Source organism: Apium graveolens, chromosome 9 (genome assembly GCF_009905375.1).
Source record: "Apium graveolens cultivar Ventura chromosome 9, ASM990537v1, whole genome shotgun sequence".
Taxonomy (NCBI): Eukaryota; Viridiplantae; Streptophyta; class Magnoliopsida; order Apiales; family Apiaceae; genus Apium; species Apium graveolens.
The window spans coordinates 88,457,639-88,529,727 of NC_133655.1; the positions used below are offsets into that span (position 1 = coordinate 88,457,639).

At 35.8% G+C, this 72,089-nt stretch overlaps 2 protein-coding genes across 2 annotated transcripts; both read left to right on the forward strand.

The window, feature by feature from the left end:
* The first annotated feature begins 26,503 nt into the window (after positions 1–26,503).
* Positions 26,504–40,084, forward strand: LOC141685388 (kinesin-like protein KIN-7F). The gene is made up of 15 exons (XM_074490491.1): positions 26,504–26,897; positions 27,068–27,200; positions 27,285–27,698; positions 28,366–28,455; positions 28,553–28,653; positions 28,761–28,874; positions 28,949–29,030; positions 29,101–29,168; positions 29,246–29,311; positions 29,400–29,524; positions 30,357–30,693; positions 31,312–31,416; positions 31,498–32,331; positions 33,005–33,288; positions 39,581–40,084. The coding sequence occupies exons 3-15, from the start codon at positions 27,461–27,463 to the stop codon at positions 39,906–39,908; spliced, it is 2,772 nt and encodes a 923-aa protein (XP_074346592.1). The 5' UTR covers positions 26,504–26,897; positions 27,068–27,200; positions 27,285–27,460; the 3' UTR covers positions 39,909–40,084.
* A 2,196-nt stretch (positions 40,085–42,280) lies between these two features.
* On the forward strand, positions 42,281–45,830 carry LOC141682906 (uncharacterized). Its single transcript, XM_074487591.1, has one exon. The coding sequence runs from the start codon at positions 42,350–42,352 to the stop codon at positions 45,734–45,736; it is 3,387 nt and encodes a 1,128-aa protein (XP_074343692.1). The 5' UTR covers positions 42,281–42,349; the 3' UTR covers positions 45,737–45,830.
* Positions 45,831–72,089: the final 26,259 nt, after the last annotated feature.

The following is a 72,089-nucleotide window of genomic DNA, read 5'->3' on the forward strand; positions in this document are numbered from 1 at the left end:
CTAGTTCATTTACATTGTCTTGCCGAAAGTTCTATCAGCTCAATGGATAGTCCTACCGAAAGTCCTACCAGTTAAAAGGATTGTCATGCTAAGCTAAAAGGATTGTCTTGCCAGTTAAATCAAGGATTGATTTAATATAAAAGAACTGAAGCTGATTTTCAACAGAAGCAGTGCATTGAATATCAAATACAGAAGAACACATAACAGAGAAAAATAGCAGAGAACTTATTGCAAATTCACAGATCATTTATTTCTAGTATTTATTGTTAAATCTAATCCACTAGAAATCCTTTTCTTGTTCTTGTGTAACTATCTAGCGGATCAAAATCCCTAGAACTTAATCTCAAATTGCATTTAGCATTTGATCCTTTTTATTACAAAAATAGAAAAAGTTCATGTCGAATTTATTCTAGATTTGGAATAATTTATTTGAGATTAATCCCTTGTAAACGATACCGTTGTTGTAACACCTTTCAAGTTTAATAATAGTTTTATTTAACTTGAATTTTGTTTCACCTTTTTTATTCCGCATTTTATTTGATTAAACGGTATTGTTTGTATTCAACCCCCCTTCTACAAACATATTGAGACCTAACAATTGGTATCAGAGCCTTCTGATTAACGAACAAATCAAGATCCTCGACTTTTGTGATTCTTTCACTCCTTGAATTTTTATTTACTCAAAAAAAAATTCATCATGTCTACACAAAAAGTTGGAACCGTTAAAATTCCACTATTCGATAAAGAAAATTATGTTATGTGGAAGAAGAAGATGCTATTATTTTTACAAGTTGCAAATCCCAAATTTTTGGAAGTGTTAAAGAAGGGTCCAAAAATTCCGATGGTTATTGAACCAGAGGTAATAGAAGATGATGTGGTGATTACCAAAGCTAGAACCTATGTAAAAGATCCTTAGGATTTTTCTCCTGCTGAAAAAGAAGAAGCCTCCCTGGATGCTATCCTTCAATTAATTTTAGTAGATTCCCTTGATCCCTTGATGAATAGACATGTGATGAACTGTAAAGATTCCAAACACATCTGGGAAACTATTGAGGTGATTAATGAAGGCACAGAGGAAGTTAGGGAGAACAAGTTAGAAATCCTAACCTCTAAGTATGAATACTTTAAATCCAATCCAGGAGAAGGAATCACTGAAGTGTTTAAGAGGTACAATATATTGATCAACAACCTGAACATTAATGGTAAATACTATTCAATCAGAGAGGTCAACAAAAAGTTCCTTTTAACACTGCCAACTCATCTCGAACATAGAATCACTGCCATAAGAGAAGCAAGAGATCTGAGTGAGATTTCTTTGGAAATGCTCTATGGTGCGTTAAAGACCTATGAGTTAGAGCAGATTCAGCAGAAGGAAGTCTACGGGAAAGGAAGAGTGGTCAGCACGTCTACTGCTCTAGAAGCTGAAGAACAACAACAACAACCACAACAACAACAATAACAATCTCAACAGTCAGAAAGAATGGTACAGTCTTCCAAGGCTGAAGAAAATGTGATAGTAGCAGAATTTGATCCTCCTACTACAAATTAATCAGGAAATGATTTTTATTCCTTGGAAGAACTGGAGCAATTGGAAGATGAGTCAATGGCCCTGATTGTCAAGAGATTCTCTGAAAGGAATATGTCCTAAGTCCAATCATGTATGAGGATTTAGGAATAACTTTTATGTAATCTGTTTTGATTTCATTGATATTAATAAAAGACTTGTTTTGTTTTTATTACGGGCTCTATCTATTTAAATGTTTAAATAAGATATACCATAGTTTAGAGTAAAGCTTTTTATGGATTATGATGAGATCATAATAGTGAGACCTAAAAGATGATAACTCTAAACTTAAATAGTTCCTGGTCGTAGGATTACTAACTGGTAATTAATAATCCGCAGAGATCAGTACATACTATGCTTGCTTCATTATGAAGGATGTCTGTTCTCATAGACATTTGTGTGGTGACACTATAGCTAGTATGTAGGTGCTTATTATGGAATAAGTTCACTGAACATGACTCGCACAGCTGAACAACTGATGGAGTTCACTCACGTGTCAGCAGTTGTTCACATAGTGATAGTTGTACAAGTATCCTTAGACTTGAGGTCATCATAGTCATCTTGTGTACACTGAACTATGCTTTGGTTTAGTTCTTAGTCTCCAGGGACAATTATTAGGGCTCCACTGGGTATAGGAATTTGTACACGAAGATAGTGTATGGTCAATAAAGGATCTACCCCTTCCAGTGAAGGAAGCGAATGTTCAAGGCTGATCCACTTATGCTAGTTCAGGAATCTCTGGCCAGAGTAAATGAAATTAGAAAGGAGTTTCTAATTTGCATAGAACTACGCATAGTAAATGGTAAGAAAGTGATTGAATTAGATAGGCTTGACACGAGATCCATGCCTTGTATTTAATCGGGACATTGTAGGGTAGAAGGAGTTTATTGTACGGTAACTATTCACTGAATAGGTTCTTGGTATTCTAAGCAGTGAATTCATATTATCCGGATAGTCGCGATATGCTGAGAAGTATCCCTCACGATGTATAATAAATGTGATTAATTAATTAATCATATTTAATAAATTAGAGAATTTATATAAATAATGATAAAATAGTTTTATTATTATTTATTTCTACTACCGGCTTAATATTGAACCTACAGGGTCACACCATAAAAAGAGAATGATTTTATGGTGGAGGAATTAATTAATAATGGCTAATAATTATTTATTTGTGAAATAAATAATTAATTGGCAAATTTAATAATTGATTAAATGAGATTTAATTGATTATAAATTAATTAAGAAAAGTTCTTAATATTATTAATTAAGGATTTAATTTTTGGAAATTAAATCAAGAGAGAGAATTATTTCTAAAGTGTTTAGAAAAAAGATTAATAATTAAAAGGTATTTTAATTATTAATGAGAATAATAAATGGGATAATAATAATAATATTAATGGGAAAATTTCAGCTGAAAATTTTGCCTATAAATATACTATTATAGACCCTAATTTTATTGGAACCCCAAAACCCAAAAGTTTTAGAAAACCAAATTCTCTCCACCTCCTCCTCCTCCTTAACATCGTTTTCTTGGTGGATACCGGTGGAGTGCTTCACACTTGAGGAGCAACTGCTAAGGATCTCTGATCGTTGTCTCCGAATTATTTTAAAGGTTAGATTCGATCCCCTCGAATTTTTATTCATGATCTGTATGCTTTTATTTGGATTTTATATGTGTAAAAGTATTTTTCCATGCCCCGCTGTGATTAAAAATCCAACAATGGTATCAGAGCTTAGGTTGTATGCATATAGATCTGTGGTAAAAATTTCAGAATTTTATGTGCTTGTATGAATTAGTTATGATCTTTACAAGTTATATCATGGATTAATTTTGTCTGATGAGAAATCGTTTCTCAGAATAATTTTGAATGTTGATCTGGGTTCTACAAGTGTTTTAGTTCGTCTAGATATTTTTTTCATAATTTTATGATGTATAGATTTTTTATTATGAATTTTTGAAGTTCTTATAATTAAATTCGTAATTAAATAAATCAAATATATATATATATATGAATTGTAAGTATGTTTATATATTTGTCTGTATACTGCTGTTGTCTGTGTTGTTCTGCACGGAGAAAAGAAAAGGAGACAAGGTACAGAGGTCTGACAGGTACGGCGACACGCTAATCGAGAAACGGCGGCTGCTGCAGAAAAAAAAAGGGTGTCGCGCATTCCGGGAATGCGTTACACACCTGTGACGCATTCACGGAATGTGTTACACCTTTTAATTTGTTAAAAGGGTTGTAACGCATCACCGGAATGCGTTACAGGGCTTGTAACGCGTTCCTGTAATGCGTTACAGCCCGTCTGTTACATTAAAATTGATTTTCTGGGAGTATCGTAACTCCGTTTTAGGCGTGCAATATACCGTTGGATTCGTTTTTCCGAGACGGATCTAATGGAGTGATCAATTTTAGTTTATATAAAAGTTTTGAACTGTTTATATTTCCGGAAGTGTTTTAAAGCTGTTTTTAACTGTTTTAACTGCTTTTAAATGCTTCATGTGATACATAGAGATGTATAATGCTTAGACTAATGTGCTAGATGATATAACATGCCTACCTTGATGTTTATTCATGTTTATATATGTGATATATGCTTATTTTATCATGCGATGATAGAATTAGGTGAACTTAAATGAACATAAAGCGTTTGTTAGACAACCTAGTATAGTGAAATTGTTTCATAACCTTAAGAACAATATTATGAATACAATCATGAGATTCTTGTGTTTGTGAAACACATAATTGAATATGAATTTTCGATATGAGAGAAAGGATGATTCTGTCAATAACAGATTTCTATCTGTAAGAAAGGGTTATTAAGTGTCGCCTCTTGACAATGCTCCACCCGATCTGGGAATCATCTGATTATTGATTATTGATTTGAAATATTTAATTTAAAAGGAAGAATCTCTTTGTAATATGATTATGATTGTAACATAATATAATCCCTCTAAAATTAAATAATATCAAGTAGTAATTGGCCAATGACACAACGGGCTTGTGTCGGTCATAGCCTTCCAACATGATAGAAAAGTAGTTCTTATTTTTGAATCATTGTCGTTTCGTGCCACAGCCGAGGGCTTTGATTTCGAAATAAAAATACTTGTCTATTACATAGAGATGTGTACATTGAATAAGAATCTAAAGGTCGTTACGTGCCACAGCCGTGGGCCTTTGGGGAATGATTCAATTGTACGGAATGTTGGGTTAGACTTGACTTAGAATATTGAGTTTGTCGTGCCACAGCCGTGACTCAATTATTCAAGAGGCTAAAGTTTGATTAGGGAATAACATTAGATGTAATTGACAAGAGTTGTCTGCCTATTGAACATTACATGGCGTTTCATGCCAAAGCCGGGGTTGTGTAATGGAATGTAGGATCCCTATTCCCACTAGCATTATGAATGCTTAATTTTTCACGTAGGGGGTTGAATAAATTAGATAAACTAGTGGGAGCCACTTATGAATAAAGACCCGATTCATATATTGTTTTGAAATGAAATCGAATATTTGCTAAGTATTGTTATGTGTTTATCATTTACAGATTTATAATATACATTATGTCTTCTGCACTATCACTCAGGAGCATACTGGATGCTCACAAATTGACTGGTCCTAATTATGCTGACTGGCTTCAAAACTTGAGAATTGTTCTCAGGATTGAGAAGCTGGAATACGTGATTGACTCACCTAAGCCTACTGAACCTGCTAGTGATGCACATAATGATGAACATGTTGTGTATCGTAAGTGGATAGATGATGCAAATGTTGCTGAATGCATCATGCTAGCTTCCATGAACATTGAGCTACAGAAGCAACATGAGCATATGGATGCTCACACTATCCTCATGCATCTACAAGAGTTGTATGATGAGGCAGGGAGGACAGCTCGATATGAGATATCGAAGGAGTTGTTCGGTTGTAGGGTGTCTGAGGGATCATCTGTGAATGACCATGTACTTAAGATGATCAATTTGATTGAACGTCTTGGACAACTTAGTTTTGCCATGGATGGGGAGCTGAGCCAAGACCTGGTCTTGCAATCGCTTCCGAGTTTGTTCTCGCAGTTTGTTGTGAACTTTCACATGAATAAGTTGGATGTCAGCCTGCCTGAACTCCATAACATGTTGAAGACTGCGGAATCGAATTTTCCCCCTAAGAAGAGTTCTGTTCTTCTAATTGATGAAAGTTCCAATCCTAAGAAAAGGAAGAGGAACCCTTCCAAGAAGAAGAAAGTAGGTGAGAAAACGCCGGTTCCACCAAAAGTTGAAGACCCCAAGAGCAAAGTTGTTTGCTTTCACTGTAACAAGGTGGGGCACTGGAAGAGGAACTGCAAGGTTTACCTTGCAGAATTGAAGAAGAAGAAGGGTAGTGAGACTACCGCTTCTGATTCAGGTATGTTCATGATAGAAGTGAATATGTCATTAAATCAAATTTCTACTTGGGTATTAGATACCGCCTGTGGTTCTCATATCTGCAATTTGTTGCAGGGACCAAGGAGAAGTAGGACTCTTGAGGAAGAGGAGGTGATTCTACTGATGGGAAATGGAGCAAGAGTTGCTGCTGAAGATGTAGAATCATTTCATTTACATATGCCTACGGGCAAGACTATTGTTTTAAATAATTGTTATTTTGTTCCCTCGATTGTGAGGAATATTATTCCCATGTTAGACTTGGCTGGATTTTCATTTATTATTGAGAATAATGAATGTTCTATTCTTAAAGATAATATTCTTTATGGACGTGGTGCTTTAAATAATGGTCTGTATATATGTAACATAATTTACTTCAGATTGAACAAACTAATAAAAGAAAAGGGATGATGAAAATCTCACTTTATAGTGGCACTGCAGTCTCCATTTAGTAGACATGGAGAGAGGGCTGCAAATTTGCTAGGAATGGTACACACAGATGTATGTGGACCAATGTCTACGCAAGCCATGGGTGGATTTTCATACTTCATTACTTTCATAGATGATAGATCTGGATTTGGATATGTGTTTGATGAAACACAAGTCTGAGGCCTTTGAAAAGTTCAAAGAATATAAGTATGAAGTGGAGAAACAACCAAACATAGTATTATAACTCTTCGATCAGATCCAGGTGGTGAATACTTTAATGGAGTGTTTCTAGATTATCTCAAAGTAAATGGTATAGTCTCTCAGTGGACTCCTCCAGATTGGTATCTGAAAGGAGAAATCGAACTTTGTTAGACATAGTTCGGTCCATGATGAGCTATGCAAATCTTCCAGTATTCCTATGGGGTTATGCATTGGAAACCTCAGCATATTTACTGAATAAGGTGTCTTCCAAATCTATTCCTCAAACTCCGTATGAGATATGGAAAGAAAGGAAACCGAGTCTTAAACACGTTAAGATTTGGGGATGTCCAGCTTATGTCAAGTAAGTTGACCCAGATAAGCTGGAATCTCGATCCGTAAATTGTAGTTTTGTGGGATATCCTAAAGAGACTTTAGGGTATTACTTTTACACCGATCATCGGGTGTTTGTATCCAGACATGCTACCTTCTTGGAAAAGGATTTTATCCTTGAAGGAAACAGTGGGAGCAAAATTGAACTTGATGAAGTTCAAGAAGCATAAACTACTACGGATCAAGTGGAAACACCTGTTCTGACTGAACAACCTTTTGTGGAACAGCCCATTCATAGATCAGGGAGAGTGTCTCGCCAACCTGAGAGGTAATATGGCCTTGTCATTGAGAATGACAATGAGTTGTCGATCATTGATGATGACGACCCTGTGACCTATAATGAGGCTATGAGTAGTGTTGACTCAGAGAAATGGCATAATGCCATGAAATCCAGAATGGAATCTATGTATACGGTATACAAAAGATAGATTATAGCAGATGGCCAGGTGGAGACCTATAAGGCCAGGCTTGTGGCAAAAGGATTCAAACAAAGGCAATGGATTGACTTTGATGAAACCTTTTACCTGTAGCCCTGTTAAAATCAGTTCGAATTTTGCTTGCGATTGCGGCTTACTACGACTATGAGATCTGGAAAATAGCCAGATGGTTTTCTTTCCAAGAGAAAAGAAAACCTAGTGTGTAAGCTGCTGCGAACCATATGTGGTTTAAAGCAAGCTTCTCGAAAGATGGAACATTTGTTTTGATGAGACAATCAAAGAGTTTGATTTTATCAAAAAAAAACGTAGATGAACCATGCATTTACAAAAGGGTTAATGGGAGTGCGATAACATTTCTTGTATTGTATTGAATTAGAGTTGACACACATAACAACATAGCAGACCCACTCACAAAGCTACTTTATGAAAGTCACTTTGATCGTCATAAAGACAAGATGGGTATTAGATACCAGAGTGATTGGCTTTAGTACAAGTGGGAGATTGAAAGGAATATGTCCTAAGTCCAATCATGTATGAGGATTTAGGAATAAATTTTATGTAATCTGTTTTGATTTCATTAATATTAATAAAAGACTTGTTTTGTTTATATTACGGGCTCTATCTATTTAAGTGTTTAAATAAGATATACCATAGTTTAGAGTAAAGCTTTTTATGGATTATGATGAGATCATAATAGTGAGACCTAAAAGAAGATAACTCTAAACTTAAATAGTTCCTGGTCGTAGGATTACTAACTGGTAATTAATAATCCGCAGAGATCAGTACATACTATGCTTGCTTCATTATGAAGGATGTCTGTTCTCATAGACATTTGTGTGGTGACACTATAGCTAGTATGTAGGTGCTTATTATGGAATAAGTTCACTGAACATGACTCGCACAGCTGAACAACTGATGGAGTTCACTCACGTGTCAGCAGTTGTTCACATAGTGATAGTTGTACAAGTATCCTTAGACTTGAGGTCATCATAGTCATCTTGTGTACACTGAACTATGCTTTGGTTTAGTTCTTAGTCTCCAGGGACAATTATTAGGGCTCTACTGGGTATAGGAATTTGTACACGAAGATAGTGTATGATCAATAAAGGATCCACCCCTTCCAGTGAAGGAAGTGAATGTTCAAGGCTGATCCACTTATGCTAGTTCAGGAATCTCTGGCCAGAGTAAATGAAATTAGAAAGGAGTTTCTAATTTGCATAGAACTACGCATAGTAAATGGTAAGCAAGTGATTGAATTAGATAGGCTTGACACGAGATCCATGCCTTGTATTTAATCAGGACATTGTAGGGTAGAAGGAGTTTATTGTACGGTAACTATTCACTGAATATGTTCTTGGTATTCTAAGCAGTGAATTCATATTATCCGGATAGTCGCGATATGCTGAGAAGTATCCCTCACGATGTAGAATAAATGTGATTAATTAATTAATCATATTTAATAAATTAGAGAATTTATATAAATAATGATAAAATAGTTTTATTATTATTTATTTCTACTACCGGCTTAATATTGAACCTACAGGGTCACACCATAAAAAGAGAATGATTTTATGGTGGAGGAATTAATTAATAATGGCTAATAATTATTTATTTGTGAAATAAATAATTAATTGGCAAATTTAATAATTGATTAAATGAGATTTAATTGATTATAAATTAATTAAGAAAAGTTCTTAATACTATTAATTAAGGATTTAATTTTTGGAAATTAAATCAAGAGAGAGAATTATTTCTAAAGTGTTTAGAAAAAGGATTAATAATTAAAAGGTGTTTTAATTATTAATGAGAATAATAAATGGGATAATAATAATAATATTTATGGGAAAATTTCAGCTGAAAATTTTGCCTATAAATATACTATTATAGACCCTAATTTTATTGGAACCCCAAAACCCAAAAGTTTTAGAAAACCAAATTCTCTCCACCTCCTCCTCCTCCTTAACATCGTTTTCTTGGTGGATACGGGTGGAGTGCTTCACACTTAAGGAGCAACTGCTAAGGATCTCTGATCGTTGTCTCCGAATTATTTTAAAGGTTAGATTCGATCCCCTCGAATTTTTATTCATGATCTGTATGCTTTTATTTGGATTTTATATGTGTAAAAGTGTTTTGCCATGCCCCGCTGTGATTAAAAATCCAACATTCTCCAATGTCAGATTCAAGAGGAATCCCAAGTTCAAGTACAAGTCCAACTACAACAGATTCCAGAAAGGTGGATCTTCATCCTCTAACACCAGCAGTGGTGGGTACAAAACAGGGATGGTTGATCGAAGCACCATTCGATGCTTCAACTGCAATGAGTTGGGACACTTTGCCACAGAATGCAGGAAGCCAAAAGAATTTAGGAAGAACTCTTATGATTCTAATCAGAAGAGTAAATCTGAAAGGGCTTACCTGGCAAAGGGAAGAAGCTGGGATGATACTGACAGTGAAGATGAAGAAGTTAGGAATCTTGCTCTCATGGCTAGTGATGCAAACACCTCATCGTCAAGAAAAGAGGTAAAATTTACTGATGCTGAATTAGTTTATCATCTATGAGGTTCCTTAGATTGTGCTCGTCGTGATAATGAAATGTTAAATCAACAAATCAAAGACCTTGAGAAAGAGGTCAATGAATTAAGACTTGTGCACATTAATCAAGATAAATTAAAAGAACAAGTATCTTTTCTAGAGAATAGAGTTGACTGTTATAGACAACTCAAAACTATTCTCAAAGACAAGATCACTGGTCTTGAGACTAAGGTCAAAGCTTACTTTAATTCTTGCTCTAAGGCTAAAGAGTTCTACAATAAGCAAGCTATTAATCAAACATCTGGAGTAGGTTATGATTATAATGTTGCTATTGGAGAATTAGGCATAAACTCCCCTCCTCATGTCTGTGCTAAAGGTAGGGAAGTACCACATGTGCTTAAGGGTGTTGATGAACCCCTCTATAAAAAATCAATTGTTGAACCATTTGATGAGATCTCATTTATTATTCAAGAAGAAATCCGTGCTGAAGATCTTGCTAATGAGAAAGTTGTTTCCAAGTCAAGTGTGTCAAAGGGTCCAGTCAAAGTTGTGAAAGCAAATGAGACTAACTCAGACACACATGAGTTGGATAACAAAAATGCCATGTTTACCATGCATAAGTTGCATGTTGTTAATCCATCTCATAAAGCATGTGGTGTTCCTGATTGTATGTCTTGTGCTTTTAATTTGATGTATTCTTATTTTAATGGTAAGCATGTTTCTAATGATAAGACTACTCCTCGTCAGCATGTGAATAATAGGAAGCATGATAGGTCTAAGACTGCTAGTCCTCCTAAAGCTAGAAAGGAGATATTTGTGCCTAAGCCTAAACAGAAAGTTTTTAAGGCTGTTTACAAGGTCAAATGTCCAGTCATTGAGAAAGTTGAGAACATTAAAGTTAAGAATGTTGTTTTGCCTGATAAAGGCCAATTTTACAAGTATGTCGGACCCAACCAAGCTTGGGTTCCGAAGAAGGTCTAATCCATTTGTATTGCAGGGCATTAAACAGGTACAACCGGTAGTGTGGATTCTTGACAGCGGATCGTCAAGACATATGACCGGAGATAGAGCCCTGCTATCAAATGTGGTTGAGAAAGCTGGCCCAGTGGTTACCTTTGGAGATAACAGCAAAGGTTTAACTGAGGGATATGGCTGTTTGCTAGCTGGAAATGTTATCATTGAAAATGTGTATGTTGTGCAAGGACTTGAACACAATCTGCTTAGCATTAGTCAGTTCTGTGACAACGGCTACAATGTTTTATTCGACAAGCTGAAGTGTCAGATTCTGCACAAGAAAAATGAAAAACCCTCCTTGATGGGAATCCGGAAAGAAAATCTATTCGTAGCTGACATGAACTCTGGATGCAATACTGAAGTCAATTGTTTCTATTCAAAGGCATCGTCAGATGAGAGTTGGCTATGGCACAAGAGACTTTCCCATCTCAATTTCAAAACAATGAATTCTCTTGTCAAAAGAGATTTGGTCAGAGGTCTGCCTCAGCTGGAATTCTCCCCAGAAGGACTCTGTGAGGCTTTCCAGAAAGGAAAGTCAAAGAAAGCAAGTCACAGAGGCACTGACACATCTTCCATAACTGGTGTTCTGTAATTATTGCACATGGATTTATTTGGACCAGTTAATGTTCTTTCGATGTCAAAGAAGTGTTACTGTCTTGTGATAGTTGATGACTATTCCAAGTATATGTGGGTTTTATTCCTTCACTCTAAGGATGAAACACCACAAGTTGTGATTGATCATATCAAGTTGATCGAGTTAGATTCTAATGTCCCTGTTAGAGCAATCAGGTCAGATAATGGAACAGAATTCAAGAATTCACTTCTCAATGGATTCTGTACAGACAAAGGGATTACCAGACAATTTTCAGCTCCTAGAACCCCTCAGCAAAATGGAGTGGTAGAAAGGAAGAATCGTACATTGATTGAAGCTGCAAGAACGATGTTAAGTGAATCAGGTCTTCCAATGTAGTTTTGGGCTGAAGCTGTCAATACTGCATGTTATACTCAGAATCGAACTCTAATCAACAAAGACTTCATGAAAACTCCTTATGAGATTATGAATGAACAGAAACCTTCTATCAAATACTTTCATGTATTTGGTGCCAGATGCTTCGTGCTCAAGGATGTAGATGATCGTCGTGGTAAATTCGAGGCAAAGGCATATGAGGGTATTTTTGTTGGATATGGAAGAAGATCATACAGGGTGTATATCATTGATCAACACAAAGTAACTGAAAGTGTAAATGTTACATTTGATGACACTAAACTCCCTAATATCCAAACTGAAGATCCTTCTGAGAAACTGAAGTTTGATGATATGTCAGATTCAGAATCAGAACATGGTCAAGAACCTGAGGTTGTTGCTGGTGAAGAACTTGTTAATCATGATGATACTCAAGGTAATGGTGATGGAACATTGGCAACAATGGAGATACCACTGCTACTGACGAAGAATCATCAAGTCAACCTGACAACAACTCAGGGGGAGATGCTGAAGGATCAACTAGTAGGACACAACATCCCAATGAGTTTCGAGGCGAATCATCAAGATCAAATCTTCCAAGACAGACTGTCTGGAATAAAGCTCATCCTTTTGAGTTGATTATTGGTGATCCAGATGTTGGAGTCAGAACTAGACGTGCTACTCAAAATGAATGTCTATTCTCAGGATTTCTTTCTGAGATGGAACCTAAGAAGATTGAAGAAGCAATGACTGATCCAGATTGGGTAATTTCTATGCAAGATGAACTCAATCAGTTTGAACATCAACAAGTCTGGAAACGGGTACCTAGACCTACACACAAGAAAGCTGTTGGTACTCGGTGGGTATTCAGAAATAAACTAGATGAAGATGATGTGGTTACAAGAAACAAAGCAAGACTGGTAGCTAAAGGGTACTCTCAAGCTGAAGGCATTGATTATGATGAAACCTATGCTCCAGTGGCTAGACTAGAGGCCATCAGGATATTTCTGGCATTTGCAGCATTCTCTAACTTTAAAGTTTATCAAATGGATGTCAAGAGTGCCTTTCTGAATGGAAAGTTGGATGAAGAGGTGTATGTAGAGCAACCTCCTGGTTTTGAAGATCCAGATCATTTGGACTTTGTCTACTTTCTTTTCAAGGCTATCTATGGTCTCAAACAGTCTCCGAGAAAATGGTATGACACTCTCTCTGAATTTCTTATTGAAAATAGCTTTATTAGAGGTGTCATAGACAAAACTCTCTTTTCTAAAAAGCATAAGAATGATACTATATTAGTCCAAGTCTATGTGGATGATATAATATTTGGGTCTACTAATGATAATCTCTGTAAGAGATTTGCTAAGTTAATGCACAACAAATTTGAAATAAGCATGATGGGAGAGCTGAAGTTCTTTCTTGGATTACAAGTAAATCAAAGGTTAGATGGAACTTTTATTTGTCAATCTAAGTATCTCAAGGAACTCCTCAAAAGTTACAATCTAGAGGATTCTGCATCAGCAAGGACTCCATCAACTACAGCTGTCAAGCTTGGACCATGTGAAAACTCCATTAAGGTAGATGTCACAAGCTACAGAGGTATGATTGGCCCGTTACTCTATCTTACTGCAAGTAGACCAGATATTATGTATGCTACATGCTTTTGTGCAAGGTTCCAAGCGGATCCTAGAGATATTCATCTCGTTGCTGTTAAACGAATCTTGAGATATCTTAAGGGAACACCAAATCTAGGTATTTGGTACCCTAAAGAATCTAGTTTTAACCCTGTTGGATATACAGATTCAGATTACGCAGGATGTGTTATTGATAGGAAAAGCACCTCGGGGAGTTGTCAATTCCTAGGTAGCAGACTAGTCTCATGGTACAGCAAGAAAGAGCAAACAATTTCCAATTCAACGGCTGAGGCTGAATATATTGCTGCTGGAAGCTGCTGTGCTCAGATCTTGTGGATTAGGAATCAACTACGGGACTATGGCTCTGTATTGAACAAAATACCTATTCTATATGAAAATATAAGTGCAATAGCCATCACCAACAACCCTGTGCAGCATACAAGGACCAAGCACATTGACATCGGGTATCATTTTATTAGAGAGCACGTCATGAATGGTACTGTTGAACTATTTTTTATTCCAACAGAAGAATAAATAGCAGATATTTTCACTAAACCTCTTGATGAATCCACATTTACCAGATTAGTTGGTAAATTGGGTATGTCGAATAGCTTTAGTGATTAAACTTGTTAATATCTAAAATCTATTCTTGAATGAATTTACAAATGAATTTTTTATAAATGAAAAATTCATTTACAAATTTATTTTATCATATTTTCCATAATTCTTGCTTATTTCTATGTAAGTTTTATTATCTTATCTTATTTATTTATTCTACTAGTTAATTTTAATATCTCAGAATATTTTATTTTCTCTACAAATATTTTTCTATGAATTTTATTTGCTAAAATTCAACAGAAATCTATTTTTTGAATAAAATATAATTATTTCTGAAATATTGCTATTGTTTTTGTAAATTTATTCTGTAAACTGTAAGTATTAATTCTATTTATAATTGTTTTATTCTGTAACTGTAAACCTTCTGCAATGACAATCGGCAAGACAATTGAAATTGTCTTGCTGAAAGTCAATTGTCTTGCTGAAAGTCATTTCAGTATATATATATATATATATATATATATATATATATATATATATATATATTTGTTTTATTTTATACTAGAATGACAATCGGTATGACTATCGATTGTCTTTCTAGTTTATTCTGATATATTTATGGCTTTTATACTGGTATGACAATCGGTATGACTATCAGATTGTCATACCAGTTTTATTTTTATTTGTTTTTGTTATTTCCTTTAGCCTGGTATGACAATCGGGAAGACAATCGGTATGACTTTCCTCGATTGTCATACCAGTTGTCTACTTAAGTTTTTTTTTGTTTGTTTCTTTTATTAGTAATCAGTTCAGTTTTTTTGTTTTTCCTTTCAAATTCCAACAGTCGATCTCTTGTTTTTTGTTTCTCTCTCTCAAATCGCCATTGTTGATCTTCTTGCTCGAGTTTTTACTCAGCAAACCAAACTTCACTTCTGATATATATACACACGTATATACATACAGGAGTGCTGCCATTTTTTTATTTTTATTTTTAAAAAAAACTATTTCACTTCGTTTTAGTTAATTTTGTTTTGTGTCTTGTGCGTTTTTCAGATCTATTATTGTGAGTTAAGAACATTGACGAGATACATTACTTTCTAAATTTTTCGGATATAATTGATTTAATTCAAATTATTAAATAATTTTTAATTCGAATTTTCTTAATTTAATTCTTAAAATTCTGACAGTGTGTGTATTGTTGTATTTGTTTTTTAAAATGGCTCTCAACTTCCAAATTGTCTCGCATAATCTTGTTGGTTATTTTAATCCAGAAAAATGTGATGTGGAAAAATTTAAGCCTTGGATTAGATTTTTAAATGACCATTCGATTGTTAGCTCTGCTATTAAATCAAATGTGCTTTTAAATGTCGATCTGCTCAGACTGATTTGCACAACCTCTACTGTGATCGATGATTTTAAATCTTTTTCATTCACCGTGGCAAACACATAATATGTAGTTGATGAAACAGTCGTCAATCGAGCGTTAAATTTTCCAATGGACAATTTCTGTAATTTGCCCTCTGAAAATGATATTTCAAACTTTTTCAATGCTATTCACTATCAGGGGGTGATTAATTTAACCAAGTTGTCTAAATCCAATTTGGTTTCTGAATGGGATATTTTCTTCGATACACTTTCCAAAGTCTTTGCCAACTGCACTAAATCCAACTTTCACAACATCACTTCCACTCTGCAGTATATTGGTCTTGCGGTTGTTTTCAATCAAAGGATCAATTTTGGCAAACTACTTTTACCCATTCTTCTGAGACGTCTCACTACTGCTTTACGTGATCATTCTACAAATCGTAGGGTTTCGTGCTACTATGCTCGTTTTCTCATGCTCATAGCAGAACATCTTCTCTCACCTGAGCATAAAGCTCTTTTTGTTAACTCTTCAATAACTGAACCCCCTCCAGTAAGCAAAAAGATTTACACACGCCAAGACACAACCTTCAAATTCATGCAATTTCCAGTACGTATATCTGCTTTCATGGCCACTTACATTCCTTTGCCTATCTTCAATCTTCCCGGTCATGAACAGCAAGCTCAACCTCCAGTGGTTCAAACCACCCAGGCTCAAACATCAGATGCTCTTCCTCTGCAGGTAATAATTCCTCAAACTCAAACTGTTCCTACTTCTGTTGAAAGACCCCCAGTGGTTGATAGGACTGACCATGAAGTTGTAGAACCACAGCTTCAATCCCAGGTCATAGAGCCAAACACAGAGTCACAACCTATCTCAACCTCTCCCCCACTGTCTAAAATGTTGCCTAAAAGGTTAGTAGGAAGTAGTTTGTTGGTGGATGTGAATGAACCCTCAGCTCTGCCTCCTCCCAAGAAAAGAAGAACATTTACTGAGGCATCTGAAAGCCCATCCTTGTCCTCCCAACAGGACATGGACTTTGATATGGCCAGTGAACAATTACTAGAGACATTCTATCAACAGGATGAATCTATTGAAATTCGCCATAGGGCCATGGCATCCTGTACTGAGTCAAGCACACTTCCATTACTCACAATGGAAGTATACAGACCAATAGATGATACTCAGGATACGGAGCGAGGAGTGCACATTGAGTCGGTTACAGTGCCTGCCATAGTTACGGCAGAAGAGCAGTCACATGCTTCTGAGGGAAAATCTGACTCTCAGCCACCTTTAATAGAGTCATTTTCTCCCCTCCCAGATCCAACATCTCTGGCTCCCTCACGGGATTCTCCACTCGCAGATTTATCTGGAGAAAGTGGAGGGCAACTTGGTCAATCTATCCCTGAAGCAATTCAGACATCTATTTCACATGAAAAGATAGGTTTGACTAAGGATCGGGACTTGCGAATTCCCATTGCACCACCACTGACCTCTCTTGAAGAGGCTAGGGTGATTTCAATTACAGGTACAGACGATCAGCATCAGGAAGACTCCTCACGAGCAATAATATTGAGAGATACACAAGCACGTGAGTTGAGTGAATCAAACAGGAGAGATATTCAGATGAGCGCACACACATACACAAACACTGAAAATCTGTTAGCTCAAATTGCTGAACTGAAAGAACAACTTGCAAAAAGTCAGTCTGAGGCTCAATCATTCAAAGCACAAGTGGTTGAACGATCTTCTTCTTCCACCTCTGTCAATAATCAGCTGGCTCTCATCAGGACTGAAATATCAGATTTGAAGACATCTGTTGTACCAAAGCTTAACTCAATCCAGGCATCTCCAACGTTATCAGCTGAAGATATTTCAAACTTCTGCTCTCTCCATAAAAGAATGACTTCTCTTGAAGACTTGGTTGAAATGAATCATTCACTGGATTCCTCCAGATTTCTGAAGATAGAGATGGGCATGGAACATCTCAATGAAGGGATGAAGCACTTGTACTTCATGATCAAAAATTCTCACTGCCCTAATGAAGAACAAAGAACTTTCTTTGAAGGGCCGTCTAGTGGAGGCTCAGGCTCTGGAGGTGATGGAGGTCATGGAGGGTCTAAGGGAAAGTCTGTAGAGGATTCCTCAACTAAGGGGGAAAAGAAAGGGAGAAGTGAAAAGGGAAAAGAAAAAGATTCATCTGCTGGAGGCACAGGGAAGGCTGATGATGTCTACTATAGTGGAGAACAGGATGACTTTGATGTTTTTGACGTTCCCACTGAACCAGTCTTGGAAGATAAAGATGGTTTCTTTGAAGCTGGGGAGGAAAGTGATTTTGGAGAATGGGAAGAGGAAGCTCCAGTGGATCCTGTTTTTGAGAAAGAATTTCAGCAGCAGCAGTCAGAGTTGAAAAGAAAAGAAGCTGAACTCAAAAAGGTATCCCAGATCATTGATATGAGGAAAAACATTGAATGAACAGAAACTCTTGAAAATCAACATCTTCATGACATTAAAGCTAAAGAAAGGAGAAGAGATGTCAGACTGAAGATTGGTGAAAAATGGGATGAAGCTAGGAGAGTACTTGATATGCCTCAGCTGAGCACAAACAATGATAGGCAGTTTCTACATCTTCTGGACAAGCTGGAGATCTCTAATCCAAACAATGACGTGTACATGAATGCTATAAAGACTGAAGTCTCAAGGATCACAGCTGCCTTTGACAGATCTCTAAATGAAATGAGCATATTTGTATATTGTCAGAGCGAAGGATCTTTCAAGGTATCACTTCATCTGTTTGAGAATCGTTCTTTATCAGAGATTTGGGTTCTTCTCAACAAAGTCAAAAGAAGCTCATAATTGAATGAAGTTCTTCGAGAAAGGTTCAAAGAGTTTGCCAGCAGGGCTAGTCCTCAAGTGGTCAACAATCCTCATCAGGTAAGATTCTTTAAGTCTGACTGTCTTCAAATCTGCCAGCTCGATTCACAATCTCTTAAAGACTACTCAGCTAAGCATCTTGTCTGGATGGAACATCACTTAAGAACTGCTGGATATTCATCCATGTTGAAAACTCAAGCAGCTAATCTGATTCAAGCTTATTGTGAAAAGAATATTAAAAGGTACACTCAGTTCAAGAATAAGCTAAAGTCAGTTGGATTTCAACCAGTCAGACCAGCCAGCTTCACTTCTGAAAAGGATCGTGTCTTTGACAAGGAGTTGCTTCAAGATTTGGAAGAAGGTGAATTCGGAAGGGAAGACAACTGAATTCAATTAGCTCAAAACTTAATGTAATATGATTAGAGCTTTATGAATCAAGATAGACTAATGTAGTTATATGTTCAGTCTAGAGGAACATCTATCTTGTATTCACTTGTAAATTTCTTTTGGAATCTGGAAAATGTTATATATAATCCAGAACTTTTCTGCTATTTACTTTGCATTACTGTTTATATCTTTTTCTTATTTGTTAGTTGAGTTATCCTCTAGGTATTTGTTGTTATTATCTAACAAACAAATAGGGGGAGATTGAAAGGCATATGTCATAGCCTATTTGTTTATTCGAGGATTTAACTCAACTCAAATAAGGATGTAACAAGTAAATAGTGGTTCTATCGTCAGAGAGATCTCTCATAGTAACATATGTCAAAGGATTAAGTAACATTGTTCGTCTACAGACTTGAGGACTTAATTCACTGGAAGAAGCTCAAGAAATTGATCAAGCCTCACTAATATAAATCAAGATTGTGGATTTAATCAAGTGACAGAGATCTCGTTAGGGTATCAATTAATTACAAGGATTTAGTCTGAAGAAAATCAAGAGTATCAAAGTCAAGGCATGAAGAAACGTCACGGAAGTTAGTCACTCATGAACCAGACAGTACATCGAGTGTCAACATTGAAGTGGTGGAATTGATTCATAATTGACAGTGATTTTCAGAAGATTTTCAGAAGAATGGTTGCTACTCAAGATTAGTATTAATTCTCTATTAATTAATTAAGTCATATAATTTAATTAAGAGAATAAATTAAATCTGCAAAGATTAATTTATTGATTAATTGAATTAATTGATTAATTAATTCAGAAATATTATTTGATTAAAATCTGTTTTAATCCAGCAAGACTATCTTTTGTATTAGTAAGACAACCGGTATGACAATCAATAATCATACCGAAAAACATGCTAGTTCATTTAGATTGTCTTGCCGAAAGTTCTATCAGCTCAATGGATAGTCCTACCGAAAGTCCTACCAGTTAAAAGGATTGTCATGCTAAGCTAAAAGAATTGTCTTGCCAGTTAAATCAAGGATTGATTTAATATAAAAGAACTGAAGCTGATTTTCAACAGAAGCAGTGCATTGAATATCAAATACAGAAGAACACAGAACAGAGAAAAACAGCAGAGAACTTATTGCAAATTCACAGATCATTTATTTCTAGTATTTATTGTTAAATCTAATCCACTAGAAATCCTTTGTTTGTTCTTGTGTAACTATCTAGCGGATCAAAATCCCTAGAACTTAATCTCAAATTGCATTTAGCATTTGATCCTTTTTATTACAACAATAGAAAAAGTTCATGTCAAATTTATTCTAGATTTGGAATAATTTATTTGAGATTAATCCCTTGTAAACGATACCGTTGTTGTAACACCTTTCAAGTTTAATAATAGTTTTATTTAACTTGAATTTTGTTTCACCTTTTTTATTCCGTATTTTATTCGATTAAACAGTATTGTTTGTATTCAACCCCCCTTCTACAAACATATTGAGACCTAAAAATCCTGATGTCCAACCTACCACCACCTCCCAAACACCACAGCAACCATCAGAACATACCACCCATCCATCTATACCTCAACCATCCCTCAGAACATATCTCAAATCATATCTCTCAACTTCACAGACAGTTCAACCTTCATCCTCAACATATATTGTGAAGCCTTCATCTTCCAAGCCAATGAGGACAAAGAATGTTCCTCAAACACCTCAGAAGAGAAGGAGGATTGTTTTGAGAGATGAGTCTGATAGTGAGGAACAGGTTTCTACATCAGAATCTGTTGTCAAAGAAGCTGAGAAAGGTCCTTCTCAGAAGGATTCTGAAATTGGGGGATCTAAGCTTCTCAAAAGGCTTAGAAGAATGACTTTTGCTGAAACTCCCAAGGAATCCCCACCTTCTAAGAGATACAAGAAATAGAGAGCTAAAAGGCCAGTTTCAGATGATGAGGAAGCAGCAGCTAAGGAAGGGGATCAGGAATCTCTGATCTCACAAGAACCAGAATCTGCTGAAGCCACTGCTTCTCCATTAACTCCACCTCAGGAAGCTGCTAATGAAATGGCAAATACACCATTTGTGTCTCCTGTTCAAAAGACTGTATCTCCTGTTGATCCAGGCACAAGTGCTGAAATTGATATTCAGAACCTGGTTGTGCCTGAGGTACTTTACTTAGAAGCTCCAACAACACTTCATCCATCAACAATACATGTCTCTAATGCTACTCAAACTCCAGAACTATCTATTACACCTTCTCTGCATCTAGATGTTGATGATCAGAATGTAGGTGAGCATCAGGATATGGCTGTTGATTAGAACTTGGAACCAGATCAGCACTTAGAGGATGATGCTGAAGCCTCAATTGCTTCTCATACTGTTGTTTTATCAGAAGATGCTGATTCTGTAAGTTCTGATGCTGCAAATGCTGATAATACTGGTGATGCTGCTCCAAATGCAGATGCTGATGAAGCAGGTCCTTCAGGACATGCACCTCAACAAACTGTTCCTAAATCTGAATTAGTTAAGAAGTTTGTTACAAGAGAAGCACCAGTGCCTTGGAGTGAAACTCCTGCAGGACAGGAGTGGAACTCAGTTACCTGTGTTCCATCTGCAAAGAATCTTGCTGAGCACTTGACAAAAGCTGATGGGATGTTAATTACTGATGATTTCAAAACACAGCTTCGAGTCACTGCATTGAGTACTAAACATCTGCAAGGTCTTCATTCCACTACTCATGCAGAAATACATAAAATTCAGGAAGAATTACTCAAGCAAGAACAAGTTCAGAAAATTGACAAGGAAAAATTCTTCCAACCTACCTTTGACAGAGTTGCTTATATTGAGAAGACTCAAGAGAAACAACAATCTCAGATTGATGATATTTTGAAACATCAAGCTTATCAGCAATCTCAACTTGATGAAATCCAAGACTCAGTGGAATTGCTTGTCTCTCTTATGTTACCTGCTGATGCCAAAAAGGGGGAAGAAAGTAATTAAGTCCAAATGCAAAACTGATAAGACACTGAAGGGGAAGGATGATGAAAAAGATGACCAAGGAACCTCTGGAATGGGTGGAGGTCATAGTAAAGATAGAGGTTTCTCATCAAGAAAAGCTGAAATCACAAGTCACAGAACAAGTTCTGATGCTGGAAAAAGAATTACTTCTGCTACTGGTAAAAGGATAAGTTCTGATGAACTTTTAGATCTTGATGAAGAAATGTCAAGACAATTATTTCTTCATGAAAATCCAGGAATGGACTTGGAGAGTCTAATGGAAGAAGAAGCCAGACTTAAATCAAAAAAAGTCAAATCTAAATCTGAAGCTTCTGGTAAAAAGAAACTTCTAACACTCAAAGGTATTGTGATAAAAGAAAAGAAAAATCCTGAAGCAATCATGGCTAAATCACAACTGCAGATAGATCCAAGGTCCAAAGGCAAAGAAAAAGTTGGTGAACCTATCAAGGTTTATGTGCCTCCTGTGAATGAAGAAATTACTGATGAAGATGCTGATCTTGCTCTGACTTTTAGAAAAGTTTCTAAGACAACCTCTGACATGGCTCAAGTTGTTCAGAGTCAAGAGATAGTTAGTTCTGATTAATCAAAGACACTCCTACCAGGATTCACTAAAGCCAAACAGACTCAGCCTTTGAAGACTGCTGCAAGTGGTTTTGAAGCAAGAGTGGTTACTGGAAAGGAAGCAAGAGATAAAACTGGATTGGAAAGTACTGATGAAAGAAGAATACAGAACACTACCAATGATCCAACTTCCTTAAGTGAACCAGGTATTGGAGCAACTCCTGAGAGATTGAATCAACTGGAATCTGTACAAATGGTTTACCATACCTACTTGAAAGAACACATTTTGTTGTACTTCATGACAGATGGTAGGGTTTATCATATAAGGGAAAATGCCATTCTACTGAAGTATTTTGAAGAACTGGAGCATGTATTATTCTTACTTCAAGTGAATGACAAAATAACAGAAAGTGCTGCAAACTATTTGAAGAATCAGATTCAGAGATAGAAAAGGCTTTATTCTGTTAAGTCTGACAGCACATATCTTCCAAAGTACAGAGATCACAAGGGTGATATAGTTGAGATGAAGCCCAACACTGCCAAGATTATAACTACCTTTCTGGGTTACAGGGCTGTGGAATTCAATCTTGAGTCTGATAAAGCATATTTGATCAGACTGGATCAGGACATAAGGAAAGTTAAAATTAATGATCTCAGGGCTGCAATCTTTCAAACTGGTGAAGATTCTGTAGAATTTAAAGATGCTAAAAGGAGGATGATTGATGAACTCAGATATGCTGAGAGATGTTTGTTGAAGAACTATCTCAGAACAACTCCTGACATCAAAGAGATCAGAAGATGAAGCCAAGTCAAGATGTACAACTGCTTAAATTCTGATATGAATACAGACTGAAGTTGTTATCAGAAGTTAAAGATTGGTAAAGCTTTAAGGACTGTAAGTTGTAGTTATCTAGTCAAGTTCTCATGCATTTGTACTTAATGTTTTTGACATCATCAAATATCTGTTAAACTTGTATATTATGCTAATTTACAAGTTCGGGGAGATTGTTAGATATATTTGATAATGTCATGGCTAATGTGATTTATGTTTAGTTTTCAGATCTTACTTAAACAGGATAAATCAGTACTTACTGGAAGTCAGGACTTAAGGATATCAGTACTTATATTATCAGGAGATAATCATCAGAAGATGGATATCAGAACTTAAGTACTGAAGGACGTTCAGATAAGGAAGTCAGCTGGTTAAAGGAAAGAAGATCGAGACAAACATAAGAAGAGATATGCATGAAGAAGGAATTCTATGAAGAATAGAATACTTGGAAGAAAAGATATCTGATTGATATATTTTAGGAAGCAGAATTATATTCCATATCAATTAGCGATTATCTTGTAACTGTGTAGTATATAAACACAGACATAGGGTTTACACTAAAAGTGTTATCACAATCGAGAAGATTATTTATTGTAACCCTAACAGCTCTCGTGATATTTGTTCATCACTGAGAGAGAACAGTTCCATACTGTAACAGAGTTTATTGTTTCAATAAAGTTTGTTTTCTGTTACTTGAGTTATTAAAGTTCGATTTGATTGTACTATACACTGTATTCACCCCGTCTACAGTGTGTGTGTGACCTAACATATATATATATAATTTTAATGAATTGGGGATATTCATGGAACATACTTCACAAAATAATATATTTTATAGTGTTTTGATTGTAGAACATAGGTGGTCTCCGAGGTCTCCGATTAAATAGTGGTCTCCATAGACTTTCTTATATATATACATAAGGAAAAAAACAACTTATTTTGTTTATATATAACTTCAATATATTATTTCAACAATACTTAAAAAAGTTTATTTGACATAGTACGAGATTATATTTCTTAGGCATTAAATTACGGAATTTCTTATTTATTAGATGTACATATAGATGTACCATAATATTATTATCATCTTAATAAGGATCGAGAATAGTGATGAATCGTGTAACATATAAGCATTCAATTTCCATCTACACACAACAACAAAAAGAAGGCTTTAGTACTATAAGGAAGTTTGGGACATATGGTGTTACATTAGTATCTCATATGTAAAATATGTCGTTTACATCTTCATCTTTCCCATTTTCTGTTTTGCTCTTCTCCAAATTCTCCGCTACAAGATCATAAAAATGTTGTCAGATCGTACCCGGTTGTTACAGTTTAATTGGTAAACACTTTGCATGTAAATTAACAAAACAACAAATATGTGTACCTCCATGAGATGTAACCCTTAAATTTTTTCTTCCATACTGTATTTATCAAATACCTATGTCACAATACAGACATTATATGCGTATTATAAGTACAAGTTGGATTGCAACATGTTTGTTCCGCGTTTAACTATTCTATGGATTGCTCAAATGCATGATTGTAATATTTGACACAAAATATTCTTTTAACTCAGACTCAATCCCCAAGTTTTAAATATACTTCATTTTCATCTATAAATGTTAAATCATTATATGTTTACTTAGTAGCTATTTGATTTTATGATATAAAGAACAGGGTCGTCTCAACCAAGTCTGAGGCCCTAAGCGAATCTTAGAAATGAGGCCCTTATTTTTTAATATATATCAAATTAATTAATAAAAACATCCTTACATAATAAAGAAAACTTTTCAAAAAAAATAGTATTTTAACAAAAGATCTATGTTCTATTTACATATTTTTATTTTTGAATCCATAATACATGGTACATATCATAGTAAACTCTCTTAATATATATTTTTATTACAATTATGATCATAATGTATATTTTTAGAATTTTGAACACATATTATACAAATATGATATATAATATTTATGATAACATAATAACGATAATTTATATTTCATAAATCTTTCAATAAAATGATAAATTACTTGGCTATTCTTATTATTTAAAAATAAAATGATAACTCAATTTTCTTTACACTAATTAATTGTTTTGAAAAAGTAAATACATTCCAAAAAGAATTAAAATTTATGTAGGTTTAAACTATTTATCCTTAGATTTCTTGAAAAACAACACGTTTGTTATTGGTATTAAAGAGCACATTTTTTGATAAACCAATAAGCCCCAGCAAATGTAACAACAGTTAAGTAATAGTTTTGAAAAACTAAATTGCACACGTATCACAAGAGTATTAATGTCATTTATTTTTTCAATTTGGTAAAAGTAAATCTAGGTTATATTTTCTAATACCAAATTGATATTATTTTTTGTGGAGAATCTTTCTATTTTACATTTTTTACCTAAAATATTTTTCTTATAAAAATAATTAATATTTATGTATATATATATAAAGGACAAAAAATATTGGAGGCCCTTGTATATGTGGGGGCTCTAAGTGACCGCTTAGTTAGCTTTATTGTTGAGCCGACCCTGATAAAGAATATGCATGGATGAATAAAATCAGATTCGAGCAATTACTTAATCACCCATTACCAACAAATCTAAAGATATACACAAAAGTATCATATGCAATACCATATGTGAAAAAAATCAATGATGTACGGGTGCATATAGAGGAACAAGTCAACAAAATGGACCCGGTGAATAACAATAATACCTCATTTTATATTCAAGTGATGGTTACTCTGTAGTTGTACTAAAAATAATAACTGAAACTTTTTGGTACCTGATAAAAGAATAGGAGATGTATCAATTGTATTTCAATTTGGTCTCAATTTGGTATCTATACCGTTTTTTCATAAAATTAAACTAGGTTAATTAATTTATGATATTGTCTAATTTGAAATTTTTGTTTTTCTCTTATATATTAGCAATAAAACAAACATCATATTGCAACTATCCGTGATAATATTATTTGAGATATTTTTACCTAAACTCAACACCATGATTTCCAGCGAAAAATAAAATATTCGAATTATAAAAAAATGTTAAAATAATTTATTTGGTACTAATCGTAAAAAATAATAAAATTAATATTTTTTTTGCTAGAACGCATAGCACGCGGGCAAAGGTCGTCAGCAGGAAATAGAGAATGAAAAGCAGAGGCACCGAAAATCCCTCCGTATTCACAGTTTTTTGCTAAGAATGGCCTTCTCTTTCCGTGGTTCCAGTTCACCTTCCCATAATTGCTTCATTCCTCCTGCTGCATCTTCACATTTCTCAGGTTTGCGTTCCTCAAGAGAAAAGACTCTGCCCTGAGACGTATTTAATAATCACAAGTATCCATATGTTCGTATAGTTGTACATGCTAGTTTGAGCTCCCTCACAACTATTTTAACTTAATATTTTTGTCAAATCATATGTTGCTTATTTTTTAGCATGCTGATTGATTCTTTTGTTTGTGTGAGATAAGCTTGTTAGATTGGGATGGATTGGCATCTCTACATTGTATCACTGCATTGATAAAAATCATGATTTGATAAGTAATTATACGCTTAGTTGCGCGTTGGATTTACTCTTATTTGCCGAGACGATTTTCAGAACATGCAACCATTAGATTCCAAGTACTATCGATATTCAAATTGGAGATAACTGGGAGTTATTATATGAAGAACAATCTCTATTTCTGAGTGCATGTCAATTCATGTATGTGTGTCTATGAATTTATAACCTAATTTGAGTATCTTACTTAATTTATTTCTTATTGAGTATTATGTGATTAAGTGTGAATTCTCAAAATTTTATTTAATATTATTTGTAATTTCTGAATCCATTTGTTTATATCATGTGATGATCGGAAGTGCTTAATCTTTCAGAACAGGATTTTGTTTCGCTACTGGAACTCAATATAGGTACCGAAACATATCCTCAAGCGTGAAGCAAAAGACAACATCCTTATAGATAGCTCGGCAGCAACACAATGACAACAATAATTGACAAGGGCTAAAGGTTTAGATGCTAAAACTTTCTATTTTCTAGATGACTCAAACAAGAATTAAATATTAGGGGGTAATAGCTGCCATGATTGCGCAGTGGTGGATTCTAGAATTGCAAGAGATTCCAATAGATTATTGGCATACTGCTTTCTTTTGAAGTTGGTTTCTCTTCCAATTGCGCAAGACAGAGACACCTAGCAGTTTCCAGTTTCCGTTTTTCTGGTTCATTAGATTTTCAGTTTCTTCCAAGTGCATTGATCCCAGACAAAAGTGATGGGATCATATAGGGATGACGAGTCAATATACTCGATGCAATCATTACAATCGGATTCGACAGCACTGTCAAGTGCACCTGGAGAGAAGATATTTGTAGCAGTAAGGTTGAGGCCTTTGAATGACAAAGAGACAGCAAGGAATGAAGCATCGGAATGGGAATGCATCAATAACAGTACAATTATGCATAATCATGGGTTGCCTGAAAAATCGATGTTACCAACTACCTACACTTTTGGTAAGAAGATAGCATAGCTCTATATTTAGCAAATTCTTGCACTTCAATTGTGCTTCATAGGTGAATTACACACCTCTGAAACACTGATGCCTGATGGGGACTATAAAACTAAAGAACTGGTTATGCTTCACGCTCTTTTAAGTTGCTCATTCTAACTTGGTCTGACATTTTGGATAATCTATATCTTGGAATGGTTGATCTCTTCCCAAGTATGTTAATTTTTGTAAAAAGCTAAAAATTAAATAGATAAGAACTTTTTTGGTATGATCCGAAAAAAATACATGGCCGTACAATATAAGATAGAAGAGCTTCTGTTGCTATTTGATTCATCCATCATAATGTACCAATGTATTAGTATTCTAGATTGTTTGCTGTTATGGTCAAGTACTGATATTTAATTAATCATGCAAACATGCCTGCACTGTGGCTTAAACCCTCAACCTCATATTACAAAGAGAACAGGGATATCCACTGGGCTAGGCCTGCTAGGCTAAGCCTTCCAGAAGTAGCATGATTCCTAAAAATATTGAAACCTTTTTTCTTGTTGTACTCATCCTCAACTTAATGTTTTGATTAGAAAAGCGGATGTTTGCTTTATAGTATTAAGTTTTTTTTATTCCTTTTTAATTACGTTGTTCTTTGCATTGATTAACATTTTGGTGAATAGACAAAGTATTTGCATCTGAGTGCTCCACGAAGCAGGTATATGAGGAGGGACTCAAAAATGTTGCTCTTTCAGTTGTCACTGGCATAAATAGTGAGAACTGTTCTTGTCTAGTTATTATTTTTTTATTTTTTTATTTATTTTCATTACTCTAAATTTTGCAATTCGACATCAACTTAATGTTTTCCAGCAAGTATTTTTGCATATGGGCAGACATGCAGCGGAAAGACATACACCATGCGTGGAATATCTGAATTTACTATGGTTGATATATTTGATCACATACGCGAGGTACTTGAATAATTGAACTTTTTTTGCACTACGATGTACATTATTGCTATCTTAAAGCTTATATTGCAGAGGCATTGTTGTTATATTCTACTTTTCGTACTTTTTAGCATGATGAAAGAGAATTTGTACTGAAGTTCTCTGCCATGGAAATATACAATGAATCAGTGAGAGACCTCCTTGGGTTGGATAGTACACCTCTTAGGCTCCTTGATGATCCAGAGGTGAAGACAGTGCTAGTTTTAAATGTAAATTAGGTAGTGGCCAGAAGCATCTAAGCCATCTCATCTTTCTGCAGAGGGGGACTGTTGTTGAAAAACTTACCGAGGTGACTTTGAGAGACTGGAGTCATCTGAAAGAGCTTCTGGCTGTATGTGAAGGTAATAGCATTCATGTATTTACTGGTTATACAAGGATGTGAATTTACACTCATGCCCTACCTTTTTGCAGCTGAAAGGCAAATTGGAGAGACCTCCTTAAATGCAACAAGCTCTAGGTCTCATCAGATTATACGCCTGGTATGCTGATTACTAAATGTAGTTACGATTGTTAGCTTTTGTGTATACCTCCTGACCATATAAATGGATGCCCGTAGACAGTGGAAAGCTATGCTCGTGAGTTTGCGAGTGCTGGTGATTTAAGCGCACTTGCAGCTTCCGTGGTATGTATATTTCTGATTAAAGGATTTTTTTTCTGTTGTTTTTTAATATGCCTATTGAATGAAGAACTAATAGCATAGTTGGTTTTAGAGTTTTATTGATCTTGCTGGAAGTGAACGTTCTTCTCAGACATCAGCCGCTGGATCACGACTGAAAGAAGGCAGCCACATAAATCGTAGTTTACTGACTCTAGGAACAGTAATCCGTAAATTAAGGTGGTTCTTTCCTTTTTCATTACTTTTTCTGTTTTGTTGTCTTCGTAATTAATTGCATTAAAGGTCCAGCAAACAATGTGTACCATTTACACTGAGACAGATACCCGGTTACACTCCATTGTAGCGTGAAGTAACATTTAAATCCTTTACAATACCTGATACTGGTTTCACTTTTATGTTCGGTCAAGAATCAGAATGCCTATAAGCTCATTTAATATTAATATTAGAACTGAGTGCAAATTGCCTCCCTGTGAACTTTTGCATCTGGAACATTGTTGAGTGATGGGACTGCTAATTTTAATTGTTTTCACCGGATAGCGCCCTGCTTAAATTTTAGACAAAATTTTATTTTCTATTGAGTGTTGCAATTAAATGAAACATATTTCTCAGAACCTTCAGAATTCCCCTTTATTACTTTGATTACATTTTAAGTTTACCTCCCTTGGCGCAATACCAAGCCAGGATTTTTTTTTTTGAAATGAAGTTAGTGGGACAAATATTTTAGATATCACTCATTACACCAAGTTATCATTTCTTTGTACGATAAATTACATTCATAGTAGGAAGGTTTAAACCAACTCTGCTTGTCAACGAATCAACAATCTATGGTACAGTTTCCTGCCGCAACTTTTACTTTTAACCAGAGTTCCCATGTCTTTTTTGTCTGCTAGTATCTCAATGAACTTCCCTTGTTCAGCTTCTAATCACTGGCAACTAAACGTGTATTCCTCTTTCAAGAAATCGGAGCTTATCTCTTCCCCTTTTGAATATAACAGTTACAGTATAGTGTATGATGTTACTAATGTCATATTATTGCTATCTGTGGGCGCAGTAATGGGAATAACAGGCATGTACCTTTCAGAGACTCCAAGCTGACACGCATATTGCAGAACACTCTAGGGGGGAATGCAAGAACTGCCATAATTTGTACTCTGAGCCCTGCACATAGTCATGCTGAGCAATCAAGAAACACTCTCTTGTTTGCTGCATCCGCCAAGAAGGTCAGTACTAATGCACAGGTCAATGTAGTGATGTCGGAGAAAGCTTTAGTAAAGCACTTGCAAAAAGAACTGTCCAGGTTGGAGAATGAATTGAAGAATGTAGCTTCAATATCTGCCCCTGGTGATGCTGCCTCATTACTAAGAGAGAAGGAGCTTCTCATTGAGAAGGTGATGAAACATATTTTTTATCTAACAGACAAATCAATAAAGATGTTCAGCATGACACTCTACTTCGGGCTAAATTCTCTCACCTCATCCAAAGACAGACATATGTGTATGTATTTAGCTAACGAAGTGAATAAGAAACAAACCTTTTAATACCGAACTGATAATTAAAAAGGATAGCTTTATAATAATACCATACAATTTTTTTAAATAAAAATTGGCAAGCCTGGGATGTATAAAAGTGACAAGATGGTCTTAGTATTTTTGAGTCTTTATATTAGGTAGGAAATTTATAAATAAATTTGGTCAGCTTTAAGTTGAAGTTTTCCTAATACCTAATCCAGTCATGGAAACCCTGTTAAATCAACTTTGAATCATAACATTATCATTATTGACACATGGGAATAGACTCTTCCCAAGATATATGCCACTATTTCATTAGTATTTTGTGATTTATATACAATGACCGTGTGACATGAAGACTTGATGTAACCAAGAAGTACTGGATTTTCTTTTAACAGTTTAACAGTTTCAAATGTGTGCTATGACACATAAACACATAAGTTGATGGTCATTTGAGGCCTTCCTCACCCTTCTTTTTAATTGATTTTATGTCACCAGATGGATACAGAGATTAGAGATTTAACTCGTCAACGTGATCTTGCCCAATCTCATATACAAGAAATACTACAGTCAACAAGTGACGATCAAGTTTCAAAGACTTGGGTAGGGAAAGTAATTTTATTTGAAATTTTGTTGATTAACTAATTTTGATTTTGATCTAATTAACTGTATATCTTAATGTAGATGACAGCAAATCATCTTTTAGATACTTCTGAGAATAGATTATGGCGATATGAAAACTCAACATCAGATTCATCTGAAGTTGTTGATCCTTGCCGCTTAGATGTTGCATCAAATAATCCTTATAACAGTGTCAATATTGTTCCACAACTTTCTTCCAATTCTGAGGCTCTTTTCTTGCAATCTGGCTCTCCAAATGAGTATATGAATAAATATTTTGGGCCTGATTTATCACGTGGCTGGGAGGAAATTGCTCAAAAAAATTATGACAGTTCCGAAGAGAGTTGCAAGGAGGTTCGCTGTGTTGAAGTAGAACTTAACAAGTACAAGAACTCAGAAACTGCCGTCTTACCATTACCACCCAATGGAGATGGAGATATAGGTCATGTTCATTTTGATCCTACTTCTGAAGCTCCGCAGCCAAAGAGTCAGGACAAGAAAGTGACGACTGATGACAGTTTTTTTGGCAGTAAACCTACAGAATCGACTTCTAGTTCATCTGACACCGATGCATCCAGCTCAAGAAACATCAGCAGTTGTAGAGAGAGCGATCTGGCTGTGTCTTCTTTTCCTGTGTATCAGAAATATGAGAAAGATACTACACCATACAATGAATATAAAGTAGCCTTCGTTGAAAAACAAGAGGAGCCAAAGCTTGATACTAGTAGTGGAAAGCTGCTGACAAAAGACTCCTCATATGAAAGTGATTCTGTAGATAATAGCAAACAGAATACCGAAATGGGACCCAATATTGAAACTGATAGCTTCCTAACTGGTGCCATGGAAAATAAGGAAGCTCTTAAACATAACTATGAAGTAAAATATGGAGAAAATACGGTGAGCGTCTCTTTCTTCTCACCCCCTCCCGTTAGTAAACTAAAAGATAGGTCTTACTTTGCTGACTGGAATATAAATTAATTTATTTCCAAAGATAATCTCATGTAGCTGCACTTGTATAGAACTATAACCAACTGGCCCGTGAATGAATTTTTTCTTTGATTGTCCCTTCTATATAGGCCAATGCACTTGCTAGATTTCTGTATATACTGCAGATTCTCCAACTGAAACCTGTACGCATATGTAAATAGTTTTATTATCGAGAGTCAGTGTCATAACTATTTTAAGTGTAAGAAAATATTTATCTCTTTTCTTTCCTATTTCCAGTTAAGGTAAATTTATAAAGCAAGTAGTTCAGAGTACTCTGGTTCATCATCTCCACAATGTGTCAATCATCCATACTTCAATGAACCACTCTGGCATAATGCGTAGTTAAGTTGAAGTTCTTTTCTCAGCAGGAAGATGCTATAACACCTTTCTCTGTCTATAGATATCATTTAAGTCGCATATAAGGGTAACATATTCTAAATCATTTGTAATTGTAATATAATCTAATATTATAAAGATAGATTCTCCCTTGCAACAACAATCTTTTTTTTTAAAAAAAGGAGCTTATTAATATTGCCTCATCATATCTTTCATTTATCCTGGACCGTTTTGTTTCCTGTGGCAGGTACAGGATGCTGAAACAAACAAATATGAGTTAATGAAGATTGTTAAATGCAGCAATGGGTCGCGAAAATGTTATAGTCCAGAAAACCAATCTTCTGACTGGAAGCTAGAATTTGAGAGGCAGAGGAAACAAGTAATTCAACTTTGGGACGCATGTTACATACCATTAGTTCATAGATCCTTCTTTTTCCTTATATTTCAAGGTGACCCATCAGACTCTGTTTACATGGAGGTAGAATACAGACGATTGTCCTTCCTGATGCAGACGACCTCTCGAGGAACAAGGTACTTCATCTCATGGACATTTTAGACTTTCACTTCACTTCTGCATGCCAAAACATGTATTTCATATTTCCATGCTTATATAATAAATAATCTATATATTTTACAATATAATAGAAGTAATTCTTTATTAAAAAAAGTGGCTCTTACATATGATTTCTAGTCCAGGAACACTTTAGTTGGGCCTTCACCTCCGTGCATTATATATGATCCTATTAAAAGATGGGTCCGTATCCCCGTCGAACGTTTGTTGTACACATTGATTGGTGTAAAACTAGGGTTTATAGTGTGATTGCAGGGACGTAAAACGGTCATTTATCACGGTACAGTGTTACCACAATCCTATGTGTGGTCCTTGTGGACCATCTTCCTTTAAAGATGGGCCTTTCAATACAATAAAAATATATATGACCTATAGGCTATAGTTGCCACACCTGATATTTGCAAGTACTTGATATAAATTTGAAACTCATTTATAAGATAAAAATAAATTAAGAACCTTATTCAGAGAACTAGAAAACATTGTGGTCTTATTCATGTTCATATTCATGTTCATCTCTGTCTATAAAAAAGTTAGATCTATCATCTTCTAATTATTCAAAAAGTTCTTTGCTTCGCACTAATGCCTCATTTGACCCATGTGACCATATATGTGACAAGGATGTGCGGAAATTCTTATATTTTCCGATGAAAATGTTTACAACAAGCTCATATATTTATAGGTACAGCTGAGCTAATTAGAGCCACAAATCAGCTAGTAGATCTCACTAAATCAGCCTGGAAATCAGCCTACAGAATCCTTTATTATCAGTCTATCATATCCCATAATATCAGCCTAAGTTAAGCCTAATAATACAGCTAGTACAAGTCATAGATTTACGGCTAATAATTAACAACTAATTACATACTAATCAGCTAGTAAATAACACCTATAATACACGAGAATGATGATTATATTGACACCCTCCCTCAAATTGATGCCGGTAAATCTAGCAGCATCAATTTGCCATGTGTCGTTGACGTGTCAAAACTTTTGTGAATACATCAGCTGTTTGAAGATTAGTACGAACATGAGGAAGTTCATTAACACCACGAGTAGATGCATCTCTAATATAATGACAATGAACTTCGATGTGTTTCGTTTGTTCATGATATACTGGATTGGAAGCAATCTGAATGCCACTTTTATTATCACCATAGAGTGGAATAGGATTAATTTGAAAAGCTCCAAGCTCGAAAAGAAGCCCACGCAACCATACAATTTCTGAACAAGTCGCAGACATGGCTCTATATTCAGCCTCGGTGGAAGATTTTGAGACATGATCTTGCTTTTTACACTTCCAGGAGATCAAGGCATCTCTGAGGAAAGTACACCATCCGGTTGTAGATCTTCTAGTATCCGGACATCCAGCCCAATCAGCATCACTATATGATCATAATTTTTTGGAAAAAATAGACCACGTGTAGATGACCCAATTAAATAGCGAATGATATGCTTCACTACAACAAGATGAAGATGTCGAGGTGATTGCATAAATTTGCTAACTATATGGACATCATATGAGATATCAGGCTTGGTAATAGTTAGATAGATAAGGCTACCAACCAATTGTATATATAAATAAGGATTAGACAAAAGCTCCCCTTCATCTTTTTGATATTTAACATTCACTTACATTGGTGTATCAACAGCAGAAGCCTCCTTTGAACCAGCCAACTCAATAAGATCTTTGACATATTTATGTTGATTTAAGAATACACCTCGGTCTCGAGAATGAAGTTCTAAACCCAAAAAATATTAAAGATCCCCAAGATCCTTCATTTGAAACGTACGATGCAACATATTTTTAAGTTTTGATATGAGCATAGTGTCACTACTTGTGATGATTATATCATCTACATAGACTAGAAGAAAGACCACACCTCAGGTGTCTTATGAAAGAAGAGAGATGAATCATATTGGCTTTGTGTAAAAGAGAAGTTGACGAGAGTACTTCAAACCATTCTCGAGGAGACTGTCTCAACCCATACAAAGTGCGCCTTAACATGCAAACTTTATTTGGACCTATCCATGCCATACCATGTGGAAGTTTCATGTAAATTTCCTCTTAAAGATCCCTATTTAAGAAAACATTTTTGACATCCATCTGATGTAAAGGCCAAGGTTTAGAGGAAGCAACAGCAAGAATGGTTCTTACGGTGGTCATTTAGCCACTGGTGCAAATGTCTCTTCATAGTTGACACCATATTCTTGTTTATTTCTAAGTGCAACCAATCGAGTTTTGTATCGATCTAGTGAGCCATCAGATCTCAGTTTCACACTATAAACCCATTTACTACCAATTGGCTTGACTTTGGAGGCAAGGGAAGAATGTCCCAAGTATGATTTCCTGCAAGAGTTTGAAGTTTTGTCTCCATTTCTTGTTGCCAACACTCATGTTCCATTGCCTGTTTATAACAAGTGGGAATAGAGATGGGAGATAAAGTACTGGACATGGCTACTGGATCTGTAAAACCATACATGTCGGGAGGTATTGAATTTCTAGAGCTTCTCCGAACAGGAGGTGGATCATTGGAAGTAACAGGATCAGGTACGTCCGAAAGAGTCGTAAAAGCCATAGTGGGAGACGTGCGTCTATTATAAATAGGACCTGGTTTAAATCTCTGTGTTGGGCTTGATGACTCGGGAAAATGAGGCAATATAGCTAGTGATGAGAGTTGGGAAGTCATTTGTGTGCTAAAAATGGATGATTTTTAAAGAAAATTACATTTCTAGACACGAATTCGACAGGTATTAGGATCATAGCAAAGAAAGCCTTTTTGGGTCCCACCGTATCCTAAGAAAGCACTCTTGATAGATTGTGCAGTAAGTTTATTCCTTTCATGTGGCTGAAGATGAACAAAACAAACACATCAGAAAATATGAAGATTAGAATAATATGGTTCATCTTTATATAAATGAAGGTAGGGAGATTCATTCTTTAAGATGGGAGTCGATAATCTGTTTATCAAATAAATAGTAGTAGACAGGGCTTCACACCAAAATTGAGATGGAACACAAGACTCAATGAGGAGAATTCGAACAACATCAAGAAGATGATGATTCATTCTCTCAGTCACACCATTTTGTTGTTTTGTTGTGGAGTTGATGGACAAGATCGTTGTGATATAATCCCGTGATTTTGAAGGAATGATTGAAATTCATTTAATGTATATTCACCATCTGAATCAGATTGCAAAATTCTAATTTTTGCAGAAAATTGTGTTTTGATTAAAGCATGGAAAGTTTTTAATGCATTAAAGACCTCGCTTTTATATCGAAGAAAATATACCCAAGTATAACGAGAGAAATCGTCAATGAAAGTTACAAAACACTTGTAATGTTCATGAGATATTACTGGTGAAATACCCCATACATCAGTATGCACAAATTCGAAAGTTTTGGTGGTGTGAGATTTATGTAATGGAAAAGGATGTGTTTTGCTTTTACCAAGTTTGCAAGATGCATAATGAATATTGTCTTTATTCGAAGAATTCAAAGATTTATCCCAAGCAAACCAGATTTAAGTACGATACTAAGAACATGAGAATTTGGATGTCCTAACCGTTTATGCCACACATGATTATTACAATCAACGGAATTACAAGAAACATATTTTGACACTATAGAAGGTGATGGGAATAAAGGAAAGAGACGCCCCACTTTAGGCCCCTTCACGATCATTTTCCCCGACACTTGATCCTACACAAAACAACCAGAATTTGAAAATTGAACCGTACAATTGTTATCAACTAACTGGCCAACAAATATAAGATTAGTAGACAACTTTGGGGACACAAAACTGTATTCAAAGAGGATGAAATATCACCAACAACATTTATAGTTAAAGAGTTACCATCAACGGTTTGAATATGAAGAACTCCTTTATACTTTTGAACATTATTTACGGGTAATGTTGTGCGAGTCATGTGAATTGAAGCAGCGGAATCAAAATACCAAGGCTTATGAGCAGGGTTTTTGTTACCTGAAATTCCTAAAGTTGAAAATGCATTAACTATCATCTGCTGGATCATTTCAGGAGTAACAGAGGACTGACCAAAGTTAGAAGCATTTGAGAGTCCAACTGAGACATTGTAGGCAGTTTCAGATTTCCTTGGTGACCGGATTGGACAATCTTTAATGATTTGCCCTGTTTTCTTGTAATAATTACAGAACGTTTTAGTGCAATTAGTAGCAACATGTCCAAATCCTTTGCAACTGTAGCATTGGAATTTACTCATATCTCTTCCACCCTTATGCTTTCCTTGGGCAGCATATGCAACAGGAATCGGAAAATAGTTTTGTGCTTTGTGATCGATGAAAGTTTGTGTCACGAGCCGATGTTCTTCCCGAAAAAGCTCACCTATGCAAGTATCAATTGAAGGAACTGGATTCCTATTCAATAAATTGGACCTCACTGGTTCAAAATCTTCCCGTAGTTTCATTAAAATTGATCACGTTTGTTTGTCTCATGTACACTTTGGACAACAGCTAGTCCTTCAGCAGGAAAACTCTCATACAAAATATTAGTGTATTCATTGCATTGCATACATTCTCAAAAGAAGAATAAAACTCTTGAATCGTCAAGCTTCCTTGACTGAGTTGTCCCAACTCAAGCTCTAGTTGAAAACGTCGGGCAGCGTTGCTTTGATTGTAAACTTTCTTCAAGTAACCCCATATTTCTAGAAGTCTTGAAAGGCCTGAGATTGAGAATCATGGAGGGTTGCATACTCTCAAGAATCTAAGACATAAATTGAGCATCCTTCACCTTCCACTTTGCATGTCCCTCCTTTTCTTTGGAGTCGGGTGTATAAACCATTTCATCAACATAACCCCATAATTCTTTTCCCTTGACAAGAATTTCAAATTGGAAAGACCAAGCAGAGTAGTTATTCCCATTAAAATGAACAAGAAAGTTGTTAGATTGTTCCAATGACATGATTTGAGAAGAAACAAGAACCAAGAGATGAATTCCAAGAAGATCAGACTAAAACAAAAAACACTGATTATGAAGCGAGACAAGAAATTCAGAAGCATATTTTAAATAATCAGCTCTAATACCATGACAAAGATGCGTGAAAATGCTTATATTTTCCAATGAAAATGTTTATAACAAGCTCCTATATTTATAGGTACAGCTGAGCTAATTAAAGCCACAAATCAGTTAGCAGATCCTACTAAATCTGCATGGAAATCAGGCTACAGAATCCCCAATTATCAGCCTATAATATCCCATAATATCAGCCTAAGTTAAGACTAATACAGCTGGTATAAGTCAGATATTTACAGCTAATAATTAACAGCTAATTACATACTAATCAGCTAGTAAATAACACCTATAATACACGTGAATGATGATTATCTTGATAATATGAAGTACTATGAGATAAAATGAACTAAGATTTGTTAGAAAAAATATATAAAAACACTAATATGATTAGGAATCAGCATTGACTTTAACACACCTCGTGGCGCCCAAACCCAGACATATACATCATGGAGTGGAGAAGAGAGAAGGATGAATTTTTCCTCCAAGCAGTTTAGTCAGCGTAGCCAACATCATAACTAATATTATTTTTTTTTCTTCTCTTGTACTCTTAGCATCCTTGTTATCAATATTTGCCCTGATGGTTGGCAACCAAATTTGCTAAAATATTCATGCATCATGTATATTTAAAACTAGATAGAAGTTATAGGTATTTGCCGCAGATATTTGTATTTTTGCCATTTTGGGAGGGTGCCGAAAGGTGCCAAAAGTTGCCTACTTTGGTTGGCACCCCTTAGCCTCCAATGGGTAGCCAACAAGAGTGCCATGCCATATCATGCTACATGGCATTTTGGCACCCTCGTTGGAGATGCTCTAAATTGATTACTAAAAAGAACATTTTTCTAGTATATCCTTGTAAAATAGAAACCTCATCGAGTGTGAAAATTGATGTTTCATGTTCAAGCCATCTTTCCGGCCCCAATATTCTCACAAGCAGTCACTGATCATATCTCAATTTTATAAATTGTCAATTCTGTCTCTATTACCTGCAGGTTAAGATTAAAATAAATATGTGAGTTTACTATTTATTGTAGTTTTTAAATAAGTTTGTCATCATTTGTTATCCATTAATAAATTCAAATATCATTTTACTCCAATTTGTCTCGGATGTTCCTACCAATCTAGCATTAAAGAATGACATAAAATATTTCCTAGCTTATTCTTGCTTATGACATGGAATTCTTGATTTCGTACTCTTGGATGCACAGTTCAGGAGCTATTGAGCGGGAGAGAGATATGTTGAGCAAACAAATTTCAAAGAAGTATAGAACAAAGCAAAGAGAGGTTTTGTATGAGAAATGGGGCATCGAGTTGAATTCGAAGAAGAGGAGGAAACAACTGTCCCGTAAATTATGGAAGGACACAGAGGACATGGAACATATCAAGGCGAGTGCTGCACTTGTTGCAAAACTAGTTGGAGAGCCAAGCCAAGCTCCCAGGGAAACATTTGGACTTACCTTCTCGCCCCAACATGCCTCCTTTACCATTCCTTCTATACGTAAAAGCAGTTGTTCGCCTTATTGCGTCACAAACTAGCCAGAAATCTCCACTTTCATGATTTTTCATTCACTTGGCTACATTTCTTAATCGTAAAATCTTAGTTGTAGACGCAAGCTTCTAACAAATTAAATGTATGTAAACTTATCAAGTTATAATATTTTCGCACATTGCGAAATAGCGATGAAGTGTATGTATGTTGTTAGAATCCCTCCTTCCCCACTTATTATTAACATTTTCTTATGCCCCTTCAATTATAAACATTTTTCTATTTTAACATATTTTCCTTCACTAATTTCAGCGGAGACACTCACCTTTCTTTTACCAACTTGGTGGAATGGGGAGAGTATTATTTGGCGGTTTTACTGACAATTAGAATGTGCAAACAAGGATCTATATATATTCAAGGGCCGGGACATAACAATCGGGGTCCTGTACGAAATAAAAAATAAGGTCCATAATTTTTATTTTAATATAAATTTAAAGGAGATATAATATGACAAATAAAATGAACTATCAAAATATGTAAACAAAAAATATATTCCAAAAATTCATTTAAAATTAGAGGTTATTCTCTCCTATTAATAGAGATTCTTCTCGCATATTTGTAATAAAGTCATCTAAAACATATTTAACGTCCACTTTATGTAAAAGTCCACTTTCGATTACTATCAAAGTAAATGTATTTAGAATTTATTGTGAAATTGTTGTTCGTAAATATATATAAGTCTTCAAAATTTGGTGGGGCTGTATTTTCGGTGGTCATGTGCTATGACGCACCCCGCGCTCCCAGCACCCTTTGCTCAAGAAGTTACCAATGTGATCATATTTGTTTTTGACAGTAGGGCTGTCAAACGGATAATTCGGTTCCGTATCCGCATCCACAATCATCGGATTCGAATACGGATAATATCCGCTTTATTTCGGATACGAATAATATCCGTTTTTTCTCGGATACGAATGCGGATATTTCGGACGAATATCGGATTTTTTGAATTTTTTGTTGCCCTTACCGTTTTGACGATGATTAGAGAACATTTTCTATTATTAAATACAAATAATCTATTTATATATATATATATAAAGTATGTGTACAATTATATAAAATTTGTATAAACGTGGTATTTAATACATTTACACATAATATAAACTAAAAAAATAAATTTAAAATTATATATAATTATATATTTATATACTTTAAATATTATATATGTATTTAGTTTCAGATTCGAATATCACGAATTCGGATACGGATAATATCCGCTTTTTCTCGGATACGGATATTATCCATTTTTTCTCGAATACGGATACGGATTTTTCGGATGAACATCGGATTTTTCAAATTTTTTTAACAGACATATTTGACATTTGACAGGAGTAAATTATTTTTCGAACTTAGTATAAAAGACTTTGAACAATTTCTCATACGCATTAACTGAGCCACCAACTTGGTCTTAAAGATGAAACGAAGAAAGTGAGGAAATGTATGTAAAGAAACTTGATTGAAGTTCACGAATTGGAAATGACAAAATAAAAGAAAGACTAACTTGTACGTGACCCATTATAAGTATAAATGTCTCCATCCCCTTGGACTTTGAATAGAAAACACTTTTCTTGGGAGCTAATAATAAGAATCTTTGGATTTTAAAATTGCCTCTCTTTTCCATTTTTTGTTTTCCTCTTTAAATGTGTATTGGGAAGACAAACGGAGACCGTGAACAGTTCCTACGTATCCAATGTCTTTAACGAAAGCTCAAACACATCATCTTAAAACGTATCTTACACCTTTAAAGTAATTATTGAACAATTAAGATTTTGGATTTTAATTGACATGTAAAGAGAAGTTTGATATGATCTCTTAAGAGAACAGTTATTAACTATTCCCATGGTCCCTTCCAATTGTTTACATTTCTGAGAAACTGTCCGACACGTATTTTAAGGTACATAAAAAATATAGTTATGTAACTTATTTTTATAATTTTTTTTCTAAATAAAAATTAAATGTTTTAATTTTTATTCAAAAAAATAAAATTGTAAAAAAAATTACAGAACTATACTTTATATGCACCTTAAAATGCGTGTCAGACATTTTCTAAAAATTGTAAACAATTGAAAGGGACCGAGGGAGTACTAATTAACTTATTACATTTCGAAGAGTTCTAAAAACTAGTTTAACAAAATAACTTATTTTTGGCGAGTATTCTATGAGTTCGTGTTGAGTAACCTTGCTCTCATATAATATGGAAACCGTTTCATTTAAAATCTTAAAATATCGATGAGTAGATATTAGCACTGTACTATCACATAATAGTTTGATATTTTATTGTTTACCATATAATATACATTATTTACATGTGAACCAACAAATAATATTGTTTGTCATTCTTATATAATATCCTTGACGTAGTGTTTCTGTGTTTCTGCTAAAAAAATCATCAGTCCCCAGTTTTACAAACCCCACTCTTCATTACCGCCAATCTATGCCAACGGCTAGTTTTCTCTCGGTCGCAACCTTGCTACTATGTTCCACCACCGTCCTCCTCGCTTTCAATAACGCAACCGAAATCGAATCATTACTAGACTTGAAAACCAACCTGGACGATCCATATGGTGCATTGGCCGGCTGGAACTCATCAACTCCACTAGCTCCATGCGACTGGCGAGGCATCCAATGCTTCCAAGGCCGAGTTTACCAACTTAACTTGCCCCGTCTTCGCCTTTCGGGACATCTCACTCATCAGCTAGCTAATTTACAACAACTCCGCAGACTAAACCTTCATAGTAACTTACTCGGTTCATTTATTCCTATTTCGGTCTCTAGACTTTCCCTTCTTCGAGCAGTTTACCTTCACAATAATGCATTTACCGGTGAATTACCAACGATGATTTTTCGTCTTACAAATCTCCAGGTATTAAATGTTGCTAACAATTCACTTACTGGAAAAGTCCCTGGTGACTTGCCTGCACAGCTGCGGTATTTAGACCTGTCGTCAAACAAATTATCTGGTGATATTCCATCCAATTTTTCGGCCTTGTTGAAGCTACAGTTTATTAATTTGTCATTCAATCAATTTTCGGGTGTGATTCCAGCGAGTATTGGAGACTTAACAGAGCTACAATATTTATATCTTGACTCGAATAGTCTCTATGGTACTCTTCCTTCAGCAATTTCTAATTGTTCATCACTGGTGTATTTCAGCGCTGGAGATAATTTGCTCCGAGGACTTATTCCTGCTAGTATTGGTTTACTTCCGAAACTTCAGGTGGTATCGTTTACGAGTAATCAGCTCTCAGGTATTGTACCTGCATCTCTTATATGTAATGTTTCTCAGAATAGTTCATCAATTAGAATATTGCAATTAGGATTTAATAAATTTACGGGAGTTTCTCAGCCATCGAATGAGCCCTGTTTTAGTATTTTACAAGTTTTTGATCTTCATGAGAATAACATTGATGGTGTATTTCCTTATTGGTTTACAACGTTAAGTACACTTAAGATTTTAGATGTTTCGGGAAATTTATTTTCTGGCGGTTTGTTTGATGAGATTGGAAAGTTGTCGAGTTTGGAGGAGTTTAGAGTTGCAAATAATTCGTTGACTGGTGAAATTCCTAATGGTATTGGAGATTGTAGATTGTTGAGGGTTCTTGATTTGGAAGGGAATAGTTTTTCGGGTTTGATTCCTGATTTTTTTGGGGACTTGAAGAGGTTAACAACACTTTCTCTTGGAAGGAATAGGTTTACTGGTTTGGTTCCAAGAAGTCTAGCAAGTCTTGATGAGCTGGAGTTGTTGGATTTAAGTGAGAATAAATTAACTGGAAAGTGGCCAGAAGAAGTATGGCAACTTAGAAACTTGACTACTTTGAGGTTGAGTCATAATGATTTTTCGGGTGCTGTTCTAATTGGTTTTGGAAATCTTAAAGTTCTCATGGTTTTGAATATGAGTGGCTGTGGCTTTTCGGGGCAAGTTCCAGCCAGTATTGGAAATTTGGTTAATCTCAAAACTCTTGATTTGAGTAAGCAAAATTTATCTGGGAAATTGCCAGATGAACTATTTGGGTTGCCAAGTTTACAAGTTGTGGCTTTGGAGGAGAACAAGTTATCTGGAGACATTCCTGAAGGTTTTAGCAGTTTGTCAAGTTTGCAGATTTTGAATTTGTCATCAAATGGGTTTACAGGAAGGATTCCTGCTGAGTATGGATTTCTTCATTCTCTGATGGTTCTATCATTGTCTGAAAATCATATCAGTGGCCTAATTCCAGTGGATTTGGGTAACTGTTATAGTCTTGAAGCATTGGAGCTTCGCGGAAACAGTGTGACAGGCCATATTCCAGATGAATTTTCTAACTTATCTCATCTGAGGGATCTGGATTTGGGTCAAAACGCACTGACTGGTGAAATCCCAGTAGCGATAGCTAATTGTGTATCCCTTAGTTCTTTGTTGTTGGATGAAAATAAAATTTCAGGTCAGATACCAGACTCATTGTCAAGGTTATTAAACCTTACAGAGCTGGATCTTTCTTCAAATAATCTTACTGGAGATATTCCTAGAGATCTTTGGCTTATCCCTAGTTTAAAACAATTAAATTTGTCAAATAATAATCTTGAGGGTGAAATTCCACAGGGATTAGGTTCAAAGTTTAATGATCCTTCTGTCTTTGAAAAGAACAAAAGATTATGTGGGAAGCCACTGCACAAAAAATGCAAGAATGCAAGAAGGAAAACGAGGAAGAAGTTGATTTTACTAATCATTGTGATTTCAGTAGGGGCACTCATTCTGACATTATGTTGCTGTGGGTATATAATTGGTCTTTTGCTGTGGCGCAAGAAGTTGAGAGCAGGGCTTACTGGCGAGAAGAAGAGCCCAGCACGTGGAAGCTTAGGAACTGAAGGGGGGCGTGGCAGTGGGGAAAATGGAGGTCCAAAATTGACAATGTTTAATACCAAAATAACATATGCAGAAACACTTGAAGCAACTAGGCAGTTTGACGAGGAGAATGTATTAAGCAGAGGAAAGTATGGACTTGTGTATAAAGGCACATATATTGATGGAACAGCTCTTGCAATTCGTCGCCTTCCAGATACATCTCTAGATGAAGGTACATTCCGCAAAGAAGCTGAATATCTAGGCAAAGTTAAGCATCGAAATTTAACAGTTTTACGCGGATATTACATTGATGCACCAGATTCTCGTCTGCTTGTCTATGACTACATGCCTAATGGAAACTTAGCAACTCTCCTTCAAGAGGCATCTCATCAAGATGGTCATGTGCTCAACTGGCCAATGCGCCACCTGATTGCTCTTGGCATTGCCCGAGGTCTAGCATTCCTGCATTCCAGTTCAATGGTTCACGGAGATATCAAGCCACAGAATGTGCTATTTGATGCAGATTTTGAAGCGCATCTTTCTGATTATGGGCTAGACAAACTAGCCTTGGCACCAACTGCAGAAGCTTCCTCATCTTCCACTCCAATTGGAACACTAGGTTACGTATCACCTGAAGCAATATTAACTCGCCAAGCAAGTAAAGAGTCTGATGTTTACAGTTTTGGGATTGTGTTGTTGGAGATATTAACAGGAAGGAAACCAGTGATGTTTACAGAAGATGAGAACATTGTGAAGTGGGTGAAAAATCAGCTACAAAGGGGGCAAATTTCAGAACTTTTGGAGCCTGGATTACTCGAGCTCGATCCTGAATCATCAGAATGGGAAGAATTCATGCTAGGATTAAAAGTTGGGCTGCTTTGCACAACAGCAGATCCTCTTGAAAGGCCGTCAATGACAGATGTGGTTTTCATGCTTGAAGGCTGTCGTGTCGGACCCGACATTCCATCACCAGCTGATCCATCATCTACTTCCCCTCTTTGAGAATTCTAATCCAAAAAATATAACGATGTTCAGTGAGATCCTAAGCTATTCATTAATCATTCTTTTTTCTCCAAAGTATAATCTTTGCACCTACTTACTATCTTTATCGCAAAAATGAAAATTTGAATCACATTTTTTTAACGTTTTATAGTAATCATACATGATCTACTGGCACAACATCATCATTTAACGTTTAACTGATATTTTGAGAACTCTAACATTTTTTTATGTTAATCCAACTCCTCTACATTATACACGAGTATAACTCCAATGGAATGAAGTCAGATATACATATGGTTTCCCGGTAGCCGTTAATCTCAACGTACTGGAAATGTACGGAGCTATTATTGTACAAATAAATTACCCAAATTAGGATAGCTGCCCGAAAGATAATATAGTATACAATCTTTTGGTCCACTTACAACGTTACCCTCTCCCTACCAAAATACAAGTCTCTTTGATTTTTTACGCGTATTTTAAGATAAATAAAAATGATAACTTCAGAAATCATTTTTTAAATTTTATTTTTTTAAATAAAAGTGCATCTTAAATTTTAATTCAAGAAGAGAAATTTTGGAAAAAATATATGGAACTATGACTTATATACACTTTAACATACGCGTAATAAGTCAAAAAAACTTATATTTTGAGATAAATGTAGTATTTAGTTTGACGGTGGTACCCACCACTTCAATTTTTAACGAGGGCGAATTTTCAGTGTCACAGAGCAACTGCAGGGTCTGCAATAATCTCATAAACTGATATGCAGATAGTCAGAAATAGGTCATGTTTATGTAGCAGAGCAGACATGCTGAGATAGACGGGAGAGTCTTTTAAACACTGTCACTCTGCACGTATAAAGGAGTTGATTTGTGCACACCCTCCATAGGTGCGGAAGGGCTTAGCTCTATTTTATGGAGAAACGAAGAAGCTGGGTTGATACATGGGTGTCGAATTTCCAGGGGTGCACCAATGATCTCAAATTTATTATTTGTAGACGACTGCTACTTATTTTCAGAGATATGAAGGCAGAGGCTCAGACTATAAAGCGAATAATACATAGATATGCTAATATCTCTGGGCAACTAATTAATTATGATAAATCTGCATTCTCAACAAACACAAGAGCTGAAACTCATATTGAAGTGTGTACTGAATTGGAGGTGCAACAGAAGCGCACCCACCCAGATAAGCGTTTGGGTATGCCAATGAGGATTGGAGCTAATAAAACGGATGTATTTGAATTGTTGGTGGGCAAAGTTGAACAAAAGTTGCAAGCTTGGAAGATGCAGAATATTTTGAAGGCGGACAAAGTCACACTGTTAAAAACTGCAGCTCAATCCATCCCCAATTTTTGGATGAGTTTACTACTGGTGCCAGTGGAGATTTGTACCGAGATCGAAACAAAAATGAATGGGTATTGGTGGGGTGGAGGAGGTGAACATATGGGAATTAGATGAATAAAATGGGATATATTGTGTGATGTCAAGGAGGAGGGAGATTAGGTTTTCGTAGACTGCAAGAATTTAATGTTGTCATGTTAGCACAACAAGCATGTCATTTGATTAATAATGCTAATCCGCTTGTTTACAAATTTGATTAAGACTCGTTATTATGTGGATGCTGATTTTCTGGACGCTGGTTTGGGTGTGAACCCAAGTTTTATGTGACGGAGTATTATGGCATCACAAGAGATTGCTAAGCAACATTGCAGAAGGAAGTTTGGTGACGGCATGAGTAGTAGAGTTTGGCAGTTTCCCTGATTACCATGTAGTAAGAACGGGTTTCCTACAACTGTACCTTGCGAAGAAATAAGGGATATTGTGGTCCATAATTTGATGAGTGAAGATCATAGATTGTGGGATAGCATTGATCGAGCAGATTCTCGTATTAGGGTTAATTATCAAGTATGTCATTTACTGAGTATAAATGTATAAAGTGAGTTACTGATTACAAAACTGACTCAAACTAGTCATTCATTCGAAAATTTGTATCAAAAATATCATTCTATCATTAGTCAAAATTTTTAAAAGTATTATATATTGAGTTTCGCACATTTTTTATGAATATCCAAATGAAAGATTTTGGGTTCTAGTATTTTAGATAATATTTTTAGATTTTTAAAAATTTATCTACTATATATTTTTAATTAAATCAAATAAAACAATCAAATAATTAAAAATAAATAGTTGATAAAATTTTAAATATCAAACAATATTACCTATGATAGTAGAACTAATAACCTTTTATTTAGATATAATATAATTCATAACAAATGTGACTTTTAAGAATTTCGACTAAGATACAGTAATATTTTTTAAACAAATTTTTAAATGAGTGACTCAGTAAATTTTGTAATCAGTGACTCACTTGATACATTTGGATGCAGTGATCTATTTGATAGTGGCACTGGTCATTGGATGATAAAGGTGTGTTTACTGTCAAAAGTTGTTACAGAAACAGTCGAGACGAAAATACAAATATTGAAGGTGGTTTCTGGAAGCAATTACGGGGACTTGAATTTTCTGGTAAGATCGTTAATTTATCGTGGAGGGCCCTGTAAAAACGTATTACATACAGCGTCAGAGCTCATTAAAAAACAGGTGAATATGGACATGTTGTGTCCCTGGTACCATTTATTAGGGCTGTACAAATAAATTGCTCAACCGCATCTAACCGCTCAACCGCTCGCAATCGAACCGCATTTGTGGATAATCGCGAAATGCGGGTTGGTTGTGGATTTAAATTTTAAAAACCGCTCATTTGCGGTTTGTATGCGGTTTTAAATTCTTAAAAATCGTAAAATCGCAACCGCAACCACAACCGCAACTCGCAACATATATTTATAATACAATATATTTCCAAAAATGTAGTTGATATCATATAAATTAATAAGTATACACATTTATCAACTAATCTTAGGTTAATGTTAAGACTTCATTCATCAAATTCACAATCATTATAAGATATATAACCAAACAAATGAAAAATATAATCAACATGTAATTTTTTTTATCATTTTTTTTTCTCTCGCATCCACATTTTTGTATGTTTTTAATATCCTTACTCCACACGGAGTATTAGTTTATATTTTATTTTTGAATGTAATTTATCACGTAACTTAAAATTCAATTTATTAATATTCCAAATTTATTTTTTTGCAAATTATTAATTATTTTAAAATAAGTGGTTAAACCGTAAACCGATCCGCAATAACCGCAAATTCGCAACCGCAAATGACGCGGTTAACCGCAACCGCAAATGACGCGGTTAACCGCAACCGCAAATGCGGTTGCGGATGACAATTTTTTAAAACCGCTCTTCGCGGTTTGGTTCGACTTTTACCCCAAAACTGATCCGATCCTAACCGCGTACACCCCTGCCATTTATAGCCTGAAACTCCGGTACATAAATTATTTACGTGTACATTTGCTAAAGAAATGTGGTGTAAGGTGGGACTGCAAGCTATTATTCCTGTAAATGAAAGTACAACAGTATTACAAGTTTTGCTCATGGCTTTCAGGGGTAATAATCAAGATAAACGTGATAACATTACTTTGTTTTGTTGGAGCATCTGGTTTAGACGCAATGCAGGGGTCTGGGACAAGCAGTCCATGTCATTGTTTGCAGTGCACTCTATGGCTCTGCAAATGTTACAAGATTGGAGACGAAGTCAGGAATGTAAAGATGGTAGTGAACAACGACGGAAACAGGCCAATACCAGTTTATAGGAATGGGTTGTGTTGTTAGAGATGACAGGGGTGGCTATGTACGTGCTCGAAGTGCGCAGGCAAGAGGAGGGATGCCACCAAGAGGCAAAGAGCTTTAGAGCTGCTTTATTATGGTTAAAAGAATCGAGAACTCAGAGGCGTGTTTTTGAGTTAGATGCAAAGTCAGTAGTGGATGCAGTGCATGGAAATCGAGGAAAGAGTGTGATTTTTTTACAACACCTTTAACAAGGGTTAGTTGTGTATGTTTGAGAATAGATCTGCGATGGTCCATGTGTAGCTGCTTATTGCCTTATTCCATGTCAGGTCCTGTAGAGTGGGTAGATACTCCTCTTGATTTTCTAATCTTATTTCTGATGATTATAAATGCAAGTGTAAATTTTCAAAAAAAAAAAGTAACGGACTAGAATACCCCCATTTCTAATCCTTTTCATGTTTTTTTATATAATTTTTTACTAGTTAATAAGCCGTGCGATGTAAAATATAATTTTAATATATTGTTTTTGAGATTCGAAGCTTATACCCTTAATATAATAATTTTACAATGCAACATGATTACTATTATCATTATATATTGTAAAATATAATTTTTATATATTGCTTTTATGATTCGAAACTTATACTTTTTGTATAATAATTTTTAGGATTATATCTAATGGTTCTCATTGGTTTGATTTGACGCATCTGGATTTGTTGTGAATATGTTGTGTACTTGATGATTACCTAAACAAAACATCTAAGTAAATTTTACTTAGTGAAATAATGTAGCACTCGACGGATAAGAATTATAGTCCCGACGGATAACTCGTTTTAGTCCCGACGGATGAGTAACTTATTATCCATCGAGTGAGTAGCTTATGTAATAATAAGTTTGTAGCACAGTGTTGTATGCACCTTTGTATAGAATCTGTAGTAGTATATAAGTCATGTTGACTTTAACTAGATATGCAGAATAGGTTGATTAACTGTACATAAGCAATGTCTTGTAATTCTGTATAAGTGAAATGAAGTCAAGTGCCAAAATAGCTATCAACGGATGCTTAACAAAGCTTCGACGGATGATCAAATGACTTTCAACGGATGTTTAAAATAGCAGTCGACGGATGATCAAGTAAGTCATCGACAGATGATCTGAAAGTCGACGGATGATCATATCAAGATTCAAACATCAGTTGAACAGTGAAAGCTGACACACAGCCGTCGGGTTGGATACAAACACACTGTGGAAGCCCATTAACTGGGTAATAGAGGACGAAAAGCAGCAAATATCAAGACTGTTAGATTTTATATTTATTCAGTTCTTTTGACTTTGTAATCTTGGTAATATATAAACCAAGAGAGTAGCAAATAGAAAAACAATTAAGAGAGCTAAGAAACAAACACAGAGAAATCTTTGTAAGCACTAACTTTAGCATTTCCTGTGTTCTTAGTAGTTCTATTTTGTATAAGCAGCTGTGAGCATTTCTGCACACAGAGTCCTCTCGATATATTAAATATATCTCTGGTGGAATTGTTTAAATCCACCAGAAAGTTTTTAAAGACTCTTGTTTTTAATTACTCTTGTTTTGATTCATTAAAGTTTATATTCCGCATTGTGCTAATCAAAACAAATATATCTATAATCGAGTTGAACATTTTTATTTCAAGAAAAAGTTCAAGAATTCCATTCAACCCCCCTTCTATAATTCTTGCTATATTGTTAAGGGACTAACAATTGGTATCAGAGCAGGCTCTTAATCTACAAAGAGTTTAAAGATCAAAACAATACAACAAGATGAACAAGAAAGATGTTGGAGTCAAGATTCCTTTTCTTGATAAAGATAATTACCATCATTGGAAGGTAAAGATGCATCTTCATATGCTTTCTCAAGATGAGGCCTATGTGGACTGCATAGAAAGAGGCCCTCATGTTCCAATGAGAGCTGCACAGGAAATGAACCATCTGTTCCAAAGCCAAGGCATGAATGGTCTGAACCTGATCTTGAACAAGTCAGGAAAGATAAAAAGGCCATGAACATTCTGTTCAATGGTGTTGATGCAGATATGTTTGATAACATCATCAACTGCAAGACTGCCAAGGAAGTTTGGGACACAATACAGATAATCTGTGATGGTACTGAGCAAGTAAGAGAAAATAAAATGCAGCTCCTGATTCAGCAATATGAGCATTTTCACAATGAAGAAAGTGAGTCACTCACTGATATTTTTAGTAGATTCCAAAATCTACTAAATGCTCTTAAATTGCATGGAAGAGTCTATCAGACTAAAGACTCCAATCTGAAATTTCTCAGATCTCTTCCAAAGGAATGGAAACCAATGACAGTCTCATTGAGAAACTCTCAAGATTATAAGGAGTTTACTTTGGAGAGACTGTATGACATTCTGAAGACCTATGAGTTTGAAATAGAGCAGGATGAAAGAATGGAGAGAGGAAAGAAGAAAGGAGGATCCATTGCACTAGTGGCTGAACTGGAAAATGAGAAGGAAGTGAAGATGGAAGCTGTGGAATCAACTTCAAAGGCCTGTGAAAGGAAGGGTAAAGGGCTAGCTGCAGAAAGTGAAGATTCTTTGAGTCAAGATGACATGGAGGACATTGATGAGCACCTAGCATTCCTTTCAAGAAGATTTGCCAAGCTCAAGTTCAAGAAGAACTTTGGAGCTGCCAAGCCAAATAGAAACATGGTGGATAAGTCAAAATTCAAGTGTTTCAAATGTGGCTTGGCAGGGCATTTTGCAAATGAGTGTAGAAAGTCAGATTCCAGTAAGAAGAGATTTGAGTCTGTGGATTATAAGCAAAAATACTTTGATCTACTCAAACAGAAGGAAAGGGCTTTTATTATACAAGAGAATGACTGGGCAGCTGATGGTTTGGATGAAGATGATGATGTCAGCTATGTCAATCTAGCCCTTATGGCCAAATCTGATGAAACAGAGACAAGTTCCTCAAGCAATCAGGTAATTACTACAAACCTTGCACATTTATCTAAAGCTGAGTGTAATGATGCAATAAATGACATGTCCACAGAATTGTATCATTTGCGTGTTACACTTAAGTCCCTCACTAAAGAAAATGCTAAAATCAAAGAAAACAACTTGTTTTTGAGTGAGAGGAATAATGTGCTTGAGTCTCAGTTTGTTGAGTTTGAGAAACTAAAAATTGAGTGTAGAATTGCTAAGGAGGAATTAACCGAGTCCTTGAAAAAGGAAGAAATTTTAAAGAAGCAGCTTGATCGTGAACAGGAGGTGATTAAAGCATGGAAAATATCCAGAGATGTTCATGCTCAAATCACCAAGGTTCAAGGAATTGAGTCCTTTTGTGATGAAGCCTGGAAAAAGAATAAGGAGAAACTAGAACCTATTTTGGTAGATGGATTGCTGACAGATGTCTCGACGGATGATGAGAACTATCCGTCGGATAACAAAATGTGTTATCCGTCGAATGATAAAAATCCTAATCCGTCGGTTGTGAGCAAACCCATTAGCAAAGCCAAATTAACCAAGCTAAATGAAAAGTATGGGTTTGTTTCCAAGAACTTTGTTTCAGGGGAGTCAAGTCAAGCCAAGAAAGGGAAGAAGGCTAATGTTGGTCACATGACCGTCAACCAGTTGAGTGACAGACTTGAGAAGATAGAGGTAAAAACAGAGACTAAAAGGAAAAACAATAGGAATGGTAAAGTAGGGATTAACAAACATAATAACTACACACCTGACAAATATGCTCCTAGAAAAATCTGTGTCAAATGTGGTAGTGTAAATCATTTGTCTGATAATTACAAATCTGCCATGCCTACTCCCATGTCTGCTCAGCCTCAATTCTCTAACATGAATGCCATGCCTCCTATGCCTGTTAATGCTATGCCTACACAGAACATAAATGCACAGTTTGCTAACATGCCATTTGCACCTAATCCATATTATGCTGCATACAATATGCCTCAAATGCCATTTAGCATGCCTTACTGGAATAACATGTTTGCACCAAGCATGCCATTTCCTGTTAGCCATAACATGCATAATAATTATGTTGCATCTAGTGGTTTCAAAGGCCCAACCCAAATGACTAAGGAAGAATCTGAAATTCCTAAGTCAAATGAGTTAAGACCTAAGAAACAGAAGAAAAAAGCTAACAAGGCAGGACCCAAGGAAACTTGGGTATCAAAATCAACTTGATTTGATTTTGATGTGTGCAGGGAAACAGAAGGAATCTTTGGTACTTGGATAGTGGTTGTTCAAGACACATGACTGGTGATTCTACCCTGCTCACAGAGTTTGAAGAGAGAGTTGGCCCAAGTATCACTTTTGGAGATGACAGGAAAGGTTATACTGTGGGATATGGCTTGATTTCAAAGGACAATGTCATCATTGAATAGGTTGCCTTAGTGGATGGTCTCAAACACAATCTGTTGAGTATCAGCCAGCTTTGTGATAAAGGCAACTCAGTAACCTTCAACAAAGAAACCTATGTTGTGATTAATAATCAAAACAACAAAGTGGTTCTCACTGGTGTGAGAAGAGGAAATGTGTATCTAGCTGACTTCAACTCAACTAAAGCAGAATCTGTAACTTGTCTTCTCAGTAAAGCAAGTCAAGATGAAAGTTGGCTATGGCACAAGAAGCTATCCCATTTGAACTTCAAGACCATGAATGAGCTGGTAAAGAAAGAGCTGGTTAGAGGCATTTCTCTGGTGGAGTTTACAAAGGATTGACTGTGTGATGCCTGCCAAAAAGGGAAGCAAATTAAAGCATCTTTCAGGAAGAAACTTGATTCAGCAATTGAAGAACCTCTGCAACTGCTTCACATGGATTTGGTTGGACCAGTCAATGTATTGTCAATCTCAAAGAAAAGATTTTTCCTAGTAATTGTAGATGATTTCTCAAAGTTCTCTTGGACCTATTTCCTAAAGTCCAAAGATGAAGCTAGTGAAATCATCATCAATCACATAAGGCAAGTTAACAATCATCCTGATTTCAAAGTTAGAAGAATCAGGAGTGACAATGGAACTGAATTCAAGAACTATGTCATGAGAGCATTCTGTGAGGAAAATGGGATCTTGCATGAGTTTTCAGCAGCAAGGACTCCACAACAGAATGGAGTAGTGGAAAGAAAGAATAGATCTCTTATTGAAGCTGCAAGGACAATGCTTGAAGAATCAAAATTACCAACATATTTCTGGGCTGAAGCTGTCAACACTGCATGCTACACTCAGAACATCTCTTTGATTAATCAAGCAAAATGCAAGACACCTTATCAATTGTTCAAAAACAAGAAGCCAACTGTGAACTTTCTTCATGTCTTTGGCTGTAAATGCTATATTCTGAGAAATCAAACTGATCAAAATGGGAAGTTTGATGCTAAAGCAGATGAAGGAATTTTTGTTGGATATGCTGTTGGTAAAGCATATAGAGTCTACAATCTAAGAACCAACATTGTTGTTGAATCTATACATGTTGTGTTTGATGATAAAAAGATTGAAGGACTAAAAGATGGAGATTACCATGAGAGCCTCAAATTCGACAATGTTGAGATGGTCTGTGATGAAAGTGATGATGAGAGTGATCAAGAAAAAGGGTCTAAGGATAATGCAGACAAATCTACTACAAATAAAGCACAAAACTCAACATCCGTCGAGTTACATAATGCTTCATCCGTCGGAAGGCAATATGTATTATCCGTCGGAAGACAACCTGCCTCATCAGTCGATACTCAAAATTCACCATCCATCGGGTTATCAAAAGGAGCAGGAAGTCTAGGCAGATCACCCATAGAAAGCACCCCAATCTCAAATCAAAGATCCACAAACTCAGGGGGAGTTTCTAGCAATCAAAACTCAATCACACATCAAGACAACATTGAGGTCTCTTCATATAGGGCTAATCTACCTCAACCAAGAAAATGGACAAAAGATCACCCCTTTGAACTGATTATTGGTGATGTTTCTTCCAGAGTTCAAACCAGGAGAGCAACTCAAGAAGAATGTCTATACAACAGCTTCCTGTCTAAGGAAGAACCAAAGAAGGTAGAAGAAGCCTTATTAGATCCTGATTGGATTTTAGCTATGCAAGAGGAGCTAAACCGATTTGAAAGGAATAAAGTATGGAAGCTGGTACCCAAGCCTAAAGGAAAGAATCCAATAGATACCAAATGGGTATTCAGAAACAAGATGGATGAAAATGGCATAGTAGTATGGAACAAAGCAAGATTGGTTGCTAAAGGCTATTGTCAGCAAGAAGGGATAGATTTTGATGAAACATTTGCTCCTGTTGCAAGACTTGAAGCCATCAGAATCTTCTTAGCCTAGGCAGCCCATGCCAATTTCAAAGTCTATCAAATGGATGTCAAAAGTGCCTTTCTGAATGGAGATTTGGAGGAAGAAGTGTATGTAAGTCAACCTCCTGGCTTTGAAGATCCAAATTTCCCAGAGTATGTCTATTATCTACTGAAAGCACTTTATGGACTGAAGCAAGTACCTAGAGCCTGGTATGACACTTTATCAAAGTTCCTTTTGGAAAGTCACTTCACAAGAGGTACTGTAGATAAAACTTTATTTTTCACAAATGTGAATGGCTCTAACATACTTGTTCAAATTTATGTAGATGATATTATTTTTGGCTCTACAGATGAGAAACTTTGTAAAAAGTTTGCCAAACTGATGCAAAGCAAGTATGAAATGAGTATGATGGGAGAACTAACTTACTTTCTTGGTTTCCAAGTTAAGCAAGTTAGTGATGGAATATTCATTAGTCAAACTAAATACATTTTTGATCTTTTAAAGAAGTTTGATCTAATGGATTGCACATCTGCAAAAACTCCCATGGCCACTGCAACTAAGCTTGAACTATACACTATTGAAAGGTCTGTGGATATTTCAAGTTATAGAGGCATGGTTGGCTCACTTCTGTACTTAACAGCCAGTAGGCCAGATATAATGTTTGCTACATGTTTGTGTGCTAGATTTCAGGCTGATCCTAGAGAGTCTCATTTGATAGCTATTAAAAGAATTTTCAGATATCTCAAAGGAACACCAAACCTTGGCATTTGGTATCCTAGAGATTCTGGTTTTGATCTAACTGGTTATTCAGATGCAGATTATGCAGGTTGCAGAATTGATAGAAAAAGCACAACAGGAACCTGTCAATTTTTAGGATACAAGCTTGTGTCCTGGTTCAGTAAAAAGCAAAATTCAGTTTCTACTTCCACAGCTGAAGCTGAATATATTGCTGCTGGCAGTTGCTGTGCACAAATTTTATGGATGAAAAATCAATTGCTAGACAATGGTTTGCAAGTTGAAAGGATTCCTATTTTCTGTGACAACACAAGTGCAATTGCCATCACTGAAAATCCAGTGCAACATTCAAGGACAAAGCATATAGACATCAAGTACCATTTCATAAGGGAACATATAATGAATGTTACTGTAGAGTTACATTTTGTTCCAAGTGAGAAGCAGCTTGCAGATATTTTTACCAAGCCACTGGATGAATCCACCTTTTCTAGGTTGGTAAGTGAGTTAGGTATGCTTAATTACTCTTGAATTTATCTGTATTATTCTTGCAATTTGAAAAGAAGCCAGAAATTTAGTTGATTTTTAGTCTTGGATGAAATTTTGGCTAAGTCAAAATTTGTATCTCGACGGATGACCATTATCCATCGGGTTGAGTCATCTGTCGATATACAAATTGTAAATAAAAATCAATTACTTTTCTGGAATATTTTAAAGCTCGACGGATAACATTTTAACCTCATCCATCGAAGTATTTAAATCTAAACCGTTAATTCCCTGAACATTATCCATCGAGTATACTTACAGTTTATAAGCATTACACGACGGATAATGGGTGGAATTTTTAAAGCTTATTTTAAAACGGTCATTTTAGGCAATTTCAATTGGGTAATTTACTTCTCTTTATTATTTTCATCCGTTGAGTCTGAGCAAAGTATAAAATCCTATTTCATTCTAATCATTTTCTTTTATCATTCTCAAATTCAACTGTGTTGTTTCATTCTCTCTCAAGAAAAAATCCTCTTTCTCTTCAAGCTTTTCTTCTCTAACAATGGCACCCGTAGTAAAGATCATGTCACATACTGGGTTCATCTATGAGAAGAATAACTTCACTGCCTTGGTCAATAAGGGGATTCAGCAATCTGAAGACTATCATAAGATAATGGACTTCGTGAAGAACTGCAAGTTAAGTTTTGCTATGCTGGAATCACCCACAATCTATTGTGAAGTTGTTGAGGAAATGTGGACAACAGCAATCTACAACTCTACTGACAAAACCATCACTCTGACCATCAAAGGTAATGATTTCTGTATCAATAGTGATGTAATAAAAGCATGTTTCAAGATTCCTGATGATAATGTAACTGCACCACACACTGACACTGATATTGTCAATATGCTTAATTCCATTCATTATGTACTTCCTACTGCAAAACTAAGTGAAATTAGAAGACTAGGTCTTAGGAAGGAATGGAGTTACTTGTGTGATGTAGTAACTAAAGTCTTTTCTGGAAAAATCAGTAATTTTGATTATGTGAACATTTCCATGCTTAACATGCTATACATGCTAGTTGCAGACAAATATTATAATTTCAGTGACCTTGTTGTGTATGAGTTAGGTTTTAAATTAGGTGACTTAGCCAAAAGAGGAAAGAATATTTACTATGCTAGATTTTTTATGCTTTTGGCTAACCATCTTTGTCAAGAGATTGAACTTGAGAACCCAAACAACAAATTAGCTTGTTGGGTTCCAGAGAGAAGAATCATTGCAGACTTGAACAGAGCCAACCATCACAAGGATGTGCCAATGTTCTATTTTCCTGTAATGCTGACACCTCAGGTAAGTAAGGTAAGTTTATCCATACCCTCAACTATTCCAATCTCTTCTATTTCTTTGACTTCAGGCATAGCTATGGCAACTGTGAAAATGACCAAACAGTTGCCTGCCAAAACAACTGCAATTCCCAAATCCAAATCAAAGAAAACCCCTCTGGTATCTCTCAAAAGGTACCAGTTGAAAAATCTACCAAAGCCAAAGAGGGGAGTGGGAAGGAGGGTAAGATAGGTGAGGGAAGGGGTGAACATCAAAGAAACCCCAAGGATAAGGTTGGAGAGATGAGTGAATCCCAGCCTAGCCACACTGCAGTTTCCCAATAAACTGCAGTGCTTAAAAAGGACAGAAGCTCACTTCTAGCTACATCCTCCCAAAAGGATGTGGCTATTGAACAAATCTCTCATCCAAGAGCACAGGCCAAGAGGGTTAGGGACACAAGCTCACACCAAACTTACACTAGAAAGAAGAAATCCAAAACAACTGGGGATGCACAGGACACACAATTAGTGCAAACTGGTGCTAAAGACACAGTCCCTGCACCTTCTCAAATTCAGATTGATGTAGCTCCAATAAATGTGGAGTCACAGCCAAAATCTCTCATTATAGAAGCCACTGAAACATAAAAGTCACCAACCAACTCACTGGAAGTGAACATGATAAACACTTCAATTCCTGATTCCCCTTCTTTAACTTTGTCGGGGAAGCCAAAATCCAGTACAAGTGAGCATCATCTTTTAGATGATTTGTTGGCTCACTTGCCAATTCTTTCTGATTCTATTGTGACATCTATGCCTCAAATAACTTCAATCAACACAGAGTCAACAATAGTTTCTCTTCCCACCTCATTCATTTCCACTCTCTCGATGGATATTGCTCATCCGTCGAGTAGTGATTGTATCCCGACGGATAAGCTTAACAGCAATTATCCGTCGGATAGCTTTACCACTCACCCGACGGATATCACTTATCCGTCGAGTGTCTCTGCACAACTTCAAACTTCAATAATTTCAAGTGCAGAAGATTTGGTGGTAATACAATCACTCTTAGGACTGAGAGAGGAGAGTGCATTGAGTGAGAGGCTGGGTTGCTCCCAGGCAAAAGGAGAGGAAAAGAGTGAATCTCAGCAATCCATTCATTCAGGATTGGCAAAAGTGAGTGAGAGGAGTCCCACCTTAGTAGGTGAAGGTGAGGGTATGAGGGTGGGGAGCCAGGGTGAGACCCTGATGCAACAAAAGAGAGAACATGAGAGAAAAGCAGGTACTGGAGAAATAAGGATGGAACTAGCCATTGCTAGTGAGTCAATGATTGTGGATGATGCTGAAAAGGAAAGACAATTTCAGCAACATTACAAAGCTGTAATTGATAACATTTCCTTGGATGCTGACACTTTTATTCACCCTGTTTTAGCCTATCAACTGTTGGCTGCTCAGGGCAATGTGGAGGCAGAGCAGACTTTGCACTTAGTGCACACCACAGAATCTCTTCAAAGAGATAAAGCTGCTGTAAACAGGATGCCTCCTCAAGCTGGAGAGCCATCTGAAAAATTTGGAGTAAATTCTGATGATGATAACTCTAGTTCTTTGAATGGTAGCATGAACTTAGGGGGAGCTGAAGGCCCAAGTTCTGCTTTAAGTTTACCTGAATGGGCATGGTCAAAGGAATTTACACCAGGACAATTTGAGGTGTCTTTGGTAAAACAAGTAACAGCTATTCAGCAAGCCCTTCAGGAAGCTTCAGATGCTTGTACCAAGGCTGTTCTTAAAGCTCATCTAGACTATTTGCACTTAATGAAGATCCAACACTCAAGACAGAATATCAGTGTGGATGAATTGAAAAAGGAGATAGCTGACTTAAAGACATACAACTCTGAGAAGCTGGATTCAATAATGCCATATGGTACCATGCATGATCTATTACTAAGGTTGAGAAGAGAATCAGATTCTGACAAGAAGATAGCCAAGCTGGAGACCAGAGTTCAAGTTATTGAGAATTCAGTGGCTCTACTTCTTCAAAATCAACAGACTCAGACAAATCTTCTCATGCAACTGGCTAAAGCACAAGGCCTAACTCCTCCACTTGATGATAACAAAAAGGGGGAGAGAGAATCAAGTAAGGGGGAGAAAGGACCAACTGAGGGGGAGAACATTTTAGTTCAAATCAGCAAAGTAATTGTACCTTCAATTACTATCTCCAAGCCACCAGTTGCAGATGGTATAGATCTTATAAATGCAGCAGCAGCAAATTTGAAAGATGCTAATAAAGAAGAGTTGACTCTGATCAACTGGAAAAAGATTGATGAGGAAATACAGAAAAAGTTTCAATTAGTCAAGGAACCAGATCACTCAGCCATCCATCACTCTCATGTCAAGCCAATCAATGTGAATGAGATGAGCATGAACTATCTGGAGAAATGACAATCTTCCTGCATCAAGACTAAAAGGCTGAGATAATTCTTAAACCAAGGGCAAACTATCCAAAGTCATCTTTGAAGAACCCTATGGATACTATATATGAGACACCCAAGCCTGATGAAAAGAAGCTTCTGTCAAGATCTATTCTCCTCTACAAAGATCCAGCTGATTCAGCCTCAAGAAAGAGAATTGCAAAGATATTCAGAAATGGGAAGGAAATTTGTGTGGTAGCTGGACATCCACAATTTGCTCATACAAAGGAAGAAGAAAAAGTTAGATTGAAGCAGGAAAAGAGGCAAGCTGCTCTAGATGCAAAGAAGTCTAAACAAAAGAAAGAACAGTTTGCTATCTTGACCAAGCTACAGGCTGTGAACTCTTCTCAACAAATTCCCTCTCAACCAACTCAAGCTACTGAATCAAAGAAGAAGATTGAAGAACAGAAGAAATCTCCAAGAAAGAAAGAACTGGCCAAAAGAACAAAAAGAAAGTTGGATATTGTTAACAAGGAATTGGAAGATCAATTTCCAATGGAATCCACTAAAGCTGAAACTCAAGCATCAAAGCCCTCTGTGGTATTTGAAGACATAAGGGTGGTGGACCCCTACAGGAACATACATGGAGAGCCTATTGTGCTAAAGGATGAGCCAATAGAGTGGGATAAATTACCAATTCCTGACTTCAACTTGCCAATTCTCACCAAGCCAAGAAGGACAAAATCAAGGGCAGTCAAGAAAGTGAAGCTGTCACCTCTCAAATCCAAGGCAGTAGTCAAAGCTCAACTCAAGATCAACAAGGGAGACTACTTGTACTTGTGTGACATCAAAGAATTCTCAGACCTAAACCTTTATCTGGAGGAGTTGATGAGGTAAAGGCAATTGATGCATACAGAAACCTACCTGAAAGGTTGGTATTCAAGTACAAAGGAGGAAGAGAGATTCAGTGGCCTCTTCATAGGATACTTCAAGAAAGCCAAGCTGTGTTGATCAAAGTCTATTCATCCTTCAAGAAAAACTTTGAGTTTAATATAACTGCAAGAAGATTAGTATTGAAGAAGATTGAAGAGCTAAGGAGTGTTAGAGCCAAAGATGCACTACCCAAAACTCTTAACATCCCATACACAGGGAGAAGAGTGCATCTAAGGCCCTACTGGCTGATGGAATTCATGGATGACAAGGGTGTGAGAAGATTCTTCAGATTAGAAGACCAATTGAGTATCTCTAGCAATGAGACTCTCTTGGAAATGCAAGAAATGTTAGATCTCTCAGAATCTGATGAATTAGAATTCCACAGATAGCTCCAGCATCAAATTGAAGAAAACAACAGAAAGCTTGGAAGAAGATCCAGACCTTCAAGAAACTAGAAAAATCTGCTCAGGCTAGAGGAGCATCTTGAACTGACTGTGAGCCAAACCTTGTATATCCTGTTTAAATTGAAGCACTCTCAGTTTTATCTACTTATCTTTAAAGATATATGTTTAGGATGTTTTGTTATCATCAAGTATCTCTTAATTTATGGCTACAATTCCAGTAGACATAAATTGGGGGAGATTGTTGTGAATATGTTATGTACTTGATGATTACCTAAACAAAACATCTAAGTAAATTTTACTTAGTGAAATAATGTAGCACTCGACGGATAAGAATTATAGTCCCGACGGATAACTCGTTTTAGTCCCGACGGATGAGTAACTTATTATCCATCGAGTGAGTAGCTTATGTAATAATAAGTTTATAGCACAGTGTTGTATGCACCTTTGTATAGAATCTGTAGTAGTATATAAGTCATGTTGACTTTAACTAGATATGCAGAATAGGTTGATTAACTGTACATAAGCAATGTCTTGTAATTCTGTATAAGTGAAATGAAGTCAAGTGCCCAAATAGCTATCAACGATTGCTTAACAAAGCTTCGACGGATGATCAAATGACTTTCAACGGATGTTTAAAATAGCAGTCGACGGATGATCAAGTAAGTCATCGACGGATGATCATATCAAGATTCAAACATCAGTTGAACAGTGAAAGCTGACACACAGCCGTCGACTTGGATACAAACACACTGTGGAAGCCCATTAACTGGGTAATAGAGGACGAAAAGCAGCAAAGATCAAGACTGTTAGATTTTATATATATTCAGTTCTTTTGACTTTGTAATCTTGGTAATATATAAACCAAGAGAGTAGCAAATAGAAAAACAACTAAGAGAGCTAAGAAACAAACACAGAGAAACCTTTGTAAGCACTATCTTTAGCATTTCCTGTGTTCTTAGTAGTTCTATTTTGTATAAGCAGCTGTGAGCATTTCTGCACACAGAGTCCTCTCGATATATTAAATATATCTCTGGTGGAATTGTTTAAATCCACCAGAAAGTTTTTAAAGACTCTTATTTTTAATTACTCTTGTTTTGATTCATTAAAGTTTATATTCCGCATTGTGCTAATCAAAACAAATATATCTATAATCGAGTTGAACATTTTTATTTCAAGAAAAAGTTCAAGAATTCCATTCAACCCCCCTTCTGTAATTCTTGCTATATTGTTAAGGGACTAACATGATTGAATGATAAACGACCAACAACCAAATTTTTAATATTTCGTATTTAATATAATAGTACTAGCCAAAAGTCTGTACGATGCACGGTTACTTATGATTTATTAATTTTTTATTTTTGAAATATGAAGTATTTTAATTTTGAAAAATAAAAATTATTGAATAACAAAAAAATTATTGACATACCTAGGTGATTACAAAAGATAATTATGTTTTAATTGAAAAGTATATTTTATCCAAGATCAGTAATGTATGAATTATCTTTATTTTAATTTTAATTTTGTTTCAGTTCAGATGAATACTATACATTATTTTTTTAAATCTGAGACCATTATAATTTAGGGTTCTTATTATTTTAATCAAATCTAACTGATTATATTTAGTTTGATTTCAATATTTTAAATCCAGGATCAATAGTATAATTTGGATTTAACTCGGATAAATAATATACATTATTTTGTTTAACTGTTCGGATTATATTTTGATTTTAATTTTGTGTTAATCTGGATAAATTGTATAGGTTTTTGGTAAATAACATATATCATTTTGTTTTAACCCGATTCTATTATGTCCACTAATGAAATATGTCTAGTTTAATTTTAATAAAATTTTATAGATGGATATTATGGACATTGAAATAAGCCTATAATTATATATAGTCAAAGCATGGTATTAAAACGGCTGATTACCAAACTTTTAATATTTCTACTAAAATAAGCGGTCACCATATCCGCTTAATTTTAATCCTATATCATATTACAAATTAATTAAGCATCATATCGATAATATACAAATTAATTTTAGTTTAACTTTAATTTTTGGTTTACGCGGTCAATATTGTAAACAAATTATCTTAGCTGGGTCTGTTTTACTGATCAAATTCAACTCATTTCATTTAGTTTGGATTGTGATGCCCTCAATCTCGGGGTTAGTAAATGAGGACCCACACACCATTAAACTAATAATAACAACAGATATAATAAACCCCGATTAAAGAATAACAAGATCTAAACATAATTAAGTTTGAGACAAGATTACAACTACCAACCAGAATAAATATATTACAACCCAAAATATTAATAAATTCAAATTCATTCGATTCCGACATGGAACCGACAGATAGCCCACTATATCTGATCCAACTTATACATTCCTTCCAACTATTACGCTTGCTCACACACACTGCTACCTGCTCTGACATCTGGAGACCCACGACACGGTAGAGACCGCCAAGAGCGCTCTTATGAGCGGTGCGCCAAAGTCTGACATCTTCTTGCTTAACTGTCATGGTTAGATCAAAGAAAATAAATGAGCACAAAAGCTCAGCAAGTAACTATATAACAGTTCTATAATGCAGTAATAATATTAATATCAATCTCAGAGGCATTCTACTCTAAATCTCTAGGTGGAAAATTTCTATCTTTGACTATGTAAAGATTATGAAGAAAGGTTTGGGCTTTCAAGAATTAAGGCTAAGGATAGGGTGCAAGCCGACATTCATCACAAATTATTAGCAGGATTTCAATGAGTTGCTCAATTGAAAGGAAGCATGTAATTAAGCTTCGAGAATCAATACCACTATCAGTGCAAAGTAATAGGGTTCTAAAATTCCACAATTTAAACAGTATACGATTCAATCCATTTTATTTCATTTATTTCATTTTTAAGGAAGCAACTGCTTAAAGAATGTAATCAATTTTTCCTTTATTAAACAATAGGTAACCCTTGATTGGAATACTCATCTTATTATATATAATACGGGTGATCAGCCTGTACCAACCTCCATCTGGTCATTATGGTACCTATGGCATTATTTCAGTCTTATACCGGACTAGCCCCGCTAGCCTCTTACATGACTGGACTAGTCTCACTAGTCTCTTACGTCTCTATCCAATCCATCAGGAATTCGTTTGGAAAACCTTTGTGTTGGAAGAAGGAAAAGTTGACTAGGTTCATTTTATCATTACCAAGAAGGTGAAATCATTTGGAGTTATCCAATTCGAAAATCATTCTTAAGTTCAATTCAAGATTCAAGAGAAGTGAATGAATCAGAAGTAACAGGGATCAGTATTAAAGATCTTGATCAGAGGAACACAAGGTATATTAATTCCGAATTAGAATAGTTTCAAAGATCGGGACAAGGTTCACGGGTTACCGAAGAATCCAGGTTAGTCAAAGTGATACGTAAAGGAATTCATGAAGGTTCTCTTAAGGTTTACGAGATCATAGGGTGACAAAGGAAATAAACAAGGTAATAAGTTTTGAATCAATAAAGTTTCTATAAATGGGGTCGAACAGGATTCAATAACAAGTTATCACAAGAATCAATATCAAGATTTCTCAAAATCAAAGACAGGTTTATCATAATTGCTATAATGGTTCACTACTTTATCATGGCATCAATAATTCCTCTCTACATTCAAATCATAAGGGAAGGCGCAGTTACTTGCCTTAAATCGCTTTCCTGCTTAACGGGGATTGAGCTACTACCACCTAAGATAGCCTTTCCTTTACTAGCCTGAATGACTCCGCTATCGGAATCTACAATCCAAAACATAACCCCTAATTAGCAATGTATTCAACACTCGACATTTCTCGCGATAACACTCAAAGTATATACTCAAGTATAATCACAAATTGTTGTGCATATGTTGTGTACTTGATGATTTCATAAACAAAACATCTAAGTAGATTTTACTTAGTGAAATTATGTAGCACTCGACGGATAAGAATTATAGTCCCGACGGATAACTCATTATAGTCCCGACGGATGATTAACTTATTATCCATCGAGTGAGTAGCTTATGTAATAATAAGTTTGTAACACAGTTATGTATGCACCTTTGTATAGAATCTGTAGTAGCATATAAGTCATGTTGACTTTAACTAGATATGCAGAATAGGTTGATTAATTGTACATAAATGATGTCTTGTAATTCTGCATAAGTGAAATAGAGTCAAGTGCCAAAATAGCTACCGACGGATGATTAACAAAGCCATCGACGGATGATCAAATGACTATCAACGGATGTTTAATATAGCAGTCGACGGATGATCAATTAAACCATTAACAGATGTTTTGAAAGTCGACGGATGATCATATGAAGAATTCAAACAGCAGTTGAACAGTGAAAGCTGACACACAGCCGTCGAGATGTATACAACACACTGTGGAAGCCCATTAACTGGGTAATAGAGGACGAAAAGCAGCAAAGATTAAAACTGTTAGATTTTATATTTGTTCAGTTTTTTTGACTTTGTAATCTTAATATTATATAAACCAAGAGAGTAGCAAATAGAAAAATAACTGAGATAGCTGAAAAACACAAATACAGAGAAATCTTTATAAGCAGAATCATTAGCATTTACTGTATTCTCAGTAGTTCAATTTGTAAGCAGCTGTGAGCATTCCTGCACACAGAGTCCTCTCGATATATTATATATATCTCTGGTGGAATTGTTTAAATCCACCAGAAAGTTTTTAAAGACTCTTGTTTTTACTTATGTTTTGATTCAATTAAGTTTACATTCCACATTGTGCTAATCAAAACAAATATATCTATAATCGAGTTGAACATTTTCATTTCAAGAAAAAGGTTCAAGAATTCCATTCAACCCCCTTCTGTAATTCTTGCTACATTGTTAAGGGACTAACAATTGGTATCAGAGCAAGCTCTAATCTACAAAGAGTTTAAAGATCAAAACAATTCAGCAAGATGAACAAGAAAGATGTTGGAGTCAAGATTCCTTTTCTTGATAAAGATAATTACCATCATTGGAAGGTAAAGATGCATCTTCATATGCTTTCTCAAGATGAGGCCTATGTGGACTGCATAGAAAGAGGCCATCATGTTCCAATGAGAGCTGCTACAGGAAATGAGTCATCTGTTCCAAAGCCAAGGCATGAATGGTCTGATCCTGACATTGAACAAGTCAGGAAAGATAAAAGGCCATGAACATTCTGTTCAATGGTGTTGATGCAAATATGTTTGATAACATCATCAACTGCAAAACAGCCAAGGAAGTTTAGGACACAATACAGATAATTTGTGATGGCACTGAGCAAGTTAGAGAAATAAAATGTAGCTCCTGATTCAGCAATATGAGCATTTTCACAATGAAGAAAGTGAGTCACTCACTGACATTTTTAGTAGATTCCAAAAACTACTAAATGCTCTTAAGTTGCATGGAAGAGTCTATCAGACTAAAGACACCAATCTGAAATTTCTCAGATCTCTTCCAAAGGAATGGAAACCAATGACAGTCTCATTGAGAAACTCAAAAGATTATAAAGAGTTTACTTTGGAGAGACTGTATGGCATTCTGAAGACCTATGAGCTTGAGATAGAGCAGGATGAAAGAATGGAGAGAGGAAAGAAGAAAGGAGGATCCATTGCACATGTTGCTGATCTGGAAAAGGAGAAGGAAGTGAAGATGGAAGCTGTAGAATCAACTTCAAAGGTCTGTGAGAATAAGGGTAAGGGGCTAGCTGCAGAAAGTGAAGAATCATTGAGCCAAGATGACATGGAGGACATTGATGAGCACCTAGCATTTCTTTCAAGGAGATTTTCCAAGCTCAAATTCAAAAAGAACTTTGGAGCAGCCAAGCCAAACAGAAACATGGTGGATAAGTCAAAATTCAAATGTTTCAAATGTGGCTTGGCAGGGCATTTTGCAAATGAGTGTAGAAAGTCAGATTCCAGTAAGAAAAGGTTTGAGTCTGTGGATTATAAGCAAAAATACTTTGATCTACTCAAACAAAAGGAAAGGGCTTTTATTACACAAGAGAATGACTGGGCATCAGATGCTTGGATGAAGATGAAGATGTCAGCTATGTCAATCTAGCCCTAATGGCCAAGTATGATGAAACAGAGACAAGTTCCTCAAGCAATCAGGTAATCACTACAACCTTGCACATTTATCTAAAGCTGAGTGTAATGATGCCATAAATGACATGTCTACAGAATTGTATCATTTGCGTGTTACACTTAAGTCTCTCACTAAAGAAAATGCTAAAATCAAAGAAAATAACTTGTTTTTAAGTGAGAGGAATAATGTGCTTGAGTCTCAGTTTGTTGAGTTTGAGAAACTAAAAATTGAGTGTAAGATTGCCATGGAGGAATTAACCGAGTCCTTGAAAAAGGAAGAAATTTTGAAGAAGCAGCTCGAGCATGAACAAGAGGTGATTAAAGCATGGAAAACATCCAGGGATGTTCATGCTCAAATCACCAAAGTCAAGGAATTGAGTCTTTTTATGATAAAGCCTGGAAAAAGAATAAAGAGAAACTAGAACCTATTTTGGTAGATGGGTTGCTGACAGATGTAGACTCGACGGATGATGAGGACTATCCGTCGGATAACAAAAAGTGTTATCCGTCGGATAACAAAAGTGTTATCCGTCGAATGATAAAAATCCTCATCCGTCGGCTGTAAGCAAACCCATTAGTAAATCCAAATTAATCAATCTAAATGATAAGTATGGGTCTGTTTCCAAGAACTTTATTTCATGAGAGTCAAGTCAAGCTAAGAAAGGGAAAAAGGCTAATGTTGGTCACATGACTGTCAAACAGTTAAGTGACAGACTTGAGAAATAGAGGTAAAAACTAGAGACTAAAAGAAAAAACATAGGAGGAATGGTAAAGTAGGGATTAACAAATACAATAACTACACACCTGATAAATAGCTCCTAGAAAATCTGTGTCAAAGTGTGGTAGTGTAAATTCATTTATCTATTAATTGCAAATCTGCCATGTACTCCCATGTCTGTTCCTCAATTTCCTAACATGAAATGACATGCCTCCTGCCTGTTAATGCTATGCCTACAAAGAATATGAATGCACAGTTTGCTAATATTGCCATTTGCACCTAATCCATATTATGCTGCATACATAGCCTCAAATGCCATTTAACATGCCTTACTGGAATAAACATGTTTTGCACCAAGCATGCCATTTCCTGTTAGCCATAACATGCATGATAATTCTGTTGCATATAGTGGTTTCAAAGGTACAACCCAATTGACTAAGGAAGAATCTGAATTCTAAGTCAAATGAGAAAACCTAAAGAAAAAGAGAGGAGAAGCTAACAAGGCAGGACCCAAGGAACTTGGGTACCAAAATCAACTGATTGATTTGATGTGTGCAGGGAAACAGAAAGAATCTTTGGTCTTGGATAGTGGTGTTCAAGACACATGACTGGTGATTCTACCTGCTCACAGAGTTTAAGGAGAGAGCTGGCCCAAGTATTACTTTTGGAGATGACAGCAGGGTTATACTGTGGGATATGGCTTGATTTCAAAGGATAATGTCATCATTGAAGAGGCTGCTTAGTGGATGGTCTCAATCAATTGTTGAGTATCAGCCAGCTTTGTGATAAAGGCAATCAGTAACCTTCAACAAAGAAGCCGTGTTGGTGAAATAATCAAAAAAACAAAGTGGTTTCAATGGTGTGAGAAAGGAAATGTGTATCTAGCTGACTAACTCAACTAAAGCAGAATCTGTAACTTGTCTTCTCAGTAAAGCAAGTCAAGATGAAAGTTGGCTATGGCACAAGAAGCTATCCCATTGAAAACTCAAGACCATGCATGAGCTGGTTAAAGAAAGATAGTAGAGGCATTTCTAGTGGAGTTTACAAAGGATGACTGTGTGATGCCTGCAAAAAGGGAAGCAGATCAAAGCATCATTCAGGAAGAAACTTGATTCAGCAATTGAAGAGCCTCTGCAACTGCTTCAATGGATTTGTTGGACAGTCAATGTATTGTCAATTAAAAGAAAAGATTTTGCCTAGTAATTGTAGATGATTTCTCAAAGGTCTCTGGGACATATTTCCTAAAGTCTAAAGATGAGGCTAGTGAAATCATCATCAATCACATAGGCAAGGTAACAATCATCTGATTTCAAAGTTAGAAGAATCAGGAGTGACAATGGAATGAGTTCAAGAATATGTCATGAGAGCTTATGTGAGGAAATGGGATTGCATGAGTTTTCAGCAGCAAGGGACTCCACAACAGAATGGAGTAGTGGAAAGAAAGAACAGATCTTATTGAAGCTGCAGGACAATGCTTGAAGAATCAAAATTACCAAAATATTTCTGGGCGGAAGCTGAAACACTGCATGCTCATCAGAAATATCTCTCTGATTAATCAAGCAAGATGCCATGACTCCTTATCAATTGTTCAAGAACAAGAAGCCAACTCTAAACTTGTCTCATGTCTTGGCTGTAAATGCTATTTTCTGAGAAATCAAACTGATCAAATGGGAAGTTTGATGCTAAAGCAGATGAAGGAATTTTTGTTGGATATGTTGTTGGTAAAGCATATAGAGTCACAATCTAAGAGACCAACATGTTTGTGGAAATCTATACATGTTGTGTTTGATGATAAAAAAGATTGAAGGACTGAAAAGATGGAGATTACCATGAGAGCCTCAAATTCGACAATGTTGAGATGGTTAGTGAAATGGAAGTGATGAAAGTGATCAAGAAACAGTGTCTAAGGATAATGGCAAATATCTAACACCAATGAAGCACAAAACTCAACATCGTCGAGTTTACAAATGCTTCACCATCGGAAGGCAATCTGTGTTATCCGTCGGTATACAACCTGCCTCATCCGTCGGTACTCAAAATTCACCATCCGTCGGGTTTGCTAAAAAGGAGCAGGGAAGTCAAGGCAGATCACCGTAGAAAGTACCCTTCTCAAATCAAAGACCACAAACCGGGGAGTTTCTAGCAATCATAACTCAATCACACATCAAGACACATTGAGGTCTCTTCATCTATAGTTAATCTACTTCAACCAAGAAATGGACAAAGATCACCCTTTGAACTGATTCTTGTGATGTTTCTCTAGAGTTCAAACAGGAAGAGCAACTCAGAAGAAGTCTATACAGCAGCTTTTCTGTCAAGGAAGAGAACCAAAGAAGGTAGAAGAAGCGTTTAGATCCTGATTGGATTTTAGCTATGCAGGAGGAGCTAAAACCAATTTTGAAAGGAATAAAGTTGGAAGCTGGTACCCAAGCCTAAAGGAAAGGTAATCCAAAGACACCAAATGGGTATTCAGAAACAAGATGGATGAAAATGGCATAGTAGTAAGGAACAAAAGCCAGATTGGTTGCTAAAGACTATTGCCAGCAAGAAGGAATAGATTTTGATAAACATTTACTCCTGTTGCAAGGACTAAGCCATCCGGAATCTTTTAGCCTATGCAGCCCATGCAATTTCAAGGTCTATCAATGGATGTAAAAGTGCCTTTCTGAATGGAGATTTGGAGAAGAAGTGTATGTTAGTCAACCTCTGGCTTTGAAGATCAACTTTCCAGAGTATGTCTATTATCTACTGCAAGCACTTTATGGACTGAAGCAAGCACCTAGAGCCTGGTTATGACACTTTATCAAAGTTCCTTTTGGAAAATCACTTCACAAGAGGTACTATAGATAAAACTTTATTTTTCAGAAATGTTAATGGCTCTAGAATACTTGTTCAAATTTATGTAGATGATATTATTTTGGCTCTACAGAGAGAAACTTTGTAAAAAGTTGCCAAACTGATGCAAAGTAAGTATGAAATGAGTATGATGGGAGAAGAACTACTTACTTTCTTGGTTTACAAGTTAAGCAAGTTAGGATGGAATATTCATTAGTCAAACTAAAGTATATTTTTTGATATTTTAAAGAAGTTTGATCTAATGGATTGCCATCTGCAAAAAATCCCATGGCATGCAACTAAGCTTGAACGAACTAAAACACTACTGAAAAGTCTGTGGATATTTAAAGCTATAGAGGCTATGGTTGGCTCAACTTCTGTACTTAACAGCTAGTAGGCCAGATATAAT

Coding starts and splice junctions, on each gene's coding strand:
- LOC141685388 (XM_074490491.1), top strand. CDS start 27,461: ATGGGATCATATAGGGATGACGAGTCAATATACTCGATGCAATCATTA. Junction 29,031..29,100: donor GCTTCTGGCTGTATGTGAAG/GTAATAGCATTC, acceptor ACCTTTTTGCAG/CTGAAAGGCAAATTGGAGAG. Junction 31,417..31,497: donor ATCAAGTTTCAAAGACTTGG/GTAGGGAAAGTA, acceptor ATCTTAATGTAG/ATGACAGCAAATCATCTTTT.
- LOC141682906 (XM_074487591.1), top strand. CDS start 42,350: ATGCCAACGGCTAGTTTTCTCTCGGTCGCAACCTTGCTACTATGTTCC.